The following is a 65,023-nucleotide window of genomic DNA, read 5'->3' on the forward strand; positions in this document are numbered from 1 at the left end:
AAAAGTATTTAGTCAGCCACCAATTGTGCAAGTTCTCCCACTTAAAAAGATGAGAGGCCTGTAATTTACATCATAGGTACACGTCAACTATGACAGACAAATGAGAAAAAAAATCCAGAAAATCACATTGTAGGATTTTAATGAATTTATTTGCAAATTATGGTGGAAAATAAGTATTTTGTCAATAACAAAAGTTTCTCAATACTTTGTTATATACCCTTTGTTGGCAATGACACAGGTCAAACGTTTTATGTTAGTCTTCACAAGGTTTTCACACACTGTTGCTGGTATTTTGGCCCATTCCTCCATGCAGATCTCCTCTAGAGCAGTGATGTTCTGGGGCTGTCGCTGGGCAACACGGACTTTCAACTCCCTCCAAAGATTTTCTATGGTGTTGAGATCTGGAGACTGGCTAGGCCACTCCAGGACCTTGAAATGCTTCTTACGAAGCCACTCCTTCATTGCCCGGGCGGTGTGTTTGGGATCATTGACATGCTGAAAGACCCAACCACGTTTCATCTTCAATGCCCTTGCTGATGGAAGGAGGTTTTCACTCAAAATCTCACGATACATGGCCCCATTCATTCTTTCCTTTACACGGATCAGTCGTCCTGGTCCCTTTGCAGAAAAACAGCCCCAAAGCATGATGTTTCCACCCCCATGCTTCACAGTTGGTATGGTGTTCTTTGGATGCAACTCAGCATTCTTTGTCCTCCAAACACGACGAGTTGAGTTTTTACCAAAAAGTTCTATTTTGGTTTCATCTGACCATATGACATTCTCCCAATCCTCTTCTGGATCATCCAAATGCACTCTAGCAAACTTCAGACGGGCCTGGACATGTACTGGCTTAAGCAGGGGGACACGTCTGGCACTGCAGGATTTGAGTCCCTGGCGGCGTAGTGTGTTACTGATGGTAGGCTTTGTTACTTTGGTCCCAGCTCTCTGCAGGTCATTCACTAGGTCCCCCCGTGGTTCTGGGATTTTTGCTCACCGTTCTTGTGATCATTTTGACCCCCACGGGGTGAGACCTTGCGTGGAGCCCCAGATCGAGGGAGATTATCAGTGGTCTTGTATGTCTTCCATTTCCTAATAATTGCTCCCACAGTTGATTTCTTCAAACCAAGCTGCTTACCTATTGCAGATTCAGTCTTCCCAGCCTTGTGCAGGTCTACAATTTTGTTTCTGGTGTCCTTTGACAGGTCTTTGGTCTTGGCCATAGTGGAGTTTGGAGTGTGACTGTTTGAGGTTGTGGACAGGTGTCTTTTATACTGATAACAAGTTCAAACAGGTGCCATTAATACAGGTAACGAGTGGAGGACAGAGGAGCCTCTTAAAGAAGAAGTTACAGGTCTGTGAGAGCCAGAAATCTTGCTTGTTTGTAGGTGACCAAATACTTATTTTCCACCATAATTTGCAAATAAATTCATTACAAATCCTACAATGTGATTTTCTGGATTTTTTTTCTCAATTTGTCTGTCATAGTTGACGTGTACCTATGATGAAAATTACAGGCCTCTCTCATCTTTTTAAGTGGGAGAACTTGCACAATTGGTGGCTGACTAAATACTTTTTTTCCCCACTGTATTTTATATTTGGTTTTAGTCATTTAAATATACACAAAGCATTTTTCTATCCCAAACAAATAACAAATAAATGCAATGGATAAAACATGTAATCCCACGACCCACCTGGACCCCTGCCGCAACCCACAAGTGGGTCCCGACCCAGTTTGGGAACTACTGCGCTAGAGGATCATTGACACGAACTTGCTTGAGTTTGATGTCACTTTGAACAATAGCGAAATCTTACCCTAAGTCCTGTTTTTAACATAATATGGGTAAAGATGCTCAACTTAATTAGTGTATTTAACAAGAGAGGAGAAAACAATCAAATCAACACACTCTAAGGGAAGTTATTTGTTCCAAACGCTAAAACAAGCTCTAACACAATGCACTACCACAGATCTCTCACAGTCTGACTGATGAGCATCAATGACTAAATACCATTCTATTTACAAATAACCCCAGAGTCCTTCCAAAGGACGAACATTTAAAGTTAGTACATTTGAAACCGTCTGGTCTCAAATGATGAATGTAACATGTCAAGGGCATAGAAAACCACATACCTTCCATGGTGGCCAATTCCTTCTCTCCTGTCATCTGTTGGCTGGCATGTTCACACCTCTGAATGATTTATTCTGGAAAGGAAAAAAGTGCAATATTTTAGAAACTGCGATAATAGCCTAGATCTCAGATCAAAAGTAATGATCTTTAGGCAACACTTTATTTTAAGGATCCATAATAAACCATTTATAAGGCATTTACAAACCGTTTGCTCACCATTTATTAATCATTACTGTCATGTGCCTTTTACTGAGGAGTTAATAAGATAGCTATTCACAAATGTATTTATATTTCCTTAAACATCTTGTGTTGTGCACTTATTCTTTTACCAGGTACTGCTGGAAGGACAATTGTTACAGCTACCTTGTGCTTTGGACATCTCATGGAGAAGTTTTCTTCGTTAAGCACACAGCCTGCAAAGATAGATTGAAAATAAAGCACTTAGTCAACACAATGATTCTTCATTGACAGAATTGTACATAGGCAGAGCAGGACATCTTCCGACCTGACTGAGCTGCACAGCTGTAGTGGTACTTATTGGGGCACCCTTTCTGGAAGCAGCCCATGGTTGCACCTGCTGCGTGGCATGTGGAACACACCTGGAGAAGAAACAAACTGTAAAAAAGCACGGTCTGTATTTGAGAGGCCAAGGACACAGTGAAGGAGTAAGGCATTGTGTGTTACCTATTCACAAGCATAATGGTCCTCTGTCTATCTGAGCTACTTCAGTTTGACCTTGTTTATATATTTTGATAAAGTGAGGCAGACAAGCTACATATGCATTTCAGGAATGTCAGAAGACACCAATGCATTTTGATTTAGTAGACACAGTAACATGATCATATTTTCTGTTATGTTCTTCTCTATGTTGCACTCGAAATACGCAAGCACAAATGCACATTATCTCGAACAAAGACATAGCATTGAATTTGACTCACTGTTTCTTGGGCGAACCTAACAGCCTCCTCCAAGCCGTAGAGCTTTCCTTTAACTAAGAAAACACCTGTGGACCATATGCCACAGTCCTCGTGGATCCAGCATTCATTGGTGTTGTGGGGCACCACTGGCGGACTGTGGCCGTTCACCACGCAGCCGTTTGTTCTGAGCTTTTTGGCTGAAGGCAATGTGGAGCTTTCACAATCACTGACAATGATGCAGCAGTCGTCATCTACAGCTTCTATACTAGGCACATTGCTCAGTTCATGTAATCCATTCTTCTCTACCTGACCCCATAGGCCTATCTTACAATCTACAGACAGTTCACTGTCCTTGTGTTCTTCCTTCTGGGCCTGCTGTTTGCCTTGTTCCTCCAAAGCAGGTCCAGTTGGATAGTAAGGCCCGTGAAGGTCCCCTAGGCCCACAGCATTAGCTGACCCACCACACAGGCAGCACACCATTAGGGGCTGACACTTACTCTTTGAGCTGAGGCGACCCAGACGATAACAAGACGTCTTAGGAACAACACCAGACAAAGACCCAGACCCAGTTGGTTGTTGTTGCTGTCCTTTGTTCTGCCTCACATCCTTCTCCTCCTGCTGATCGTTGATCACTGTACAAGCAGAGTACTCTCTCTGCTCCATGTGGACAAAAGGGCAAAAGTTCTCTGATTTACTGGCCCTTTTGTCCTGCTTGTAGTTTGCATATTTCAGCTTGATTTCTGCCTCTTCATGGGAGAACATGGAGGATGAGCCAGCTTGTTTGTGTTTCTCCCTCCTTCGTTTTGTTTTACTTGCTGCTGCTTTTCTACTACTTGAGGCCTGCTTTGCTGGGCTTCTCTGGTGGGTTTTCTGCTTGGTTCCTGACCTTTTGCTCCTGGGTGAAGAGGGCTTTGTCCACTCCTGTTGGATGTCTTCCACATGTGTGGCCTTGGGCCTTGACTCTGTAGCAGGTGATGATCCTCTCTGTGGCCTTCTAGAGGAACGTAGGCTCTCAGAGGGGTCCTGTCGAACTGTCCGACGGTCCACATCAGAGTCATCAGAATCTACTACACACCTGTACAGGTAGACAGTTGGCTGTAACCAAGACTCATCCTCTGAACTAGATGACTTCTCCTTTGAGTCCATTGTGTCGACAGAATGTTCTTTGGGTAATATTCTACTCAAGTTTTTGGTATGGATTTTTGAATGATGGCGAGTGACATTGTTGGTGGGCTTCTGAGCGCTGACCTCAGGCTGTATTGTTCTAGGATGTGGAGAAAGGCTTTTCTTTACAACATTACTAGCTTCACCTGTCAGCCTTTTCTCATTCTGAACATCAACAGGTAAACTGGGAATCTTTTTCTTTTCATTGGTGATGGGAACTTCAATGACATCACTATCATCACTTGAGATATCCACAGGAGAACTGACAGATTTCCCATACAAAGCAGCTAATTCCGACAGGTTAAGAACAGGTTTTGCGTTCACCGACATCCCCTCTGTGCTTTCAGATGAATCCTCTGAGTATGTATTGTCAGGACTGGGGGAACTCAGTGTCTGGGGCAGTAGAAAACAACCTTTAGCTTCACCCAAAGAGACAGCGCCAGGGGACGGAGAATCCACTAAGGGACTAACAGATCCCCTGTCTAAATAGTCCTGAGGTGAGGGTGCTTCCTTAGAACTGGAAACAAGCAAAATGACATCAGAGTCACTCTGACTCTCTTCTCCCTCAATACTTTCAGAAATGGGGCTCTCTGCATTTAAGCGCTCTGTAGGGTGTGGCTCGTACAACCCTGAGTCCCGTAAGCTTCTGTCCATACCATTATGTAAAAGGGGGGAGCGAACACAAGTCCTAGTCCCGTAGGAGAGTCTGACACCTGTGTCTGTTAGTGTTTTCTCAGAGAGGAGCTGCATGCAGGGCATGGACACATGGTCGTCAGTGATGCTGTGCCAGCTGGGCTTCTTCATCAGGTCCAGAACCTCTGTGGTCCTGGGATTCAGATGACTCTTCCCACATCTCTTTGAGAGATCCAAAGCCATAGGAAGAGGGTCTTGAGATGACAGCTCCATAACTGTAAGACAAATACAGTCACAAAGATGGGTTAGCCCATACTCTGAGGTTATTCAGCAGGCAAACTTCAGGCCTAGCCTACAGTGCCTTGCAAAAGTATTCATCCCCCTTGGCGTTTTTCCTATTTTGTTGCATTACAACCTGTAATTTAAATGGATTTTTATTTGGATTTCATGTAATGGACATACACAAAATAGTCCAAATTGGTGAAGTGAAATGAAAAAAATAACTTGTTTCAAAAAATGCTATAAAATAAATAACGGAAAAGTGGTGCGTGCATATATATTAACCCCCTTTGCTATGAAGCCCCTAAATAAGATCTGGTGCAACCAATTACCTTCAGAAGTCACATAATTAGTTAAATAAGTGTCACATGATCTGTCACATGATCTCAGTATATATACACCTGTTCTGAAAGGCCCCAGAGTCTGCAACACCACTAAGCAAGGGGCACCACCAAGCAAGCGGCACCATGAAGACCAAGGAGCTCTCCAAACAGGTCAGGGACAAAGTTGTGGAGAAGTACAGATCAGGGTTGGGTTATAAAAAAATATCAGAAACTTTGAACATCCCACAGAGCACTATTAAATCCATTATTAAAAAATGGAAAGAATATGGCACCACAACAAACCCGCCAAGAGAGGGCCGCCCACCAAAACTCACGGACCAGGCAAGGAGGGCATTAATCAGAGAGGCAACAAAGAGACCAAAGATAACCCTGAAGGATCTGCAAAGCTCCACAACGGAGATTGGAGTATCTGTCCATAGGACCACTTTAAGCCGTACACTCCACAGAGCTGGGCTTTACGGATGAGAAAAAAGCCATTGCTTAAAGACAAAAATAAGCAAACACGTTTGGCATGTGGGAGACTCCCCAAACATATGGAAGAAGGTACTCTGGTCAGATGAGACTAAAATTGAGCTTTTTGGCCATCAAGGAAAACGCTATGTCTGGGCGGCAGGTAGCTTAGTGGGTAAGAGCGTTGTGCCAGTAACCGAAAGGTCGCTGGTTCTAATCCCCGAGCCGACTAGGTGAAAAATCTGTCGATGTGCCCTTAAGCAAGGTACTTAACCCTAATTGCTCATGTAAGTCGCTCTGGATAAGAGCGTCTGCTAAATGACTAAAATGTCAATGTAAAATGTCTGGCGCAAACCCAACACCTCTCATCACCCCGAGAACACCATGTTTTTCATCAGCAGGGACTGGGAAACTGGTCAGAATTGAAGGAATGATGGATGGCGCTAAATACAGGGAAATTCTTGAGGGAAACCTGTTTCAGTCTTCCAGAGATTTGAGACTGGGACGGAGGTTCACCTTCCAGCAGGACAATGACCCTAAGCATACTGCTAAAGCAACACTCGAGTGGTTTAAGGGGAAACATTTAAATGTCTTGGAATGGCCTAGTCAAAGCCCAGACCTCAATCCAATTGAGAATCTGTGGTATGATTAAAGATTGCTGTATACCAGCGGAACCCATCCAACTTGAAGGAGCTGGAGCAGTTTTGCCTTGAAGAATGGGCAAAAATGCCAGTGGCTAGATGTGCCAAGCTTATAGAGACATACCCCAAGAGACTTGCAGCTGTAATTGCTGCAAAAGGTGGCTCTACAAAGTATTGACTTTGGGGGGGGTGAATAGTTATGCACGCTCAAGTTTTTATTTTATTTTTTGTCTTATTTCTTGTTTGTTTTTTTCATCTTCAAAGTGGTAGGCATGTAGTGTAAATCAAATGATACAACCCCCCCCAAAATCCATTTTTATTCCAGGTTGTAAGGCAACAAAATAGGAAAAATACTAAGGGGGGTGAATACTTTCACAAGCCATATAGGGCAGAATTTCAAAAGCAGCTTTTCTACATAATAGCAACAGATGTAGGATTTTAATTTGAGGCAGTTTGCTACAGCAGGAACATAATCCCGAAGCAACAGGAAATGTGAATTATTTAGCTATGTGGATTATAATTAATGGACATGTTTTGTAGGGAGTGATACATTTTTCGTTTGGGCAAATCATGTCTGACATTTTAAAGCTAAATTACAAACTTTAGAAGCCTATTTAAACCTCGAATACACTATTAGGTTTGTATTTCCTGCTGTGCAGCAAAATTCTCAGCAACAAAAGGGTTATCAAATTAAGATCTTACATCTGTAGTATTACTGCATCACTATAACAACAATGTATCGTTAAACCAAGCATTCATATTATTATTGATGATTCTTAATTTGCAACTCGTGACAGCAAATTCAGTCTACAAAATTTAAGGTTGCATTGCGTGATAACATTTGGAGATAATAATTCAGAAATTGATTCTATCTCTGTCTAACGTCGTTACTAGAAGAAAAAAATGGGAGCTGCCCGTTCAACATAGTACCCGGTACCTACCCTTCGTCGTTCCTTGCTGCAGGTGAGTGCACTGATGATGGTAGCACTAGCTGGCTAGTGGCTAGCTAGCTACTTGCATCCAGGCCTTTGTAAACAGTGTGTAAACAAAGCCGCAATATAACCACAGCTAACGTTAGCCAGCGACTGTGTTGACAACCCGACTTTATCTAGCTAACTAGCTAGCTGGAGTTAGCTCGCTATTCATCCATAATAACATGTGTTATAACAAACATGTTGCCAAGGACCCCTTATATTGGGAAATAGTTGTAAATCAACTAACTATTTTACCTACCTTATTGAAATTAATAAAGTAAGCTGATAGGGTGCTCCCTTTCCAAAAAGGGCATCTCGTAGTTTACTTGCATTGGTGAAGAACTCAGCTGGCAGCTGGTGGTAAACGAGCAATGCATTATGGGAGATGAGAGTTGTGTCAGTTTCATTTGATGTGGAATTTAACAATATTTGATCAATATTGATAAATGTATCAATTTTCATTCATGATAACGATGTTTTTTTAAATTTATTTTTTATAAAATATAATACATTCATATAATATTTTGTATATTTCCCTGTCCTCTGATGATTTGATTATGTGATGATTATTCATTAACAGACTGATAAAAGGTCACACATTTATTAAAAATAAATACATTTAATTTATAATTAGATTACTTGACATGTAATAAAGAACAGCAAAATGTGTACTAGCAGGACCAAGATAAACGCCTCCAAAGAAAACCACCCATACACAAACAAATACAGTGAGGGAAAAAAGTATTTGATCCCCTGCTGATTATGTACGTTTGCCCACTGACAAAGACATGATCAGTCTATAATTTTAATGGTAGATTTATTTGAACAGTGAGAGACAGAATAACAACAAAAAAATCCAGAAAAACGCATGTCAAAAAATGTTATAAATTGATTTGCATTTTAATGAGGGAAATAAGTATTTGACCCCTCTGCAAAACATTACTTAGTACTTGGTGGCAAAACCCTTGTTGGCAATCACAGAGGTCAGACGTTTCTTGTAGTTGGCCACCAGGGTTGCACACATGTCAGGAGGTATTTTGTTCCACTCCTCTTTGCAGATCTTTTCCAAGTCATTAAGGTTTCGAGGCTGACGTTTGGCAACTCAAACCTTCAGCTCCCTCCACACATTTTCTATGGGATTAAGGTCTGGAGACTGGCTAGGCCACTCCAGGACCTTAATGTGCCTCTTCTTGAGCCACTCCTTTGTTGCCTTGGCCGTGTGTTTTGGGTCATTGTCATGCTGGAATACCCATCCACGACCCATTTTCAATGCCCTGGCTGAGGGAAGGAGGTTCTCACCCAAGATTTGACGGTACATGGCCCCGTCCATCGTCCCTTTGATGCGGTGAAGTTGTCCTGTCCCCTTAGCAGAAAAAACACCCCCAAGCATAATGTTTCCACCTCCATGTTTGACGGTGGGGATGGTGTTCTTGGGGTCATAGGCAGCATTCCTCCTCCTCCAAACACGGCGATTTGAGTTGATGCCAAAGAGCTCGATTTTGGTCTCATCTGACCACAACACTTTCACCCAGTTCTCCTCTGAATCATTCAGATGTTCATTGGCAAACTTCAGACGGCCCTGTATATGTGTTTTCTTGAGCAGGGGGACCTTGCGGGCGCTGCAGGATTTCAGTCCTTCACGGTGTAGTGTGTTACCAATTGTTTTCTTGGTGACTATGGTCCCAGCTGCCTTGAGATCATTGACAAGATCCTCCCGTGTAGTTCTGGGCTGATTCCTCACCATTCTCATGATCATTGCAACTCCACGAGGTGAGATCTTGCATGGAGCCCCAGGCAGAGGGAGGTTGACAGTTCTTTTGTGTTTCTTCCATTTGCGAATAATCGCACCAACTGTTGTCACCTTCTCACCAAGCTGCTTGGCGATGGTCTTGTAGCCCATTCCAGCCCTGTGTAGGTCTACAATCTTGTCCCTGACATCCTTGGAGAGCTCTTTGGTCTTGGCCATGGTGGAGAGTTTGGAATCTGATTGATTGATTGCTTCTGTGGACAGGTGTCTTTTATACAGGTAACAAACTGAGATTAGGAGCGCTCCCTTTAAGAGTGTGCTCCTAATCTCAGCTCGTTACCTGTATAAAAGACACCTGGGAGCCAGAAATCTTTCTGATTGAGAGGGGGTCAAATACTTATTTCCCTCATTAAAATACAAAAAAACATTTTTGACATGCGTTTTTCTGGATTTTTTTGTTGTTATTCTGTCTCTCACTGTTCAAATAAACCTACCATTAAAAATGTAGACTGATCATTTCTTTGTCAGTGGGCAAACGTACAAAATCAGCAGAGGGATCAAATACTTTTTTCAGTCACTGTAATACTTTTACATTATAGACTCAGATGGTACATAAATCATTGTTCTTGTATTTCACAGGGAAGAAAAGCAAACTTAATCTGAGTTGTCTGTAGAAATATCCTCGTTCAATAACTGGATTGGACATAGCAGTGTAATAATTCTATACATTTTACAAACGTCATGAGATAAATGTTAATCGGCATTACAAACGTAGACAGGCTAAATAGTAGAGTGCGTTTAGATACACTGATGTAAAAATACAGAATCCTCAAATAATGCGCTTCTAAAATTCAAACATCAAATGTTTAACAATATAACTTTGGATCTCTAAGTGCTAAATGGTGTAAACATGGATAGACTGATGAACAATCCATGTTGTGCATTGTGTCTCTTCTTTGTTCAGCACCAGTTACCTTCCTTGATACTCTACAGAGAAAGAAACAGATATCAGAAATCATTACTATTAAGTCATAATGGTAAAGCTTTGTGTTTCAAAAGTGATTACTGTCAGGCCACATAAAGAATCACCAAACAGCTTTTCTAACATACTGGCATGGCATAGTATTTTGTTCGCTGACATTCCTACATTTAGCAAACATGCAGAAAATATAAGAAAATTACACCATTCACTAAACTTGCATAATTCTATCATTCATAAATACAGAAGATTATTCACAAGGTGCAGCCATGCCTATAATGTTGGCTACATTACCAGGACAGTCCATTCTATTTTTCAGTCTAACAGAACTAGGGAGTATATGATGGATGAAAGAAGGACGAAAACCATTAGTTGCCTCCAGTATAAGGATTAAAACCAACTAGTTAGTATTGAGAGGTCAAACTGCATGTATGAGGAAGAATAACTGACAACAACACCACTAAGAGACACTGTAAAGGCCCATGAAAGGGCAAAACAGATGTTTCAGATATTTCTTATACATTTTTACCCAAAGGAGATCTCTATAGGGTTATGCTGCACCACTGTACAAGATGACTTATAATAAGAGCCTCTTTCTTTAACTTATGTAAGAAATCGACAGAACGTCAAGGGTTATTAAAAATCGAAAGGACTAACTGACATGCTACAGCAAACCGCACAGATGACAGTCAGAGGATTCAGATACATCCAATATTATTAAGATACATAACTGAATGAGGTTCATCACAAATTGTCAGTATTACGCAATTAATAACATCTATACAATACAGACTAGTGATGCTGCCAAAACCAGAGGTGGGTGGGGAAACTTCCAGCAAGACTTGACTGTCATGCAGGTATTGGCCTCAGAGTGGCAGCACTCAACACCTTGTCATTTTCACATCAGAGGTTCATCTCTGAATCCCTGAAGGCAGGGCCACCAGTATAATGTCATGTATACCATTATTATCTGTGTCCACTGCAGGTGAGAGCTCTCCCAGTGCTTTGTGGGCCAGCCTCAGGTTCTCCCTGAGCTGTCCCAGGTCTCTCTCTGCCTTGGCCCTCATGATGCTCAGCTCTGTGTAGATGTCCTTGTACGTCTCTGTCGCATACCTCTTATCCTGCGGGGAACAGGGATTAGGTTATAACCAGGCACTATTACCAGGATAAATAGAGTATGACCCATGCTAATAAATGTACAGTAATACATGGTAATAGCATGACAATAGTATGTTGTCCATCTTATGTCTACTCTTCATACATTTATACAGACAGAGGCTATTGTTATTCTGCCAGTGTGTATTGTGTTGTGCTCTCACCCTGTGGGCTGTCTGGAGTTCGTCCTTGAGCGAGGTGATCTTCTGCTTGAGGCACTGCACCTCTGACTCCTTCACACGCAGGGTGATCTAACAGTCACAGAATCACAGTTGATGCCCCAGACACAGATACAATACCAGAAGACCAAGGTGCCATAGATCAGCACAGAATGTACAGCACATGAGTATGTCATATGTTTTAGAGGTTGTAAGTTGGTCATGTTGTTAAGGGTGACATCTAGTGGCGTTACCAGTCAACGGCACATACAATTTACATCAAACTTTACTTGACTGGACTAGATAAAGATTATATCCAACATTTTTAAAAATACTTAAGCAACATCAGAAATAGGTATTGTACAGTGAAGTACTATTGAAGACTTACCTCCAGCTCATACACATCTCTCTCCTGACTAAGAGGGAAGGCGTCCTGCTTAGCCAGAGAGCACAGTCTGGTGATCTCTGCAGCTAGATGGCCACTCAACTCCTGGAAAGACAACCACAGTCATCATGACTAACACTGCTACTTTGTATTTGATGACAAAGACAAAATTGGGAAATAATAAGGGAAATGTAAGGGACCCTCAAGGTTTTGTTGCAGAGTGTTGTAACAGTCTGATATAAAGTTTATAACAGTATGCGTTATGCATTCCAGTATGTGTGTTAAGACAGAGGACCCGGCAGCCGATTTAGTTGGCTTGGAGCAGAAACATTTGTGATGGGTACATGGTCACAATGTGACTGACCTGGTTGCGAGTCCTGAGGTCCTGGTTCTCCTGCTGACACTGACACAGAGCCTGTCTCTCTGCCTCCAGGGCCTGGCCTAAATGGGAGCTCTCCAGACACTTTAGAGAGTACTGCTGGGACAACACATCCAGCTCCCTGTGACAGGAGGCCAGCTCCTCACTACACACACACGGGTGCACACACAAAAAAACACGATCCTGTGAGCTGAAAATCACGGCCAAGACTAGACACAAGGTGCACTGTGTGTTCAGATACAGACAGACAGATATAGAGCCAAGGACAGGGAGTATGCATGTGCCACACTGCCCAGCAGCCATAAGATTATCAGTCCAAAACTCAGTGTTTGTCAGCCAATCCAGTGTACTATCTGGCCATGTGCTTTCCTTGATGATTTGCAACCACATAGATCAACAGGTAGTACATTTACCTGTGTTGCCTGCATATTTCTCCAAGATTCACGTCTCCTGCATTGTTGTTTTCATGGCATGCCCTCTGTAACTCTCTCTTGAGTTCGGCACGGTGAGTGTTCTTCATTGCTTCAATTACTAATGCCACAATAAAAGGGGATATGTTCACTCCATTAGAGTGGCATGGGAATGTGAGCTTATCAATATTCTGAGAAACTCTGCCTTAACACATACTGTAAATAACCTAAAAATGTTTAACCTTTAAAGACACAACACACACACACACTGCCCCCCTCACCTGTGATAGTGGCAGCCGTCTCCTCCTCCAGCAGTCTGTCTGTGTCTATCTGCAGGCGCTGCAGGTCCTGCTGGTGTCTGTGCTGCAGCTCTCCCAGGATCCTCTGCTGGGACTCCTCCATGGTGACAAAGCCATGCTCATATGTGGCCTGGACAGACGCAGTGGACTGTTAGGTGATTCATCCACAGATCCATTGTCATAATGGTCACTCTACTCCCTGGGGTTGGTTCATTACATCTTAATTCTTGTGAATTCAGGAACTACCAAAAATCCCATTGATGATTATTGACAATTGTTGTTATGGGCGTTGTCCTACCTTTAGCTTTTCTATGTCCTCCTTATGTTTCAGCTGGAGAGACGCCATTCTCCCATCATGCTCTGCTTTAATGTCGGCCATGACAGACAGCTGCTCCTCCAGATCCTTCACACGACGTCTCAGTGATGATAACACAACCTCCAGCTCCTCTTCCCCCAGAGTGTTTGCTTCTTCATGGGGTTCAGCAGTACTCCTCTCCTCTACATCCTTATCAGTATCAACTTCCTGGATTCCTTTCTCTACCTCATCTAGCTTACTCTCCACCTTTATCATTGGACTCTCCATGCTATTGGTCAGGTAGTCACCCTCCACCACTTCCGCACACCTTCTAACCCTGCACACTTCCTCTACTGCAGTCACTCCCTGGTTTGGGCTTTCCACCTCCATTTTACCTGCAGCATTTATTGCAGGCGTCTCTGTCTTCTGCTCACTTGCAGTGTCTAGTAGCTTTGTGTCTGTTTGCTGTGAGTCTATGTGTTCTCCCTGCCTCAGGGTGGTCATCCCTAATCCCACTGAGGAACTCCACTGTCTCTCCAGGTCTGACAGTCTGGCCCCAAGCTGCTGGTTTTCACTCAGCAGCCCAGCACATCTGCTGCACATCAAAGGAGAAGCAATGAGCAGTCCCTGTTGAGTCTCTTGAAGTTGGCTTTTGTGTAGAGTGTTAAGCCTACTGAGACGATAGGATGAGAAGGCTTCCATGGCGGTGCAGTGTATGGAAGCTAACCGGGGCTCATTTACATTGTGGAAATGACAAAGTCTTTGTGCCAGGGACTGGAGCTCGTCATTGGCCGAGGCTCCGACTGAGGAGGCGATTTGGTTGAGCAGGAAAATTCTCTCCTGTGTGATCTCTGTGAAATGTCGGCTTATGAAGTCATCAGTGTCATTATGCTGGTTGTACACATTCGATATCCTCTCATCATCCTCTTCCTCTTTCATTTCTGAACCTTTTTCACCTGCTATGTTTCCAATTATGTCCAGGTCTCTCAAAGACCTGCATCCATTCATCCTGTCCAGGCCTCCAGTGTCTGTGTTTAAATCTTTCTTATTATGAGAGAAAAGACTATGAGCTAGGAGGAGCATTTGCTTTTCCACTACCATCTGTTCTAAAATCTGACTTAGAATCATATCTGTGAGTTTATCCTCATTGGACTGAGATGGGTTGACCTTCAAACCGTTCAACAGCCTTCCCCAAAACTCCTCCTCTAAGTGAAACTGCCTGACTACTGTCTGGTTCACCTCCAAACACTTTCTATCTAATGGCACCTTTACCACATTCATATCTGACCTGTCAATCACCTGCGCTACTCTCCCTAAGGTTCTGGACATCAACATAATCCCTTCCACCACTTGCTGAACCCTTTCTTCACCTGAAACCAATATTACCTCCTCCTGCCATTTGCCTTCACTGCTACACCTCAATCCACTTTCTTTCTCCACCGTCCTTTCCTTCTCTACTTCCTCATTAAACCTTACGATGTCAGCCTCTGCCTCCATGGCTCTCTGGGTGTACAACCTCTCAGCCTCTCTGAGTTCTGTGTTGTGGGCCTGCAGCTCCCTGCAGGTCTGTTCTGTGTGCTGGAGCTGTCTCTCTAGCTCTAATTGCTTGGCCTCCATGGCCTGCAGACACTGTTGAAGGTGTTCCCGCTCCTTCTCTCCAAGGTGGTGTGTGTTGATATTCTCCTCCCCAGCTTCCTCCTCTTCATCCTCATCTTCCTCCTCCTCTTCTGCTGGGAAGCCCAGGCCTTTGAAAGTGACCTTCCTGAGCTGCAGCTGTACCTCTGTCTCCTTCAGACGCTGGTCCATTGAGGCTAGTAGGGACTGGGCCTCCTGGAGCTGCTGATCTCTCCTGCGCAGCTCCTTCTCCAGGCCCTCCACTTTGGCCTGGCTGTGCTGCTCCACCTCAGGGAGGAACTGGGGCCCACTGTACTGAGTGATAAGCTCTGCTTTCAGTCTCTCTATCTCTCTGTCTGCCTCTGTCAGCTGGTTGAGCATCTCCTGGTTGCGCTGGTTGAGGGCCTCGTTCTGGCTGCTGAGCAGCTCTACCTCCTGGGATAGTCTCCTCATCACGATGGCCTGGTCTGGGTCTACGTACTCCTCCGTGGGCCTGGGTGTCTCAGAGCATAGCAGGTTGTCTATTGTCATGCTGTTTGCTCTTTCCTGAGTTTCCTCCATGCTCAGTGAATCTGGGCTCCATGCACAACTCTTTGTGTGCGATTCTGGAATCGATGTCTGTTGATGTCTTCCGTTTTCAAACTGTCTCTGAGAGCTGGTTTCACTGCCCAAGTTAGGCCCTCTGTTCTCACTTCCATTCTGAGGCACAGAGTCAGATGAGAGTTCTGTGTCTGAGGTTGGTGACATGACAGGTGTGTTTACTGATATAGAGCAGTCAGGGAACAGATTCTCCAGCTCCTGGAGGTATCCCTCGGTACCATGCAGCCAGATGCTGGGTGGTGGTGATGGGTGAGTTCCAGGGGAGCTGTGTTTCTCCAGAGGGCCTGATGACAGGGACAGGCCAAGCTGCTCCTGTATGTTCTGTCTCTTCAGCTCCTGTTGCTGGAGGAGCTCTCTGGTCTCCCTGTACATGTCAGTCAGGCTTTTCAAAGAGGGAAGATCAGCTTCTGGGCACAACGGGGCCTCAAGCTTACAGGAAGAGACAAGACAATCATTTATAATTAGGTAGTTATCATTGTTGAAAAGTGGAAGAATTGTAGATGGAAATATAGAGCATATCTATACTATGTATAGGCTAATATATATTTTGCCTTACCGGCAGGGAGGCATGATGCTGGCGTCCTAATGCAGTGCTCAAGTGAGCCTCCAGCTCAAGCCTGCGATGGTCCGACTCTGCCAACTGGCCCTTCAACTCCTCAACCTTTAATCACAAGACACAGAGATACAGTACGTCCACCGTTAAGCCAACCAGCAGCAGAGAAAGCATCTCATAACTTTAACATTGTTCCTGTTAGGAATAATGTTGAGATACACAGACTCACCCTCCTGTTGTAGGTCTCCAGTAGTATCCCCATATCCTCTTTATCCTTGCCCTTGGACTCAGTGTACAATGGAACAGTCTTCTCCTGTCTATAGGCAGTCCTCTCCACCTGCTGCCAGCATTGTTCAATCTCCCTCTGCACTCTCTGGTGAGTCTTGGGTGACCTGGGACTGATGTCTCTCATAGGGAAGCCTAGCATGCTGTCATACCTCCTCCTCCTCTCCTCTCGCCTCCTCTTCCTCTCCAGGTCCCCTACCTCCATCTGAAGAGGCTCCTTTGTCTCCTCCTGCTGCACCTCCTGCTCAGAGGCTAGCAGGACCATAGGCCTGAACTCAGCCCAGTCAAAGGTCTTGGAGCGCCCTTCGCGTCTCCTCTCACGGATGCGGATCTGTTTGGGGCCCTGGACTCTCTCTGTAGGGACCTCAGAGGAGGGGGAGGAGTCCTGGGTCACGTCTGGCTTAGGGTGGGCCAGGGACTCTGATGGGCTGCAGGGGATACGATGGACTGGCAAGCTGCTTTACAATCACAACAGAATAATACAAATACTTACTGACCGAGGAAACGAGGTATTCTGCCTAAACAAAGGTACAGACCTTCCCATCACTACTATAGAATGGTGGTAGGCTACTAATGTATTACTATGTAGTAGTGCGGGTGGTATGACAGATGGCATTTACCTGGCTACATCAGGAGCTTTAGATGGATGGACATTCTTCATGAGGGCCTGGATCCAGTTTCTCCGTATCCCTGCAGTCATGGCTGACAGAGTAAAGACACACTTCTGGGTCTGAGGGAAGATATTAGGAATATTACTTTGATTGAGTATAGGAGACTTATGTATAGAATGGATCAACATTCATCTGTTGATTTAGATTTTTGTAGATATAGATTTAGTCTTACATGGATCTGAAAGCCGTAGTTCCTCTGGACCTGGTACTCTGAGACATTATGACACTTGGTCAAGTCAATCTCCCCGTCCAGATCTGAGTTCTAACAAGAGAAGATGACAAACATCAATTCAAGACTTGGGATGAGAAAATACCAACAACATGTTTCTCTGTCATCACAAAATCACATCTCTGTGTGCACTGCATTGAATAAAAATGAAAATGAACATGAACTTGCCTCCTCTGCAAGGGAATCCTTGTAGTACCTCAGACTGTCAGCTGACAGCACAAACCAGTATTTCCTCCACTAGAGGGGAGCAGAAATACATTATAAGGGATAGTAGATACAGAAACCTACATAATACATTTGAACAGTCAGGCTTCACCTTCATAGTAAGGACCCACAGCACCTTCAAAATCACTAAATGTACATGTACACATTCAGCATCCATGTGCCTTTGGGGTAGAAATGTGGGAATGTGTTAAGTGAAGTAAAACACATTCTTGATCTGTCCATTCCTATACCTGATCCCCTTTATCCAGTTTCATCATCCACCCTTTCTTGAAGTTCAGCAAATCAGGCTGCAAGGAAGATAAGATAGTAAGTTAGTCAGGAGGCCAATGAGGCACGGTCATACAGTTGTTTTCAGACACTTCAACATAAAAGTAAACTGCTGTCAATCCACTTGGGGCTTTCATTTATACTTGTTTGAATTATGAGAGCATCCTTGTTTGAACTGTGACAGTTTTCTGACATGTTTTACAACTTGACCCCATGCCTTCAGTGCACAGGAATTCCAAAAGTAACAACCACTCACAGTCATGACAGACTCTGAGGTCCTGCGGTCCAGTGACTTAGCTCTTCTCTGAGGAGGAGGGACGGTGAGTTGACCTGGGCTTAGATCTCCACACGACTGCAGTTTCTGGGTGTAACAACAGGACACTATCAATTACTGAAGTAACAATGTAGAAGGTGTAAAATGGGTTAGCAAATGTGATCATATCCTGTATTACTGTAAGCTTGTTGCAAATAAAAAACGAGATTAGTTTTTTTCCCTTTACTCTATCATGACTGAGACAGCTTGGACGTGTGCATTGTATCAAGCAGAGAACCTACGAGTCATGGCAGGTCTCTGGCAGGCAGTGTTGTGAGATGTAAGGCTTATTGTGGGACACAGCAGGAGAGAGGAACTACTCTTTATACAGGGGCTATTAAACCTTACTCACATTAAGAATGAGTTCCACTCTGGTGACTGGGCTTGGCTGGGGAGTGTATGAAAAGACTTTGGAGGCTGTATTATCCCTGATGGCCCCTGGCATCCAGTCTCACAAGCCCAGGGATGTTAAAAGTCCCAAATCTGTCTTGACAAGATTCTCAAATCCCTGTCTGTTACCTACCAAAGCTACCTCATATTGGGTTTCATCCTGGCTAACTAAATAGCTCTAACAACACATCAGAGAGTCCCTTTTAAGTCTAGATTAGCCACCGCTAAATGAAACTAGAGTCAGCGGCACCATATGAAACAAGATTATTTTCTCATTTACTTGAGCCTTCAAAAGCCTCATTCTTTTCACTCTTACGTAATAAAAAAAAAGACTTCAGTAAATACAGAACATTCTTTGTCTGTGCCCAGCTATTTTCATAGAAAACTATCCAAGTACACATAACAGTAACATCAGGGAGAGAACACTGCTCCCTGCAGCAGTGTGAACTAGCCTCCTGGCGACAAACACTGACCATTCTGGACTGTTGCTGTCTTCCGATGAAGTCCCTTTTCCCTAGGATAGGATGGGAAAAGGGAAGTGGGACTATCTGGGGAATCTGAGCCTGGGGGACAGAGTGAACTCTGAACAGGCATTTGACCTCTAACTCCAATACCCCCCAAAAAAACACTGGAACTGGAGGAACATCAATTATCACATGGGATAAGATGTTCAGCCGGGCAGGAACTTAAGAGGAAAATCCTACAGAGGGAGACTGTATATTTAATCAGAGATTAACGTTCAACCTTTGACCCTATGGGATGGCCATACTGTGTATGGTGTGTCTAACTAAATCATATTACTGGGTTCAACAGTTCATACAGTATCTCATAATATAAACAGAAAGATATACAGTACACCAGCTATAGTCTGTGAAACATCAACTACAAGCGGCCGGTTGCACCTTAATTGGAGAGGACAGGCTCATAGTAATGGCTGGAACGGAATTAATGGAATGGTATCAAACACATCAAACAAAATGGTTTCCATGTGTTCGATACCATTCCATTTACTCCATTCCAGACATTATTATGAGCTGTCCACCCCTCAGCAGCATCCTGTGACATCAACAGTATGTTTTCTACATCTAGTACAACGTGCATAGTGTGTACCAGTATGGACTGTACATGTGTTCTATACTGTACTGCTAATCCTAAATACTGGTCATGTATTTGTTGTTGTCAGGAGTAGACAGACTGGTACTTATGCTTTGGTCACCACCTTAATCACCAGGAGCCAGTCTGAGAACATGGTGACTGTCATTTCACAAACAGATGTGCACTTGGCTCAGGAGATACTGTACAGTGGTAGCGCCCAGCTTCAAACACATGACCAACAGCATCTCCCTATACAGTGAGGGAAAAAAGTATTTGATCCCCTGCTGATTTTGTACGTTTGCCCACTGACAAAGACATGATCAGTCTATAATTTTAATGGTAGGTTTATTTGAACAGTGAGAGACAGAATAACAACAACAAAATCCAGAAAGACGCATGTCAAAAATGTTATAAATTGATTTGCATTTTAATGAGGGAAATAAGTATTTGACCCCCCTGCAAAACATGACTTAGTACTTGGTGGCAAAACCCTTGTTGGCAATCACAGAGGTCAGACATTTCTTGTAGTTGGCCACCAGGTTTGCACACATCTCAGGAGGGATTTTGTTCCACTCCTCTTTGTAGATCTTCTCCAAGTCATTAAGGTTTCGAGGCTGATGTTTGGCAACTCGAACCTTCAGCTCCCTCCACAGATTTTCTATGGGATTATGGTCTGGAGACTGGCTAGGCCACTCCAGGACTTTAATGTGCTTCTTCTTGAGCCACTCCTTTGTTGCCTTGGCCGTGTGTTTTGGGTCATTGTCATGCTGGAATACCCATCCACGACCCATTTTCAATGCCCTGGCTGAGGGAAGAAGATTCTCACCCAAGATTTGACGGTACATGGCCCCGTCCATCGTCCCTTTGATGCGGTGAAGTTGTCCTGTCCCCTTAGTAGAAAAACACCCCCAAAGCATAATGTTTCCACCTCCATGTTTGATAGTGGGGATGGTGTTCTTGGGGTCATAGGCAGCATTCCTCCTCCTCCGAACACGGCGAGTTCAGTTGATGCAAGAAAGCTCGATTTTGGTCTCATCTGACCACAACACTTTCACCCAGTTCTCCTCTGAATCATTCAGATGTTCATTGGAAAACTTCAGACGGCCCTGTATATGTGCTTTCTTGAGCAGGGGGACCTTGCAGGCGCTGCAGGACTTCAGTCCTTCACGGCGTAGTGTGTTACCAATTGTTTTCTTGGTGACTATGGTCCCAGCTGCCTTGAGATCATTGATAAGATCCTCCCGTGTAGTTCTGGGCTGATTCCTCACCGTTCTCATGATCATTGCAACTCCACAAGGTGAGATCTTGCATGGAGCCCCAGGCAGAGGGAGATTGACAGGGAGATTGACAGTTCTTTTGTGTTTCTTCCATTTGCGAATAATCGCACCAACTGTTGTCACCTTCTCACCAAGCTGCTTGGCGATGGTCTTGTAGCCCATTCCAGCCTTGTGTAGGTCTACAATCTTGTCCCTGACATCCTTGGAGAGCTTTTTGGTCTTGGCCATGGTGGAGAGTTTGTAATCTTTTATACAGGTAACAAACTGAGATTAGGAGCGCTCCCTTTAAGAGTGTGCTCCTAATCTCAGCTCGTTACCTGTATAAAAGACACCTGGGAGCCAGAAATCTTTCTGATTGAGAGGGGGTCAAATACTTATTTCCCTCATTAAAATGCAAATCAATTTATAACATTTTTTACATGCGTTTTTCTGGATTTTGTTGTTATTCTGTCTCTCACTGTTCAAATAAACCTACCATTAAAATTATAGACTGATCATTTCTTTGTCAGTGGGCAAACGTACAAAATCAGCAGGGGATCAAATCCTTTTTTCCCTCACTGTAGATACAACAGCTCCCTACAGATACAACAGCTCCCTACAGATACAACAGCTCCCTACAGATACAACAGCTCCCTACAGATACAACAGCTCCCACAGATACAACAGGTCCCTACAGATACAACAGGTACCTACAGATACAACAGGTCCCTACAGATACAACAGGTCCCTACAGATACAACAGCTCCCTACAGATACAACAGGTCCCTACAGATACAACAGGTCCCTACAGATACAACAACTCACAGTTAAAATATCTGTCCTTTGCCTTCCTTTGATTCTGATGTCAATTAAAGCAGCAGTATATCCAGATAGGATATGAAAGCCTTGGGTGGCATTGTACTGTAAGATACCATCACTGTTATGAGTTAGCAGAGGTTTGTCTGGGACATTGTACTGTAAGCTACCATCACTGTTATGAGTTAGCAGAGGTTTGTCTGGGTCTCACAGGCAGATCCCTAATTACATAGTATCCATGTTTAGGGTACATGGAAAATGTGTCTAAGAGGAATGCCATTCTGAGATTACAACACACAACATGAAGTGCAGATGGAGCCCCGTCAGAACATTAAAACCAGTTTAGTTAGAGAACAAAACACAGTAGTGAATTATTCACCTTCTTCTCTCTGTCTTACTCACACTAACACATGCCTCAACACGGCTGATGGGAGGACTGACTTAGCCATGCCAAACTCTCATCACCTGCATTTCGGTACGGAACTAAACACACATACATTGACACACGTGGCACACACACACACCTGACAGTGTTGACACACACACATACATTGACACATGTGGCACACACACACACCTGACAGTGTGGAATGTAAGAGTACCGCTTCATCCCTGTCCATGAGCCTTACACACTATGCAATCAGGACAGGGCCGAAACGTGTGAGGTGACGTCTTTGCCTCTCCAACACCTGGTCTTATGAGTCATGTCCAAACAAGTCCAATGGAGAACTAGCGGGACCAGATGTGCGGTGTGCATGTGTACATTACCTTAACAATGATGGACTCCATCAATGATGTGTAAAATACCAATCTATATGTGTATTCATTGGACACTGTCCTAAAGGGGTCTGCCAAAAGGGCAATGCTTGCCTTGGGCCCTCCTGGTGGGTAACAGGTGTTGTTATTCTTAAATGCTATGGTTACTCTTTGGATTATGAGGTGTGGTTCGAGTGATGGTGTTAAAGTGGAGGAATGTGACAAGCCTTACAGGGAGTGACTGGGAGGACTGATTGCAGTGTAAAAAGACTGGGATGGTGTGACTAATACCTCTCTCTGGTTGCTGCGAGCTTCACTCCTGCCCTTCCTGGATCCAGCCTGACCCAGGTCCTCTCCCAAAGCACACCTCCCAGCCTTCCCTGGCTCATTGTAGCAGCTGAAAAGCAGGAAAATCAGGTCTGTCATTCAACAAACAGCCATGGCGTCCTCCATGGCCCATCACAGGTGGGCTGTGACATCACTTCCAGCAGGAACAACGTCAGGATGACAGATGAATTATGTCACCACCGCTTGCTCTGTACTCCCAAGCTGGGCCTAGCCTGATGACATCCATGTCACCTACATCCATCTAGTGCTATTGTTGAGTTGGAAGTTCAAGTGACATCCTCACCTCCAGTGTCATGTTTTGATTAGAAAGAGAGCAGATATTACATAGATGGAATTCCCTAGAAGGAATCTGATATTGAAAGTTTGTATATATAACCACAAAAGCGAATACTATCTTTAATAAACTGAGGGTGTAGCATCTCTCCTGTTATAACAGGGATGGTAAATTCCTGTTGAGGCATGTGTGTATCTGTATGAGTTGGCACAAACATAATACTGTGCCCTCAGTCAGTATAATGTCTTGCCTTGACATTTCTCCTACTTTCTGTTGACTGGCAGTTTGTGAGGAACTCAGAAATAGAATTCCTGAAAAATATCTAATTACACAATCCTTTAGGAATTTCAAGGCCTTATTCGGGGCAAGGATTCTGTCTGTCCCTAGAAGGCAATGAATGAAACACACAGACCAAGGAGGTATTCCCGTCACATAGCCCAAATACTATATATTTTGTTAGTCAGGGCACAAACTGGGAGTGCTTCTATAAGCTAAATTTAAAAAGCGTTTCCTCCCTAATGGAAGGATATGGGTCTTTGATGTGCTGTTGGGCTGTGTGTAATGTGTGTACCATTTTATACAGAGAGAAACAGGGAGGCATCTGCTGTCCTTTAGTGCTAATTGCTAGCACATTTGGTCCTAGCCCCTGCCAAACCAGTTTTATGCCTGTTAGCATTTGCATGACGACACACAACAAATACAAAACAAAATAAATAACATTTTAACTAATGTCCAAGAACGTTGCGTTCATTATAGATCTCCCAATATCAGACACAACTGATTACATTTCTGCTCCATGATTCTCACCTTCTCTCTGCCCTGTTGTTCTTGTTGGCAGGTGGGAGGCCTCTGTATGGCGTAGGCTCTGTGGGCTGGCTGTCGCTGCTGGTGTCAGTCCCCTCGCTAGCCACAGAGTCCAGGGAACTCACAGAGCTACTGATGCAGGAGCCGTTGGAGAGTCGCAGACTACTGTCAAAGGTCAGGGAGTCACTGGAGGCTGAAGGGAGGTAGTGGGGATCATGACCTGAGGAGATTTATTAAATAAAGAGGGTTGTTTTCAGACACTTTTCTCAGTGACTGCACAGGTTAGGTCTATGTTTTGCGTGATACTGCAGGTCATTGCTTGTGGACCGAAACACAAATAGCAGGACAGTGGCAAGATTTTTATGAGAATCCTGTTCTGAAAAATCTAACTTTTAAGACTTGTTATATGAGGAATATGGTCAGATAGTCACTATAATGTCTCCCATCTAAGGAAGTGTCACCTTTGACCATAGTAGACATTTGAGGGACACCACTACATAGTGTCACTCCAAAGTTGCACCTAGCGGACCACAACTCATTAAAGAGATGCATATAGTTTGTTTTCCGTTTCATCTGCTCCCAAGCCATGGAAAAGCAGCTCTAATATCTGTAACCTATATCAGCCTAACGAAGTCCCCTACAGGCAGTCTGCACTACAGGAGTTGGTCCTGCTCTCTGTTATAACCTAGGTCCAGACACACCAATAAGTCTGCCTCCACATAGTTAGTGTGCACTTACCGTTCATCACATGACCGCTATTAAGAGAAATGTCTGCTCTGCTCGCATAATTCATATTAGTTTTGTCTGTGAAATATATTAGAGATTGTTTACCATGAGCCTTGCATCCTTTTCTACAGTCTTTCAATAACACTACTACACTGGTAATGAATCTGTCCACTAATAAAGGCCAACTTTCTCATCCTGTATGCATGACCACCTGCAGGAAGTTAAGACAGTGTTAGAGGGCAGGAAATGGCTGTGAATGTCTGACAGACATGAAAGCCTGTCTGAGTGTGTGTGTGTATGTGTGTTGGCTGGTGTCTTTCCTCCACACCTGCAGGGGTCTCGTCCTGGCCCGGGGGATCAGTATCTGTCACAGTCCAGACAGGGGCCGCATCCGGACCCTCACCAGGCCGCTTTCCCTGCCACAGGCTGGAGCGAGGGTCACCACTTTCCATGACTGAGAAACTGGGCTCAGTGGCAGCCATCTTTGCTGGGCTGGGCTCCTGATGGAACACAATCTTCATTATCATAATGTGTAAAGGCATAACACATCGTTGACATATAGTTGACATATTTTTCTGCAGTATTTTCAAACATGTATTTAGGCCACCGGTGACCAGGTATCTTGGTCACAATGTTATGAAAAGAAGAAGTTGTCACCTGGGAAGTAGTGGGTTCTACTTTACGTTTCTTCTTCTGATTCTGCTTATAAGTCCGTGGGTAAACAACTAGTTGTTCACTCCAGCTGGTAAAAGCAAAACAACACGGACAGGACAGGGATTCAAAGTATTGTCCATCAAATACTAGAATTTACAGAGAAGTTAAGTAAGGAGTGATACCGTATCATACTGTAATATCAGAGAAGTTAAGTCAGGAGTGATACCGTATCATACTGTAATATCAGAGAAGTTAAGTCAGGAGTGATACCGTATTATACTGTAATATCAGAGAAGTTAAGTCAGGAGTGATACCGTATCATACTGTAATATCAGAGAAGTTAAGTCAGGAGTGATACCGTATCATACTGTAATATCAGAGAAGTTAAGTCAGGAGTGATATCATATCACACTGTAATATCAAATAAGTATTACTGACCCATTGATGATCTCCTTGTTCTCCCCCCGGATAAACAACTCCTGTTCAGGTGTGATGACGCACAAAGCATTCTTCTGGCCTGTCTTAGGCTCTGCGTCAATCACCTCTGTACACAGATTCATGTTCACTGTGCCTTGTGGCAGAGTGCTTGTCTAAAGGAAAGATACACAATGTCAATCATTTTGTCTGACTGGAAATTCTGGCACAGATTATGATGCTATTCATGGTATCTTTGGTACACCATCTTTAAATATAACAAAAAATATATAATTATATTTTGGAGGGTTAAAGGTCATCATGAACAAGACGTTACCCGTTGCAACTGAGTTTTAATATAGGCTATATAGAGTGACATGAAAGAGAGCAGAGGAGGAGGTTTCAGAAGATCAGTGGGAGAGGGGGATGTGGCATTAGAGGAGAGATTAAGCCCAAGTCATCTGCTATGGTGCTACACACAACATCTGGCCAAAAGATGCAGTGAATCCACTCATAACACATTAAAACATACATCAGAACAATTTACTGTAGTTCACCTCTATTTATGTTGGCTGGCCTAGTTTGCTTAGCTTTTTGGTGTGTGTTCAAATACAGAATCTCTTACCAACTTGTCCAGTGCAAAGCTCAAGCTGCCATGTTCATACAGGATGAAGAATCGACGCTGCCATTTCTGCCATTTAGAGATAGAGTTGTTATGGATAATGTTACAATAATGCCTGAAAATATTGAATAACTTGTAGGTTTATCAGAATATAGTCTAGTACGATTGATATATTTGTGTACAACATAGTCCAAGAATAGATAGTTATTTTCATTCTCTTACCCTTGACCTCTGAATTGGATTGTCAAAGTCTGTCCCCTCAGGAGCCAAGCAGAGCCAGCCTCCATAGATGGGTTTGGCCTGTCAAGAATGGGAACACAAGGAGAAATGAGTTGGGTCCTCTGAAATGCAAAATGCTCAGGATCTGATCTCAAATAAGCCTACTTGATCTTGACCTGTGAAGGTTCTATCCCATGAAATAGTTTTTCTATGCCATCCTATGGGGCTTGGCTTTTTCTGGCAGGGAGCGTCAATACTCTTTGATTCACGTTTTGAATGACAAAGGAATAACAATCCTATCTTTTTAGGGAATGTCCTTTGTAGGTTTAGCCAGTGCCAGTTCGTGCTTCAGTGTTCTTATAGTGCTATGCTGCATTTACAAAATGTGTCAACAGATTAAGTATGTCCATGCAATAGGTCATAAATAAGAGGCAGGGGTAATCTTGTTGACATGGAAAAGAGAAGATAAACTGCTCTTTGTGCTCTATTTGAGATGTCCCCAAAGACTGGAATGTTCTGACTCTCTGCCAGTTACTCAACTCTTAGTCAGAGTGTTGTTCCTTGTGTTATGAGTGCTTCTCAACATGAGATAGCTTCTCAACATGAGATAATTATTTCCTCAAAAATTCCAACAGACTTGAATACTTTATACTTAACCTTCACACCTGAATCAGATGCTTTAAAACAGGAGCTTACTTAGCTGAGGCCCATTGAGCAATGGCTCTAAATTTACAAGGCACACAGAGATGAGCACAAAAGGACCAGATAGCAATGGTGTATATGTTTTCTGAAAGAATAATAACCTGTTGTAACATATGGCATGCTGAGTGCTGACAGTTGAGGTCTCTTTACAACAGTGTGTGAGGCGTGTGGTTACAAATATTGGACTCATGCATTGGGGCCATTCAGTCAAATTGGTTCATTTTCTACAACATGTAAGATATTGCGTCTGTTCATTCAATTTCACTAATGAACGTGATACCTGACACAATATGAAGGAATGTCTCTGTCTGATATAACATTGAGTGCATGCCTATCTGTTATCCCTGTCATCAACATTCAGAAGACTAATAGCCAAAGTATTAAAACTATAAAAACATAAAATGTGTTTGTTCACTTACCTGGTCCTTACAATGATCAGTCGGAAGATGCAGCTCCTGAGACTTGAAGCAGTTCTGACATTTACTTTTATAAAAAATGTTGGCTTGGAATTTATTACACGGATTCGCACTCTTTTGTCCAGACATTTTGTCGTATATAGGCTACTACTATGTGAATCCGAAATGCTCGCCAATTCTCTCTTCTTTGCAGGGCAGTTTATCCGGTTCGAAAATCTGTCAAATCCTGTGCGCTTTGAGCTCTTCCCGACCGGTCGAAATCTGGGACGTCCTAGGCAGCTGAGGAGTTGGCTATATAAATCCAACCTGGACTCAGGGGTAGACGTAATATAGCAAACGAAAATATGTGATATGCTTATTAGTATAATATGTAACATTTGGTATTGTAAGTTTTCATTTGTGGATGTCCATCATCCATTTAGCATGATATGTTATGAATTACAATTTGTATGATCTGTTACAATTGGTATGATATCTTATGATTTGCAATTCGTACAATATGTTACGAATTCCAATTTGTTGTGGCTAATGTTAGCTAGGTGGCTAACGCTAACGTTAGCTAGGTGGCTAATGTTAGCTAGGCTAGGGGTTAGTGTTAGAGGTTATGGTTAAGGTTAGGGTTAAGGTCAGAGATGGGCATTAGCTCTGTTACATGTATTTGAAATATGTACACTACCGTTCAAAAGTTTGGGGTCACTTAGAAATGTCCTTGTTTTCGAAAGAAAAACTATTTTTTTTGTCCATTAAAATAACATCAAATTGATCAGAAATACAGTGTAGACATTGTTAATGTTGTAAATGGCTATTGTAGCTGGAAACGGCTGATATTTAATGGAATATCTACATAGGCGTACAGAGGCCAATTATCAGCAACCATCAGTCCTGTGTTCCAATGGCACGTTGTGTTTGCTAATCCAAGTTGATCATTTTAAAAGGCTAATTGATCATTAGAAAACCCTTTTGCAATTATGTTAGCACAGCTGAAAACTGTTGTGCTGATTAATGAAGCAATAAAACTGGCCTTCTTGAGACTAGTTGAGTATCTGGAGCATCAGCAATTGTGGGTTTGATTACAGGCTCAAAATGGCCAGAAACAAATAACTTTCTTCTGAAACTCGTCAGTCTATTCTTGTTCTGAGAAATGAAGGCTATTCCATGCGAGAAATTGCCAAGAAACTGAAGATCTCGTACAACGCTGTGTACTACTCCCTTCACAGAACTGCGCAAACTGGCTCTAACCAGAATAGAAAGAGGAGTGGGAGGCCCCGGTGCACAACTGAGCAAGAGGACAAATACATTAGAGTGTCTAGTTTGAGAAACAGGCGCTTCACAGGTCCTCAACTGGCAGCTTCATTAAATAGTACCCGCAAAACACCAGTCTCAACGTCAACAGTGAAGAGGCGACTCCGGGATGCTGACCTTCTAGGCAGAGTTGCAAAGAAAAAGCCATATCTCAGACTGCCCATCTTAATCTTTTATTTTTATTGGCCAGTCTGAGATATGGCTTTTTCTTATTAATGTAGATATTTCATTAATAATTGGCCGTTTCCAGCTACAATAGCCATTTACAACATTAACAATGTCTACACTGATCAATTTGATGTTATTTTAAATGGACAAAAAATTGCTTTTCTTTCGAAAACAAGGACATTTCTAAGTGACCCCAAACTTTTGAACGGCAGTCTATTTGAAATACTTCTGAGTATTTTGTATAACACTGGGCTGAACTACACTCCAATGTATTTTGTAACAAGATACTTTCGAGAGCTGTAATTTGTATTTTCAAAATACAAAATACGTTTCTATAGCATTTTTTATAGTGGTTCACAATTTTCTGGCCCCCTTTAACTCTGCATTAGTATCAGAAGTCTGATGGCACTATGGTGTGATAAGAGCGTCTGCTAAATGAACTAAATATAAATGTATATGAAAAAATGGACAATTGTAAAGCATGCTAATAAGTATTATTGAAATGAGCTCCACCCCGAAACAAGGTACAAGGTACCTTATTATTACAAGGTAATAATACCCAGTGTGCTTTGCAGTTCATTTTGGTATGTTCATTTTCACATATACATTTTGGTCATTTAGCACACACTCTTATCCAGAGTGACTTACAGTCATTGCATTCAACTAAGGTAGATAAACAACAACATATCGCAGCACGTAAGACGTTTCTTTAACCATTACTGAGAGTGTTGTTGCTGTTCGGTGCCGGCTACTTGCAAATATATTTCTGTATTTTGTATTTTAAAATACATAAATATATTTCAATTAAATACATTTCAAAATACAAGTATTGTGTAGTTTAATATGATACATTGATCTTTATGGTATTTTGTGTAATTATATTTTGTAATTGTATTTTGTACATTTTGCCCATCTCTGGTTAAGATTAGGGTTAAGAGTTAGGTTAAAGGGTTAAGGTCAGGGTTAGGGAACGGGTTAGCTAACATGCTAAGAAGTTGCAAAGTAGCTAAAAAGTAGTAAGTGGTTGCAAAGTTGCGAATTAGCTAAAATGCTTGTCCGTGATGAGATTCAAACACGCAACCGTTGAGGTTGCTACACGTTTGTGTTATATATACCGTCCTTTCCTTTCTGCCTTAAGTAACCTTTAGTATTATGTAACCATACCAAACTTAACATATTATACTAATTTGAGTGTCCCGGATTTTCGTTTACTATGTTATGTCTAGTCTATGAGAACAGTCTGACAAAGCTCAACATTGCTGCCTTCTACTGACTAAAAGCTGAACTGATAATCAGTCTGGTGTATGTTTACAGTATATTCACATTTCCTCACCTGATCTGATCTCACAAGATGCCCCTGTCCAGAAATGGACATCAGCCCTACATCACAGCGACAATAATGACATTATAGACTGACAGAGGATGCAGGCATTTATTCAAGGTAGGTTATGTTGTACATAAAAATGCTTTCAGTTTTAGCACATTCAAAACTACATTTACAAAAACAGTATTTATAATTCATTTTAATCAATGCACTGCATGTATTTAGTTGAAAGCTGATTTCTAATTTACCCATAATTAAGTATAGTGTTTTTGTTGTAATCGTATGAGATATACAGTACATTGTAAAAAAATTCAAAGGTACTCTCACTGTAATGATGAATGATATGAATTAATGTACTGTCATACAACGACAATGTTGGATCAACTGACATCTGCAATTTTCATGAAGCTTAAAAACCCTTTGGGTAATAATAAATTAACCAATTTTCTTCCATACAAATGCAAAAGCATCAGATAACAAAAACACAGAATATACAGTAGCTACATACATTATTTACATAAATTAAAAGCACATTTTCTAAAATCTCCTCATCCTTTCCTGTAGGACCAAATATTTCTTATTCCAAAAACTATGCATAATGTCAATTTCTATTGCCGGTATGGTATTTTTGTGACCTTGTAATTTTTTGCTGCAATCTAACACAAATTCTTAATCCAGAGCACCAACACAAAACAATCTGCACATTTCAAGGTTATGGGTTTAAACCGCTGTGAAAATGCCCAAATCATTACTTTGTAGAATTAATTGTTTTGTTCACTGTTTGTAATTATTAGTGTTGAGAGTGTTTTTCTAACACAAGTTTTAGGTGTTTGAGTTTTAAAGGGCTACTTCTGGATTTTGGCAATGAAGCCCTTTATCTACTTCTTCAGAGTCAGATGGATACAGTTTTTATGTATCTACGTGAAGGAAGTTGCTAACTAGCATTAGCGCAATTGCTAACTACCTCTTAATTCCTTCATAATGGATGCAGAGACATAAAAATGGTATCTGTGAGTTAATCTGAACCTGGCGAAGTATGTAAAGGGTTTCATTGCCAAAATCCAGAAGTATGCCTTTAAGGGAGGGGGGGGGGAGATACAATAACACCTCACTGTTAGTTACTTCTCAGAATCACACAGTGAAAGTATGATAGCTATCAAATATAGCTACATCTCGAGTTAACAATTCTTGAAGTTAAGAGACAAAATAAGAAAACAGCTTGTGCTCAGAATAGAATTTCACTTTTGTATCATCTCATTGACTCTAGAGTTTCAAGAAAGACAGCAACACTGGCTATGTTATATTAGTTTGGTTTTAGATCTAAGTACACATGACATTCATACTACTTCTGCAAAGGGAATCCTACACAAACAGCATGAGTGTAGATTCATTCACTGCACACAGATACTCTAACTGATATATTACACCAACAAAAAGTATCTAAAAGACATGTAAAAATCTATTATTCCCCCCCCCCCAAAATCTGTACTACTGTAGTAAATGAGGATAGGGTTACAACGTACTAGCTGTGAATACTGGAGAGAACACACGATACTTGCCATCACTGAAGAGCTGAAACCAAGTTTGAGGAAGCAGGAAAGGGGAGGTCCCAGCTAATTCCAGGTATTACCTCCTGTTTCCCCTCTACCCTAAGAACTCCTGTCTGTGATACATGTCTGGATCATAGTATTTGGTGACCACCACTCTGTTGGCAAACTTGCGGCCAGTGAGGGCCTGCATGGCTTTCTGACAGTCTGCAGCAGAAACATACTCCACAAAGATCTGAAACAAAAATAACCATCAACCTCATCAGGATCCAAATAGCAAATGTATATACAGTGCATTCGGAAAGTATTCAGACCCCTTCCCTTTTCCACATTTTGTTACATTACAGCCTTATTCTAAAATTGATAAAATAAAATACTCATCAATCTACACACAATACCCCATAATGACAAAGCAAAGACAGGTTTTAGAAATATGTGAATTTACAGAAAACAGAAATGCCTTATTTACATAAGTATTCAGACCCTTTGCTATGAGACTCGAAATTGAGCTCAGGTGCATCCTGTTTCCATTGATCATTCTTGAGATGTTTCTACAACTTGATTGGAGTCCACCTGTCGTAAATTAAATTGATTGGACATGATTTGGAAAGGCACACACCTGTCTATATAAGGTCCCACAGTTGACAGTGCATGTCAGAGCAAAAACCAAGCCATGAGGTCGAAGGAATTGTCCGTAGAGCTCCGAGACAGAATTGTGTTGAGGCACAGTTCTGGGGAAAGGTTCCAAATCATTTCTGCAGCATTGAAGGTCCCCAAGAACACAGTGGCCTCCATCATTCTTAAATGGAAGAAGTTTGGAACCACCAAGACTCTTCCTAGAGCTGGCTGCCCGGCCAAACTGAGCAATCGGGGGAGAAGGGCCTTGGTCAGGGATGTGACCAAGAACTCGATGGTCACTCTGACAGAGCTCCAGAGTTCCTCTGTGGAGATGGGAGAACCTTCCAGAAGGACAACCATCTCAGCAGCACTCCACCAATCAGGCCTTTATGGTAGAGTGGCCAGACGGAAGCCACTCCTCAGTAAAAGGCACATGACAGCCCGCTTGGAGTTTGCCAAAAGGCACCTAAAGGACTCAAGAAACAAGATTCTCTGGTCTGATGAAACCAAGATTGAACTCTTTGGCCTGAATTCCAAGCGTCACATCTGGAGGAAACCTGGCACCATCCCTACGGTGAAGCATGGTGGTGGCAGCATCATGCTGTGGGGATATTTTTCAGCAGCAGGGACTGGGATACTAGTCAGGATCGAGGGAAAGATGAATGGAGCAAATTACAGAGAGAGCCTTGTTGAAAACCTGCTCCAGAGTGCTCAGGACCTCAAACTGGGGCGAAGGTTCACCTTCCAACAGGACAACGACCCTAAGCACACAGCCAAGACAACACAGGAGTGGCTTCGGGACAAGTCTCTGAATGTCCTTGAGTGGCCCAGCCAGAGCCCGGACTTGAACCCGATCAAACATCTCTGGAGAGACCTGAAAATAGCAGTGCAGCGGCGCTCCCCATCCAACCTGACAGAGCTTGAGAGGATCTGCAGAGAAGAATGGGAGAAACTCCCCAAATACAGGTGTGCCAAGCTTGTAGCGTCATACCCAAGAAGACTCAAGGCTGTAATCCCTACCAAAGGTACTTAAATAAAGTACTGAGTAAACGGTCTGAATACTTACGTAAATGGAATAGTTTTTTTTATTTTGAATACATTTGCAAATATTTATAAAAACCTGTTTTTGCTTTGTCATTATGGGGTGTTGTGTGTAGATTGATGAGGGGGAAAAAAAACAATTTAATCAATTTTAGAATAAGGCTGTAACGTAAAATTTTTGGAAAAAGTCAAGGGGTCTGAATACTTTCCGAATGCACTGTATGTTACTTCAACAACAATTCATACTTCATGTGGTGTATTACAGTTTTTTATTTAGTTCAGACCAATGACTTATGTTTAACAATATTGAAGAGCAGAGTCTCATGCTGTATTGAATAACCTCAGGTCAGACTCTTACCTTGCCACAGCCAGGGACCTCCACTCCGTCGACGGGCCGGGGGATCTTGATGGAGCGCACGCTGCCGTACTTGCAGCACTCCTCTCTGATGTCCTCCAGGATCTCCTCATAGTCCTCGTCGTCCACCAGCTCCTCAGGCATCACCATGTTGAGCAGGCACAGCACCTCTGTGGGCAGCCCAGACTTCTGAAGTCTCTGCAGCCCAGGCACCTGCAGCGTCACCGGGGTCTCGATGATGGCAGTCTAGGGGGGAGGAAGAAAAACAGGCCAGACAGACGGCATATTTAGACTGCTGATACTCAGATTTGTTTCTTGCAATTCAAAATGCACAAGGGAACTGCACTCACCGGATTGGCGTTTTTGGCCCCCACACTTGCTCTCTGAACGATTAGCTTTTTGTCACCTAGTTGCATGCCGTTGAGCCCAGCCACTGCCTGACAAACATACACAGAAACGTTTAAACCTTTAAAAACAAGATTGATTTGACACCAAAACAAGATAACGATAACCATGAGAAAGCATTTGCTCATCTGTACCTGATCAGTCGCACTGACGTCTACATATTCACAAAAGGCATAACCTTTGGACAGTGACGTGGCAATATCCTTCACAAGGTTGAAAGCTTTGAGTGGTCCGAATGATGTCAAGAGCTCCTTCACCTGCACAAGAGATGAAGACAAGCAGAGGCATAAGCAGGGTAATATGAATCCACCACATATTCTACTGAATGAATTCTAAGCCTCCATTTAATAGTCATGAGGAGAGAAATCATACCAAGGTGAATGGCCTGGAGAAGTGCAATAAATGACATGGTCAAAGAAAACAAAATATGTGTTTCTTATATCTGTATTTAAAAATAAAAAAATGTGTAGAATGTGTATCAGTTTCAGTGTGATGAGATTAAGATTGCTTAATTGCGAAGCAAATCAATTGTTTGTTAATAATTTGTTAATAATTTGTATATGCATACAATGGCTGATGTTTTATAGAGTAACTATTTAATTATGACAAATACTAAATCCACAATAATCCAGGGAAACTATATATAAGGTTTTTGAAAGAGCCCTGAATGACTGATTTGCTGCATGGCAAAAACATTAACAGGCACAGACAGACAGTACTGGATTAACAAACTTTGTGTAATGTATTTATTTCAGTGCATTTTATTCATATTTTACCAGAACATTCAGTTTACTTAACAATAATATAAAGTTACTAAACAGTAATAACACGGGTTGTGCTGAAAATTGTGCACAGGCTATAAAATCGAATACTTATATTTGCTTACTACTTCAACTGATCCATCAAAATGATGAACCCATCATCAAAGTAAACTGATTGGATATCACTTCATCTAACTCACTAAGGCACAAAATGCACCTGTTTAATACAGTCTTAACTTAATTTTTAAGGCTGAGAACCACCCCAAAACCTAACATATCGGGTATCTGATTATTTTATCCCAACCCTAACTAATTTGGTCCTTAACGCGTTCCAAAAGAGTGATGGGAGAGAGAGAAAGAGTAGCCAGGAAGGGAACCTGCTGGCTAGGAGTGTATCCGTAGGAGGAACGGAATGTCTTACTTGCCTTGTGTTACATGTTGGCATGGCAGCAGTAGATCAGTACTACTGAACAAATTATGAGCGCAGACTTAACGATCTTACAGGCCCCTAGCTGGGGACAAAGTGGGGGAACAAAAATGAAAGAGCTGTGAGTATCAAAGCAGTAGCAGTGACTGCAAGAGTAAAAAAGAATAAGAAAATAAACACCAGGGTACAATCAGGGTACTGTTTAGAAAGAAATCATGAGGAATGGAAAGTTAGAATCCAATTCATTTAGTGCACAACAACATTGCAGACCTCTGCCATTTCCCAATCTCTCTGGAACTTGGAGTGAAGATGTAGCACAGTCAGGGCTTAATATATGTTTGGTGTGAGGAATCATGGAATACGGTTGTTGGCAACCATTAGACTTAACCAAGAATTTTACTCAGGCCTGCATATTGTGTGTAAACCTAAATCTAGGATATGTTATCTCGCTGAATCTTATGAACTGGACTTTGCTTACCTTTGTCAAATAAGCATCCTTACAATGAGAAATTAGCATACAGATGATCAGTTACACTTTTATAAAGAAGATTTATCACTCACTGGAGTACTGATAATCAAGCCTATTCATGCACCTATTCATATAATTATAGCCCCTGCAAGCAGGTGGTCAAGCATTTATCCCATTCAAAAGTATGTTTTCATGGGACCATTAGTGACTATAAACTACTTAACTGATAGAGACACTATTGTTATTTCTGAAATCAAGTGAATGAGATTGAAACTGGGTTGATGATTATGCATAAATAATATGTGTAAATATACATTCACAATTTAGTTCAGTCATGAAATCCCTAGCTGAGTTTTTATTCAAACACATTACAGCGATTCATGGAGTGAAAAATAATGTGTTCACATTAACTAATGCTAATGAATAATGCTAATGAAATGTAATCTCATGATTGCTAACAGAAGTGTAACAGCAAACTGCATAAAATGAGGAGTTACTCGCATCTTCTCAAATATCAGACATAAATACTACATTCATATTTTGATTTCGATACAACACTGGCCAAATTGTAGACACAATGAAAACAGAACCTGCAAGAATATGTAATTCAATTGAAGGTAAATTATTCAATGTTTTTCAAACAGCAACTTCTCCTTTGGGTAGGGAATACATTGTGCTGTGCACAAAAGCACTCACACACCTGCAGGGTGTGACTGAAGCAAATGCTGTCAGTGCTGAATGTGTTAGTTCTTATAAGCATCTCTACACTACTAAAGCCTGCCATGGCCTGAGGGCCAGGGAAAGAGTGTCAGCTACAGTTAAGTTCATACTGTCTACTTTAGGCCAAACGTTATTCCCATTGTTACTCCCTAGTATTTTTTTATTCACTTGTGCCTATAAGCTTTATTTAGCTGACTGTATCTAAACCAGTGGAGGACGGCTCATAATAATGTCTGGAACGGCGCAAATGGAATGGCATCAACCACCTGGAAACCATGTGTTTGATGTATTTGATACCATTCCACTGATTCCGCTCCAGTCATTACCACAAGCCCGTTCTCCCCAATTAAGGTGCCACCAACCTCCTGTGATCTCAACATGGTTGTAAGTGTGAAGGACAAAGGTCACTTCTCCCCCACCCAACCAAAACAGAATACTGTAAGTCTGTCAATTCAGTGACCAGTTCAAGAAAGTAATACAAATGAGAAGGGTAAGGTATGCTTGTGTTGTCAATGTGAAATTACTGTTTGAGTAAAGTACCTGATCATCATTGAGATAGTTGGGTAGGCCTCCAATAAACAGTTTATGTGGGGAGTCTGGTACCACTGTGGACACGACACCTACAGAGACAAAAACGACAATAAACACGTTAAACTGCAATATACTTGTACTGTAGCTGATATCTACTGGTGCCATGAATGTGAACTACATAACTAAGAAAGCATGTTGCTACTGTACAAACCTGGGACATGAAAAGCAGGTTGTTCTGAAATGCCAGGTAGAGGCCGGTAGTCATGTGGTCGTCTTATCTTCAACGATTGACCTTGGAAAATGATTCCATCAAAAGCCATGGCCTGTGTGGTCTCATCAACAGACCGGAACTGGAGAGGAAGATGCCAAACAGGGAGTTAAACTTTCTAAGTAAGTTATGCAAGGCAACTAATGTTACACACCAACATATACAGAAGAGAGAGGACATAAGGCAACCTACCTCTAGGAATGCAAAGTTCTTATCCTGATTTATCTGCACAGCAAGCACAGGGATGCTAACGGCTTGCGATAGGCCTGCAAGCCTCATTTGGGCATTGAAGAACTCTGCCATAGACTCCTAAAAACAGAAATAAATAAAGGAAAAAATAACAGCTGAAACCCATACAGTAACTACATAAATACCTTGAAATACGATGTTGTCACTTCAATGAGCAAGACAATGTAAGTCCTCTCGGAAGTTTACCTCGGTCACACCAAAGGGAATATTGCCAACATAGAGACGTCGAGCCTGCCTAGTCATCTGACTGCCAACTATGGGCACTTGGGTGGGTGTTACTGCCAACCCAGTCGTGGCAGCTGATGCCAGCAGGGCTATTGTGGGTATCTGCCCAGCCGCTGAAGGGAAAAGTAGAGAGTAAGAGAAACTTCACACAACCTTAGTAACTGGCACTGTTCTTGACAATTAAAATCTAAACTAATCTTATTTGTCACATGTGCCGAATACAACAGGTGTAGACCTTACCGTGAAATGCTTACTTACAAGCCCTTAACCAACAATGCAGTTTTAAGAACTTGTATGAACTTGACAGGAATTAAATGAAACCGGGGAACATCACAGGGGGACATTAACTGGCAAAGAGAAGCTGACAGATACCTTGCATAGCTTTGTACTGCAATGGTGTGATGTGTTCAAAGCCAGGGGGAGGCACATCCCAGTATCTGCAGGTCCTTTTCTTCCTTGTTCTTCGTGGAGAATAGCTGAGTAAACAGAATACATGTTGACTCATTGTTGGCAAAGGTGACACTGAAAAGGCAATACCTGAGTATACCTGACATGCTGCTTTCTGTCAGTGAGTGGCTCCAGGTACCAAGGGCTGAAGACTCACCTGTGCTTCTTGTGATCCCGTGAGGTGCTCCTCCGCTCCCGGCTCTTCCTGTCTCGACTGCGGCTTTGCTTCTCTCGGCTCCGGTTGCCCCGGTCTTTGCTCCAGCTGCGATGTTTCTCACTGCGGCTCTGAGACCTACTGCCGCTCCTCTTCTTGCGTCTCTCCTTCTCTCTCTCTATGTAACGTTAGGTGGGAAGAGAAAGGATGGAACATAAGCCCAGCTTTTGGTAGCTATATACAATCATATTTCAGCATCATTAAGCCCAACGGATCATACACCTGACATACCTAACATGCAGAGAGGGGTTGTAATAAACTTGTATGATCTCTTGAACATAATTGCATAAACTTCATTTGATCGGGGTAAAATACACAGAAGCTTCTTCCGGCGATGTGAATAGATTTGACCAAAACTGAGTTCATAACATTCTGGTGGGATGCTTATTATGGACCAAGATATAGCTACCGGCAAGCTGACTAGGCAAACGAAATTGATCAGTCAGTCTGGGATTGCTAGCTTGATTATCTTGGTAACAACTAGCTAGCTCTAGCTGGCTAGTGCAATAGGTCAATGAGTGCGTCTAGATATCTGGTGCAGCTCTAGTTAACTAGCTAACTAACTATCAATTTATCTAGGTAGCTAGTTAATTCACTCGAACTATAGCCATGCCATGTTTGCTAATCAATAAATTAAGTGGCTAATGGTTAAGTTAGCTAGCTAGTCAAATAGGCTACATCTGCATACAGCAGGACTAGCTCTGCTAGCAAAGCTAGCTAGCTAACTTGACAACTGGCCACATAACCACAGCAATGCATGCTAGTTAGCTAACTGAGCTAGCTAATGTTAGTTAGCGACCTAAAAGCTTATAGTTAGCTAGAATAATTGCAACTCATCCAACATTGAAGGCTGAAATAAAATGGGAACTCACCCTGTCGGTTTTCACTCAGCTGTTTTTCGAATTCCTCAAAATCAGCCATGATTAATGCAATATTTTAAACTGATTATATTCTGTATCTGCCTGACTGCCTTGACGCCAGAGTCCAGCTAGCTATAATTGTAGTAGACCGCTTCATGGATTTTTCCAGTCGTCCAGGCAAACTGCTCACGCTATCCATTCCACAGAGTGATAGAACATAGCTACACAGTAGCAACCCAGATGAGAGAGTAGCCGAACATTCCAAGAGTGTGCAGATCAGGGAATTTCATAGAAACGATGAACATGGGGAGCGTTCATGAGCAATCACATTGTGGGGAGTTGTAGAGTTTTAGTCAATACTGTAATCAGTTTGAGAAACTGAATGCCAGGTGTGGATTAATTAGTAAAAAGCTGAGAGGATAACCACATGTTTTCTCTACAATGTTTATAATTAAATGTATTTGATACAGGTTGGAGATGGAGACTTTGGGTCAACATTTGGCATGGAATAAAACAGGTCAAAGAACCTGGGAAGCTGACAAAACAGTGCATGCTGAGCTGTGTGTGTATGTGTGTGTGTGTGCAGGGCTGGACTGCACATCTGGGGCCCGATGTGCCATGAGACTTAGAGAAAATCTTGCCATGGCTTATGACATGTTCATATGCTATCTGGGGGGCCCTCAACCAACATGTTCATAATAAGTTATCTGGGTGGGCCGCGACCTCCAGGCGGCTCTCAACTGCCCAAAATAAAATAATAATATTAACTTTTCTTTTGGGGGAGCCTGGAGGTCGGGGCTCCAGGGCACGTGCCCGTTCGGTAAGCCGGCCCTGTGTGTGTGTGTGTGTGTGTGTGTGTCTTTCTGTCAGTGTGTGTAGGCTATGCATGTTACTGGTACGTCTGTGTGAGTGTGTGTGATTCAGTTCTGTTTCTATGCCGTATCCTTGCTTTGTGGTGCACTAAATGAAAACAGAGCTAAATAGAGCAGGGTCTTAGCAATGGGACACCATCTCCCCCACCTCCTCTGCCTCCAGGAGGCGTGAGCTGCCTTGCCATGCTAAACATAACATGTATACAACATGCATGGAAAATGACTGACTCAGCTGTGCTCTATTAAAAGAGCTCAAATCCCAAAGTATTGCTAGGGGGGACTGCTGGTCAGAGCTACACTCTGAATGGGCTGGGGCTGGGAACATTGCCCCACATGAGAAGACCTAACCAGGAATACTAGCAGACATTTTTCCACCAGAGATCTAGCCAACACAAACCGTAAGTGGAGGTTGTGAATGATATCAAAGCATACTGTAGGTGTGAAATGGAGACAGTCAGCCAAAGGCACCCGGCCAGGACAGTATTTGCACGTTTTGTGTTGAGACACAGTGAAACTTGTTACTTTAACTGTATGGTTCCATGTTCTGATTTGATTGTAGTTGTGTAGGAATGGCAGGATAACATCTATGATTACGGTCTTTAGTTGTTTTCACATTGTGTCCTTGTTGCATTTGTTACATTCATGTTATTCTTGGATCTATTAAGTTTATCTTGGAGTTGTGCTGATGTTACTGTACAGCTTTTGAAGATAATGTTGCTATAGTATTTTTAGGTCAGGGTATATTTAGAGCCTCCCTTAGGACAGACACACACTGTACATGGTAAACTGTGGCTTAAGTGCTATTACAACACCCAGTAGAACAAAAACTGTGGACCAATCCCACTTAAACTGTAGTGGGACAAACTGGGATTGTCAAATGTGGTGATTGCAAGGAGATAGTAATCTGAGGAGAGAAAGTTACTGTATCTTATACTATATGAATGAACTATGAAATGTTGAGTCACCTTGACTGTCTGACAGACAGCATATTCGGTATGCCTCACATTGACGCTGTCTTAACTGAAGATGAGGTTCACTTTGCCCTTTGTAATAATTTGAGGTCATGTATCAAGGAGTATGTTTAGCTCCTTCTGATGAAACAACCAGTCAGCATTTACTAGAGTGATCATAAGTTATATCTTCTAACTTGCTCTGTCACTACAGTACATGGTCAATATATGTTTCTTCTGTTTCCATTTCAGAGTTATAAGAGTAGTTAACTTAAAGGCCCAGTGCATTCAAAAACGTGATTTTCTTGTGTTTTATTTATATTTCCACACTATGAGGTTTGAATAATACTGTGAAATTGTGAACATGATGATAATGCCTTTTAAGTGTAAGAGCTGTTTGAAAGGACCACCTGAAATATCAGCCTGTTTTGGTGGGATGGAGTTGTGGCCTGCCTGGTGACATCACCAGTTGGTAAATTAGTTAATAGGCTAATAAGAAAGACAGCTCCAACCCTCTCAGCCAATAACAGCTAGTTTTTAGTTTTCCCCTCCCACTCTGACCACTCCCAGACAGTCCTAGCTATATTCATACTTGAGACATTGCTATTTTCTAAAAAGCTATTTTGGTTTCTTTTTGACCATTTTAATTGAAAACAATCACAGTAAGGTACTTAATTGTTGCCCAGAAATGATTTGAAATTGAGATCAAAACGTCTGCATTGGACCTCTAACGGTTGTCTTTAACAGGGTATTTTGGATACCAAAATCATGGACCTGGAATATCTGTTGGTATGAAATACATTTTTGAGAACGTTCAATATTCTCACTTTGATTATACACTGCTCAAAAAAATAAAGGGAACACTTAAACAACACAATGTAACTCCAAGTCAATCACACTTCTGTGAAATCAAACTTTCCACTTAGGAAGCAACACTGATTGACAATAAATGTCACATGCTGTTGTGCAAATGGAATAGACAACAGGTGGAAATTATAGGCAATTAGCAAGACACCCCCAATAAAGAAGTGGTTCTGCAGGTGGTGACCACAGACCACTTCTCAGTTCCTATGCTTCCTGGCTGATGTTTTGGTCACTTTTGAATGCTGGCGGTGCTTTCACTCTAGTGGTAGCATGAGACGGAGTCTACAACCCACACAAGTGGCTCAGGTAGTGCAGCTCATCCAGGATGGCACATCAATGCGAGCTGTGGCAAGAAGGTTTGCTGTGTCTGTCAGCATAATGTCCAGAGCATGGAGGCGCTACCAGGAGACAGGCCAGTACATCAGGAGACGTGGAGGAGGCCGTAGGAGGGCAACAACCCAGCAGCAGGATCGCTACCTCCGCCTTTGTGCAAGGAGGAGCAGGAGGAGCACTGCCAGAGCCCTGCAAAATGACCTCCAGCAGGCCACAAATGTGCATGTGTCTGCTCAAACGGTCAGAAACAGACTCCATGAGGGTGGTATGAGGGCCCGACGTCCACAGGTGGGGGTTGTGCTTACAGCCCAACACCGTGCAGGACATTTGGCATTTGCCAGAGAACACCAAGATTGGCAAATTCGCCACTGGCGCCCTGTGCTCTTCACAGATGAAAGCAGGTTCACACTGAGCACGTGACAGACGTGACAGAGTCTGGAGACGCCGTGGAGAACGTTCTGCTGCCTGCAACATCCTCCAGCATGACCGGTTTGGCGGTGGGTCAGTCATGGTGTGGGGTGGCATTTCTTTGGGGGGCCGCACAGCCCTCCATGTGCTCGCCAGAGGTAGCCTGACTGCCATTAGGTACCGAGATGAGATCCTCAGACCCCTTGTGAGACCATATGCTGGTGCGGTTGGCCCTGGGTTCCTCCTAATGCAAGACAATGCTAGACCTCATGTGGCTGGAGTGTGTCAGCAGTTCCTGCAAGAGGAAGGCATTGATGCTATGGACTGGCCCGCCCGTTCCCCAGACCTGAATCCAATTGAGCACATCTGGGACATCATGTCTCGCTCCATCCACCAACGCCACGTTGCACCACAGACTGTCCAGGAGTTGGCGGATGCTTTAGTCCAGGTCTGGGAGGAGATCCCTCAGGAGACCATCCGCCACCTCATCAGGAGCATGCCCAGGCGTTGTAGGGAGGTCTTACAGGCACGTGGAGGCCACACACACTACTGAGCCTCATTTTGACTTGTTTTAAGGACATTACATCAAAGTTGGATCAGCCTGTAGTGTGGTTTTCCACTTTAATTTTGAGGGTGACTCCAAATCCAGACCTCCATGGGTTGATACATTTGATTTCCATTGATAATGTTGGTGTGATTTTGTTGACAGCACATTCAACTATGTAAAGAAAAAAGTATTTAACAAGATTATTTCATTCATTCAGATCTAGGATGTGTTGTTTAAGTGTTCCCTTTATTTTTTTGAGCAGTGTATAATCACTCATAGAATTGGAATTTAATTCTTATTCTATGTAATCACTCCTCGCTCATCCATTAGTCAATCCATTGATTATTGATTCATCTTGAACATGCTTTCATCATATCATATAATGGACTTTAGACCAACGTGTATTTCTATAAGAATTCACTGCATACTTCTGAAGAATACATTTACTGCCTGTATTTTCAATTCAATACTTTCAAGTTTTCTCACTAAACACTAAAACATGGCACTATATGCTACTGAAAATGACATTCCCATTGGTATTTTCCAGAGTATGGACACAGCTGCCATTCTGCTGGTGCCTGTTGTGGTGGTGGTAACAGCAGTGGTTATTTTCCTGCACAGTCTGGTGCTCAAGTTCTTGTCCACAGGAACGGTACGCAACAAGGTGGTCGTGGTAACAGATGCCTGAACAGGACTGGGAAATGGTAAATCCCTTGTTTTGATTTTGAAAAACAAAGCTCAGATATGAAATGCAAGTAGAAATCTGTTATTACATTGTTACTAAAACAGTATTCTGTCTGTACATTTATTAATTCAAACCTTCTTTGCAGAATGTGCTAAGTTGTTTCACGAGGGAGGAGCTAGAGTCATCCTTTGTGGAAAAACTTGGGAAAAACTTGAAGGTTTTGCTGATAACCTGACTAGCGCTGCAGACCCTAAAATCGTAAGTATGTCATAGCTCTTAAACCCCACAGAGCAATGATATGGTCTTTATAGGCCTGATAAAAAGTTTAGTTATATTGGCATCTATATGAATATGTATAAATTGCAAAGTGACCATGAATATCCTAAAGATTAATAACAATATATTACGATAATTTGGTCCTGCATCATTGTGAAATCCTCTTTCCCTTTCCTAGACCTTCCCTCCTAAACTTGTTCTAGTGGATTTCGGTGACATGAACAGCATGCCAGATGTGATCGCAGAGACGCTGGAGTGTTATGGCTGTGTGGATGTGCTCATTCTCAACAGCAGCCTGAAAGTCAAGGCCCCAGTACAGAGCACTTCACTGGAGATGGACAAGCTAGTCATGGACAATAACTACTTTGGACCTATCACAGTGGCTAAGGGTACTATATCACAACAGAGCATAATTGAACTCAGTTAAAATGAATTTGAGTTTGAGAGTTGTGTTATATTGGTCCCTTCCGCAGGTTTGCTGCCATCCATGATGTCGAGGAGGACTGGCCATGTGGTTCTGGTCAACAGCATCCAGGGCAAGCTGGCTATGCCTTTCCGTGCCACTTGTGAGTTCAGTCATTTTCATACCGACAGTAGGCCTACTTCTGAATGTAGTTTGATGAAGTTTGAATTAACAGGTATTCAGATGTTCAGTATGAATTCCCTCAATAATGAAACACAATTGTACGAGCAGGAGATCAGGGTCTGAATTTGTCTTCTGCTGGGTTTCAGATGCTGCCTCTAAGCATGCGGTCCAAGCCTTCTTTGACTGTCTGAGGGCTGAGGTCCAGGAGTATGGCATCTCTATCAGCACTGTCAACCACACCTTCATCAGCTCCCCTCCACCTGCCGAAAAGACGAACAAGTCCATCTGGTCAAGTAAGCTGCTGTCTCAGTTGATGCTCTTAAAGTTCCTAACTGTGTATTGTGCTGGTCTGACCACTCTAACCAACTTTATCCCCCCCTCCCAGTCTTCTCCAAACAGAAGGTTATGGGCATCACACCAGCAGAGGCTGCCAATGAGATCCTGAAGATTCTGAACAGCAAGAAGAGAGAGGTGGTCATGGCTCACTCCCTCCCCAAGATGGCCATCTACGCCAGATCCCTTTTCCCAAATGTATTTTTCGCTGTGATGGCTGCAGGAGTGAATAATGCTGCAGCTTTAGAAGACTCAGAAGCGCTGTAGTCAACATAGCATTGGACTGACTCTGGATTCTGGATACACACCACATAGAACTGGGGATAAGATGATGTGTTGGACCAGCACTTATTACTGTCAAATATGGAGGAGCAGCTGAGACCGGAATGAAAAGAGAAGAAGACAAAAATATTATTGAAATGACAGAATGTTTTCAATGCTGAATGGACGCAGGTGTCGGAAAAACATGTCGGAAAACAATTTACTTGGAAACTAAAATGACTTGGGTATCTCATAAGGGACAATACTTGCTTCAGTAGAACTGTCATATAGCAGAAATTAGGGAAACTGTTGTTTATTAATTGGAACCATATATCAGGCCTACTGAGCCTAGAAATAAACCTTGTTTGGCCCTCTGTCTTCTTGTCTTTACTTTTCATAATATATATAACATTGGTAAAGAGACCACTTTGTAGCCTACAGATGGAATTGGAGACTCATAATTGTATTTTGTGACAGAGGTGGTCGGTAATTGAATTACAATCTCAACTCACATAGTCATGAAGTAACCATTTTACGCCAGCTAGTGGGCATCAATGGAATTGCATTGGAAAAGACGGCGCATGGCCACGAGCGACAACTGACTCTTGAACAAGAATATCGATATGGTTTTACGAAAACTGATTTTTCGCGTCTGTGCATTGAACAGAACACCTCATTCTGTAAAGGTTTTGAATACTCATATGTCTGCCTTCAGTGTATTGAGTCCTAACACCGACTTCAGAGTAAAACATGACCGACACAACGTCTGCTTTTCCATCAACCTGGACGGCGAGGGTGAGCGTGAAACAGAGCAGGGATTGCCATTTACAACCAGGTTACAATAACTCGAGGCCGGTGTTCATGCATGACCTACTTGGGAACGTTCCTAGTTAGGAACGCATGACTGTGGGGAATATAATATGTTACACGTATAAATAAGATTTTACTCTCTTGGCACAGGGCATCAGCATAGCGCGGTGCTGCGCTACAAATTCACGAGCAAGAAGGAGGTAGTTCTATATCGTGGAGCTCCGCCCCATAGGGGAGCTCTGCTCCTATTGGTTTACCCACTGCCCTAAGGCAGCATCAGCCTGAGACAAAATTATGCACACACCTGCAGCCAATGGGAGTACAGGTGTCCCTATAAGAGGGGATGCCTCCCCTCAATCAGCCTCCCTTTATCTTCAGCGACTGGACTATACTGAAGAAGCCATGAAGAGAAGACTCAGGACGAAGAAAACGCCGTCGATTTTCCAGATCATCGACGTTGTCCTTACAATGAGCACACCTGGAGATTTTCCACGATACGGGCTCTGAGAGGTCAGAAGACTTGTCTTTCGCTGCAGCCTCTCTGAGGTCGGATTTTCCCGGACTCATTGAGAGGGCTGCCAGACGTTTGGAAATACCGCTGCATCCTATTCCCTCCGCACCGGAGGTGGATTTAATGGAGGGCGGCCCCTATTCCCGGCCAAGGAGAGCGGCAGAGACACTGGCTCCAGCAATGCCCTCATTGGCTAAATACGTCGAGGGCTCATGGGAGGGACCTCTGGCGGCGCGTTCGCCGGCTAGATCGTACCTCCCATTCACCAGAGTGGAGGGAAGATACCAGGGCCTTACAAAGGGAATCCCCAGGTTAGAGAGCGCCATGGCTGCGTACCTCGTACCGGGTTCGAGTCCCTGGCCCTCTTCCAAGAAGGCCACCTTGCCGACACAGAAGGACCGTCTCACAGCGCAGCTGTTAGAGAAGTCCTTTACGTTGGGAGCCCAAGCTGTAGCAGCAGCTAATAACATTGCCCTCCTAGCGGCCGCTCTGTCCCGTTTAACCATGGGTAAGACCGAGCTGGACACAGAGGAGGTGGAGGAGGCGTCCAGAATTTCTGGCGCCATTCTCCACCCTTACACAAGCTTCGGCTGTCTGCGCGGGGAGGTCCATGGCCACTTCGGTGGTCGCGGAACGACACCTCTGGTTGTCGTTGACGACCATGAAGGAAGCAGACAGGACGTCGCTTTTGAACGCCCCCCTCGCTGACGACGGACTCTTCGGAGTCGCCGTCAAAGAGGCGACAGAGAGGTTTTCAAAACTCGACGAGGAGAAGAAGCAGCTGGCCAGACACCTGCCATTGGCAGGGAGGTTAGGCCCTGCGCCCCAGAGACCGTCCACCTCCACCGCCCAGAGTAGGCCAGGGTCTACTGTGAGGCGGCGTATCCAGCGCCAGACAGCGGCTACAGGCGGCAGGAGAGCGGGCCCCGCAGGCCATAGCCTCGGTCAGTGCAGTTCAGACTTGCGCTGCGTTCACAAGGGGCCGGAATACTACGGTTACGGGTTTAACCAACGTATCGGCGCCCCCGTTTCTCTCAGAACGCGTTAATGTTTCCTCTCCCTTTCATGGGAGGCCCGCCTTGGGCTGTTCCATCACCTCAGTGCTGGGGAACAGCGGCGGCAAGGGCCATCGAGGAATACAGGTCCTTCCTACTGAATGTACCACAGCTTCGCGCTCGCCCGCTTTCTCTGCATTGCTAGCAGTGGCGGCGAAGCTGTACCCTCTCACGCTGGCTAGACCAGACGTTGCAGAAGGGTTATGCCATCCAATTCCATCGGACCCCACCCCCATTCAGGGGAGTGGTGGAGACGGTGATGAAAACGCCCGAAAAAGTGGGCGCTCTGGTTTCAGAGATTACGGAACTTTTGGCGAAGGAGGCGGTCACCGTAGTTCCCCAGGAGCAAAGGAACAGAGGGCTATATTCGCCCTACTTCCTGGTGCCCAAAAAGACGGGGGGATGAGGCCGATATTGGATTTACGCATTCTCAACTAGAGCGTAACCAAACGGCCCTTCTGAATGCTCACGACAAAACGTCTACTGGAATGTATCCAGAAAGGAGACTTTTGTACAAGCATAGACCTAAAGGACGCGTACTTTCATGTGCCGGTGTAGCCGCGTCACAGAAAGTTTCTGCGATTCGCCTTTCAAGGGGTGGCGTACGAATACACGAGGATGCCATTCGGGTACGCCCTGGCACCTCGCACGTTTTCCAAGTGTGTGGAGGCGGCATTGGAACCGTTGCATCATCAGGGAATAAGGATACTAGCCTACTTAGACGACCTACTGGTTCTCGCCCCGTCAGCAGAGCTGGCGTTCACTCACACGACACAGACAGTGATTCATCTCACACGTCTGGGGTTCGCTGTGAATTGGAAAAAGAGCGCCCCCTGGCCCAGTCATCAGATTGTCTACCTGGGGTTACAGCTAGACACTGTAATGATGAGGGCTCGAATTTCGGACCCTCGAAGGGTAGCCTTGTTGCTAGCCCTGAGAAAGTGTCGTCCGAATCACACGGTAACGGCGCTGTCGGTCATGTCACTCTTGGGTCTCATGTCGTCAGCCCTTTCCGTGGTTCCGCTGGGACTCCTGCTCATGCGCTGGATGCAGTGATGGTTCGCCCAACTAAGACTAGCCCCAGTGCGTCAACGTCATCGGTTGGTGGTGGTTCCCCTCTCGCTCAGTGCAGATCTGAACTATTGGAGAGACCCTGCGCGTTCTCACGCACGGAGTCCCGATAGGCAAAGTGTCCTCCTACATTCCAGTGTATACAGATGCCTCTCTGACTGGATGGGGAGGGACATGTCAGACCCAAGCGATAGGAGGTGTGTGGCCTCTTTCGAGTTGCCACATCAACCTCTTGGAGTTGGAAACGGTTCGACTGGTTCTGACCCACTTCGCGTCTACCCTTCGGGGTCGCGATGTGTTGGTCTGGTCAGACAACCGGACCACAGTAGCTCACATAAATCGCCAGGGAGGAGTCAGGTCTCCTGCTCTCCACCGGGCGGCAGAGGAATTGTGGATGTGGGCTCACGAGCACCTTCGCTCATTGAGAGCAGCACACATTCCGGGCTACTTGAACGTAGGAACAGACCTCATGTCGCGAGGGGGTCCTCGAGACTACGAGTGGCGTCTGCATCCGGACATTGTTCTCCAAATTTGGGAACAGTTCGGGAGAGCCGAGGTGGATCTATTCGCGTCACGCGTGAACGCGCAATGTTCCCTATGGTTCTCTCTGAGGGAACAGGACGAACCGCCACTGGGAAGAGGCGCATTTGCGCACCACCCGTGGCCGAGAGTTCTTCTGTATGCATTCCCTCCGCTGTCCTGCATTCTCCCACTGTTAGCCAGGGTGAGATCAGGAGATCGCCAGGGGCTCCATGGTTTGCGGAGATGAGTCAGATGTTGATTGCGCCACCTTGGCCAATTCCACATCGACGGGACGCATTGTCTCAGGCGGGGGGCTCGATAGGGCAAGTGCCCATAATCGGCCAACCACTGAAGGCTTGGCTCCTGAGAGGGACAGGCTAGAGCGCCGTGGGTTATCTGATTCAGTAATCAGGAACATACAGAGTTCACGTGCCAGTTCCACTTCCAGGGTGTATGCCAGTAAATGGAAAGTTTTTTCACAGTGTTGTGTCACACAGAATGTAGACCCCATGAGCTGTCAGGTTGAGAGTGTTCTCTCTTTCCTGCAGTATATGTTTGATAAGCAGCGATCGCCCGCCACCATTAAGGTGTTTGCAGCTGCGATTTCAGCTTCTCATGAGGGGTTTGGCAGAGACAATGTCTTCAGCCACCCTCTAGTGAAACGTTTCTTATTGGGAATGCGGCGGCTTAGGCCAATGCCTAAAGCCACGCTTCCTCAGTGGGATTTGGCTTTGGTACTCGAAGCGCTATGTAAGTAATGGCCTTGCCATTAATGGCGATCTGAGCAGAGCGGTGTTACGTCTGTAGTATCTGAACAGTTTATAATTTTGGCTGAAGTTTGCAAATGGTGTGTTAGAGGAATTTTACTCTGCTTTGCTGAAACATCTGGAAAGCATTACTATAGTGGCCCCCTGAAACAGAGGAGACTTGGATATGTGGAAGTCAGGGATTGGTCTATCAAAATCCACCCATATTATGTTACATAGGCTAAATACCATGGTTGGAACAAAGGACGGGGAGAATAATAATTTTTAGATTGGGTTAGTTGTTCTCCGAATTTCTGCAGAAATCTGTAAATTGACGCTGGAACCTTTGATATAATAAACCTTTATAATCAGGTACAGTGTCGGCGGATTTCTTGTCTACACAGCATATCAGCATCGTTGTCTCGACACCACACGTCCTAACCCGGCATTTGTGCCGAAGGTTATTAAGAGCTCATATAGATCACAGACCGTGGAGCTGTGGGCTTTTTCTCCCCCTCCTCATGGGGAGAGGAGTGAGGAAAGGCTCCATCGCCTGTGCCCAGTGCGCGCTTTGGCGTGTTACGTTGAGCTCACAGCAGCGATTAGGTCATCGCCTCAGCTGTTTGTATGTCACGGTGCGGCTGGACTAGGTAGACCACTTTCAAAACAGCGCTTGTCTCATTGGCTTTGCGAAGGCATTGAGACAGCTTATGAGGCAGCGGGGCGACAATTGCCTCAGGGTATAAGAGCTCACTCCACTCGTGGAGTAGCGGCTTCTACTGCCCTTTTCAGAGGAACAGGGGTGGAGGATATATGTGCAGCGGCGTCATGGTCGTCACCGTCTCCATTTATCAGTTTCTATCTCTTGGATATGTCTTCTAACTCTTTGGCTCAGTCTGTACTCAGCGTGGCTGAGGGGAGGACTTGAGCTAGGAGAGAGGAATGCAGGACTGAGGAGACAGGTCTCTTTCAGGTCCGCTTCTGATGGAAGGACATATTTTGGCATGACTCCTGACTGACATGATCAGTACAGTAGAGGGCATGTATTGATCTGCCCACCAGTGAATAACTGGGTTGAGGCGGAATGATGACGGATAATAGTAGTAACCTTGGTTACGGTACTATTAGACCGGTCATGACAATTTTGACGGAATGTGACGTCATCTATCTGCTTGTTCAGATTAGTATGAATCATGTTCTGGGATCTGCCCACTAATCTCTGGGCTTCCATTGATTGAGTGAGGCGGCCTACCGTGTACACAATGTAGAGTGACACTTTGTGTCATTCCATTAGTGGTCGGTATCATTGTGACAGGATATTGAGGTACCATCTATCTGCTAGTACAGATTAGTATGGCCCGTATTCTGGTGATCTGCCCACTAGTCACTGGTGTTGCCATTGGACTAGGTGCAAATTGCAAAAATATCTGAAGCTGGAGACACTTATCTCCCTCACTAACTTTAAGCATCAGTTGTCAGAGCACCTTACCGATCACTGCACCTGTACACAGCCCATCTGAAATTAGCCCGCCCAACTACCTCATCCCTATATTGTTATTTATTTTGCTCATTTGTACCCCAGTATCTCTATTTGCACATCATCTCTTGCACATCTATCATTCCAGTGTTAATACTAATTGTAATTATTTTGCACTATAGCCTATTTTATTGCCTTACCTCCATAACTTGCTAAATTTGCACACACTGCTTATATTATATGTATTTCTGTTGTATTTTGACTTTGTTTTGTTTTACCCCATATGTAACTCTGTGTTTGTTGTTTTTATACTGTTTCTGCTTTGCTTTATCTTGGCCAGGTCGCAGTTGTAAATGAGAACTTGTTCTCAACTGGTTTACCTGGTTAAATAAAGGTGAAATAAAAAAAATAAAAAAAAGGTGGGGCAGGTTTTTAACCGATGATGCAGTATATTGTGACACTTGTATTGTCATACAGTGGTTGCAGTACTGCGGGACTTGGTTGCAGCTATTGCTAGGCCTGACCTTTTCGTTTCGAGTGTTGGGCTCGGCAGGGAGTACATTTTGGAGCGCTACGCTCCGCCTTAAACCAATAGGAGCAGAGCTCCCCTATGGGGCGGAGCTCCACGATATAGAACGATAGTTACCGGAGTGTAACTCCAGTTCTATGAGTGGGCGGAGCCCCCATAGGACAAGGCCCTGTCGACTCTCTCTAGTCTCGCTGAAGATAAATATCTCGGGAGGCTGATGGAGGGGAGGCATCCCCTCTTATAGGGACACCTGTACTCCTATTGGCTGCAGGTGTGTGCATAATTTTGTCTCAGGCTGATGCTGCCTTAGGGCAGTGGGTAAACCAATAGGAGCAGAGCTCCCCTATGGGGCCCGCTCCACTCATAGAACTGGAGTTACACTCCGGTAACTATCGATCTACTGTCAACTAATGTACCGGAGTCATTCAGGGGCAAAGGTGTTGCAGCTCTTCTGTCAAAGGTAAACTGTAATGACTATGGAATCCCATTCCCGCCACCCCAAAAAATGTAAAGGCACAGTGTGTCACGGATTCAGTCGAGGCTGCTCCTCCTCCTTGCTCGGGCAGGCTTCGGCGTTCGTTGTCCCCGGAGTACTAGCTGCTGCCGATCGATGTTTCGGTGTTTGTCTTGTTTGGTCTTTATTGTTTACACCTGTTTCCCATTATGTTGGATTGTATTCCCTATATTAACCCCTGTCTCTCATTGGTACTTTGTGTGTTATTGTTTGTTGTCATTCCGGCAGCTCTTGTATGTACGGGTCTTTGTGCTTTCCTCCCGGTTTGAGGTTTGTTGTTTTGTACGTTGTTTTTACTGTTCTCAGTAAAAAACTTTGCCAGCTGCTCTGTGTCCTGCTTTTGACTTCGCTACCGCATACACGTCGCGTGACAGAATAACACACCACCATGGAGTCAGCAGGAGCGGCGGTGCCAGCTGGATCACTGGAGGAGCGTGTTATACAACAAGCGGCCATGATCCAGGATCTCGGCACCGCCATGGAAGGGGTGATGAACACCTTGAGGTGATGGGAAAGAGGAGATTTGCCCACACCTCCTCCAGCGATACCACCACCATCAGCTATACCCATCGCTTCACCTCCGGAGTCCAGTGGGATTCGGCTCTCGCTCCCGAGGGCTTATGTGTCAGGGTTTCCTGCTCCAAGTGGAACTCTACCTGGCAACCATCCACCCGGTGCCCTCGGGATACGAGAGCGTGTCCGCCCTCATCTCCTGTCTGTCCGGCAAGGCACTGGAGTGGGCCAACGCCGAGTGGGGGGGAATAGACGCTGCTACAGTCAACTATGCGGAGTTCACCCGCCGCTTCAGGGCGGTGTTCGATCATCCCCCAGAGGGGAAGGCGGCGGGTGAGCGTCTGTTCCACCTCAGACAGGGGAAGAGGAGCGCGCAGGAGTTCGCACTGGACTTCCGGACTCTGGCTGCCAACGTGGGATGGAATGAGCGGGCCCTCATCAACCACTACAGGTGCATTCTAAGGGAGGACGTTCATCGGGAGTTGGCCTGCAGGGACACCAACCTAAGCTTCGATCAGCTGGTGGACATGTCGATTCGCCTAGACACCCTGTTGGCTACCCGCAGACGTCCGGAGTTGGGGCCGTCCATTCCATCCCCCAGCACTTCCGAGCCGAGCCCTATGGAGCTCGGGGGTGCTGGTGCTAGGGAGACGAGGAGAGAGACCAGGAGAGAGGCCGTCCCCTGCACCAACTGTGGCCGCAGAGGACACACTGCGGTTCGGTGCTGGGGAGGGTCTCCTAGGAATCGAGGCAGTAGGCAACGCACTGATGAGTCATTCCAGGTGAGTAAGCACCCAACTCACCCAGAGCTCTCTGTTGTACATATCTGTATTAAAGTTGTGTTTCCCGAGGTTTCTTCTCACTCCCAGCATAAGGCGCTAGTAGATTCAGGCGCAGCTGGGAATTTTATCGATCGCCTGTTCACGTATAAGTTAGGGATTCCTATTGTACCAGTTGATGTGCCCTTCCCCATCCATGCCCTAGATAGCCGCCCTTTGGGGTCGGGATTGATTAGGGAGGTCACAGCGCCACTTAAGATGCAGGAGGGCCATGAGGAGATTATACAGTTGTATTTGATTGACTCTCCTGCGTTTCCCGTGGTGTTGGGGCTTCCCTGGTTAACATCTCATGACCCCAACATTTCATGTCAACAGAGGGCTCTCAAGGGATGGTCTGATCAGTATGTCGGGCGGTGTGTAGGTGTTTCCGTAGGGGCAACGACAGTGGAATCTCCGAACCAAATTCCTCCCATACACATTCCTCCTGAGTATGCCGATTTGGCACTCGCCTTCTGTAAAAAGAAGGCGACTCAATTACCACCTCATCGACAGGGGGATTGTGCGATAGACCTCCAGGTAGGTGCTGCGCTTCCTCGTAGTCATGTGTATCCTCTGTCTCAGGAGGAGACGGCAGCTATGGAGACATACGTCACCGAATCTCTGAGACAGGGATACATACGGCCGTCCACTTCCCCTGCGTCCTCAAGTTTCTTTTTTGTGAAGAAGAAGGATGGGGGTTTACGCCCCGTGTATTGATTACCGTGGTCTCAATCAGATTACAATCAAATACAGCTATCCTCTCCCTCTGATTGCTACTATGACGGAGTCATTACAGGCGCGATTCTTCACAAAATTGGATCTCAGGAGCGCGTACAACCTGGTGCGCATTAGGGAGGGAGATGAGTGGAAGACAGCATTCAGTACCACCTCGGGTCACTATGAGTACCTCGTCATGCCATACAGTTTAATGAATGCTCCTTCAGTCTTCCAATCATTTGTGGACGACATTTTCCGGGATTTGCATGGACAGGGTGTAGTGGTGTATATTGATGACATTCTAATATACTCCGCTACACGAGCCGAGCATGTGTCCCTGGTGTGTCGGGTGCTGGGTAGACTGTTGGAGCATGACCTGTATGTGAAGGCGGAGAAATGTCTGTTTTTCCAGGAGTCCATCTCCTTCCTGGGACATCGGTTGTCCGCGTCAGGAGTGGAGATGGAGATTGACCGCGTTTCAGCCGTGCGTAATTGGCAGACTCCCACCACGGTGAAGGAGGTGCAGCGGTTTTTGGGTTTTGCCAATTACTACCGGAGGTTTATCCGGGGCTTTGGACAGGTAGCAGCTCCCATCACCTCCCTGCTAAAGGGGGGCCCGGTGCGTTTGCAGTGGTCGGCTGAGGACAGGGCGTTTAGACATCTGAAGGACCTGTTCACCTTGGCTCCGGTGCTGGCACATCCGGATCCCTCTTTGGCGTTCCAAGTTGAGGTGGATGCTTCCGAGGCGGGGATCGGTGCTATACTGTCTCAGCGCTCGGGCACGCCTCCAAAACTCCGCCCCTGTGCTTTCTATTCCAAGAAGCTAGTGCCTACGCCTAGCGAACAGTTTTTTAAATTATATGAGAAAGAAATATTCAATTTTATTTGGAACGGCAAGCCAGACAAAATTAAAAGAGCATATTTATATAATGAATATGAATTCAGAGGACAGAAATTATTAAATATTAAAGCATTAGACCTATCACTAAAAGCTTCAGTCATACAAAAGTTATACTTAAATCCGAACTGGTTCTCAAGCAAATTAGTAAGATTGTCTCACCCAATGTTCAAGAAAGGCCTTTTTCCCTTTATTCAGATTACAACCTCTCACTTTCAGTTATTTGAAAAGGAAATAATCTCCCAAATGTCACTATTTCTAAAACAAGCCATAGAAAGTTGGTTGCAATTTCAATTTAATCCTCCAGAAACGACAGAACAAATAATGCAACAAATATTGTGGTTAAATTCAAATATACTAATTGACAAAAAACCTTTCTTTTTTGACAGAATGTTTAAAAAAGGTATAATCTTCGTAAATGATATCATCGGTAGGACTGGTGGAGTTATGTCGCACATGCAGCTGACAAAAACATATGGAAATGTCTGCTTAACCCAAAATTACAACCAAATAATTGCAGCCTTACCGCAAAAGTGGAAGAGGAAAGTGGAAGGGGGAGAAAGTAAGGAACTTGTCTGTCGGCCTTGCATTAAAGAACACAATTGGTTAAGGAAAACTGTGATAAATAAAAAAGTATATCAGTTTCACTTAAGGACCAAAGGATTGACAGCCATCCCATATAGATTGCAAAATAGTTGGGAAGAGATCTTTGACGTACGATCCCATGGCATAGTGTTTATGAACTGACACGCAAAACGACACCGGATTCAAAAATTAGAATCTTTCAATTTAAATTATTATATAAAATTCTTGCTACCAATACAATGTTATTTATATGGGGGATACAATCTTCCCAGCTCTGCAGATTTTGCTGTGAAGAGACAGAATCATTAGATCATTTGTTTTGGTTCTGTCCATTTGTAGCTTGTTTTTGGACACAGGTCCAGGAATGGCTAAAGGATTGCAATATTTACCTGGAACTAACCTTGCAGATAGCATTACTGGGTGATCTGAAAAGTCATAGTCAATCAATCAATAATATAATAATACTTTTAGCAAAAATGTTGATTTTTAATTCACAATCTGTAGAAGCAATGAGAATAGAAAGGTTCAGAACTTTTGTAAAACATCACAGTACGGTTGAAATATATATGGCAAATAGAAATCCTATATGGATGGTGTTAAGAGATAGATGGGAGGTATTGAATAGAGTTGAAGGATGGGACTAATAACAATAACAACAAATAATAACAAAGATAGCTAATAATGTAAGCATACTGTGTCCATAATAAGTATATAGGTTGTATGTTGGGAGCTTTTGGGAAAGAGCACAGTTAGAAAGATATGGCATATAGAAGCAAACCGGATGGACATCATGAAAATGATCGGAGAGGTTGAGAGTAGAAGAAGTTCAGGAGCAATAAAAAAAAAAAATATATATATATTTATAATAGAATTATTGTCAAATTAACTCTGTCCATAAGGTGTAGATAGTAAGTATAGACCGGAAGTAGAGGCCTGGGCATTGTTGTTCACTAATTTACTCCAAGTAGGGAAAGGATTGTGGGGTTGAAAAGTAATAAAGGGGAGTATATATATAAAAATAAAAAAAATAAAAAATAAACATGGGGGATTGGAAGTGATGCAGACAATTACATTGATAGAAGATACAATCTATCTGCAATATTAAGCTGATCCATTCCCCCAAAAAAAAAGAAGAAAAAAAAAAGAAGCTCAGTCCGGCGGAAGCAATTAGTGACGTGGGGACAGGGAGCTGCTAGCGGTGGTCCAAGCCCTGAAGGTGTGGAGGCATTGGCTTGAGGGGGCTAAACACCCTTTTCTCATTCTGACTGACCATCGTAACCTGGAGTACATCCGGGCAGCGAGGAGACTGAACCCTCTTCAGGCTAGGTGGGCCATGTTTCTTACCCGGTTTGTATTTAAGCTCACTTATATACCAGGGTCACAGAACGCTAAGGCAGACGCCCTGTCCCGACGATATGACACAGAGGAGAGTTCCATTGAGCCCACTCCCGGCCGACGCCCTGTTTACTCACGTCTTCCGGCACTACGGGGTGCCTGAGGATATAGTGTCTGATCGGGGTCCCCAGTTCACCTCTAGAGTCTGGAGGGCGTTTATGGAACGTTTGGGGGTCTCGATTAGCCTTACCACTGGTTTTCACCCTGAGAGTAATGGGCAGGTGGAGAGAGTAAACCAGGATGTGGGTAGGTTTCTGAGGTCCTATTGCCAGGACCGGCAGGAGGAGTGGTCGGGGTATATCCCCTGGGCACCCTGGCATCAGAGCCAGATCGAAGCCCCTGCGGTGGATGAGTGGTTTCGGCGCTCGGAGGAAACATGGAACGCTGTCCATCTGCAGCGGGCTATCAGACGGCAAAAGGCGAGCGCCGATCGCCACCGCAGTGAGGGTCCGGTTTATGCACCGGGAGATCGGGTCTGGCTCTCGACCCGAAACCTGCCCCTTCGCCTGCCCTGCCGGAAGCTGGGTCGGCGGTTTGTGGGGCCATTTAAAGTCCTGAGGAGATTGAACGAGGTATGTTATAGGTTACAACTGCCCATTAATTACCGCATTAACCCCTCGTTCCATGTGTCTCTCCTCAGGCAGGTGGTAGCTGGTCCACTCCAGGGAGAATGAGATACGAGAGGCTCCTCCGCCCCACTAGACATCGAGGGGGCTCCGGCGTACTCAGTCCGTTCCATCGTGGATTCGAGGCGTCGGATGGGTACGGTCCGGAGGAACGGTGCTGGGTCCCTAGGAGGGACATTGAGGGATTTCCACCGGAGTCATCCGACTCGCCCTGCTCCGCGTCCTCCTGGCCGTCCCCGAGGCCAGGGTCGGCGCACGGCTGGAGCCGCGCGTCAAGGGGGGGGTACTGTCACGGATTCAGCCGAGGCTGCTCCTCCTCCTTGCTCGGGCAGGCTTCGGCGTTCGTCGTCCCCGGAGTACTAGCTGCTGCCGATCAATGTTTCGGTGTTTGTCTTATTTGGTCTTTATTGTTTACACCTGTTTCCCATTATGTTGGATTGTATTCCCTATATTAACCCCTGTCTCTCATTGGTACTTTGTGTGTTATTGTTTGTTGTCATTCCGGCAGCTCTTGTATGTACGGGTCTTTGTGCTTTCCTCCCGGTTTGGAGGTTTGTTGTTTTGTACGTTGTTTTTACTGTGTTCAGTAAAAAACTTTGCCAGCCGCTCTGTGTCCTGCTTTTGACTTCGCTACCGCATACACGTCGCGTGACACAGTGCAGTCCAAAACTTATTTTTCCTGTGTTTTATATATATTTCCACACAGGTTGAAATAATACTGTGAAATTGTGAAAATTATGATAATACCCTTTTAGTGTAAGAACTACATTTCATTCTGTTTTGGTGGGATGGAGTTTTGGCCTGCCTGGTGACATCAACAGGTGGTAAATTAGTTAATAGACCAATAAGAAAGAGAGTTCCAAACCACTCTACCAATGACAGCTAGTTTTCAGTTTTCCCCTCCCCACTCAGACCACTCCTAACACAATTCTTGCTTGAGGAATTGCTCTTTGCTAAGAAGCTATTTTTGTTTCTTTTTGAACATTTTATTTGAAAACAATCACTATAAGGTACTTACCTGCTACCCAGAAATGATTTGATATTGAAAAAAAAAAAGTCTGCATTTGACCTTTAAAATTATTATACTATCTAAACATTTCTCCTGTGGGGATGGGGGCTATTTTTTTTAAATGTAGGGCAAAACACACATCACAACAAAAGAGACAACACTACATAAAGAGAGACCTAAGACAACAACTTAAAATGGCAGCAACATGGCAACACAACATGGTAGCAGCACAACATGACAACAACACAACATGGTAGCAACATGGCAGCAGCACAACATGGTAGCAGCACAAATATGGTACAAACATTGTTAGTCACAGACAACAGCACGAAGGGCAAAAAGGTAGAGACAACAATACATCACGTAAAGCGACAGTAAGTGTCCATGATTGAGTCTTTGAATGTAGAGATGGGGATAAAACTGTCCAGTTTGAGTGTTTTTTGCAGCTCGTTCCAGTCGCTAGTTGCAGCGAACTGAAAAGAGGAGTGACCCAGGGATGAGTGTGCTTTGGGTACATTTAACAGAATGTGACTGGCAGAACGGGTGCTGTATGTGGAGGATGATGGTTGTGTGGTATCTGAACAATTTATGACTTTGCTGACGGTTGCAAATGGTCTTAGAGGATGTTGACTCAGCTTAAGGGAGCATCTGGAGAGTAGTTCTATAGGGGCACCCTAAAACAGAGGAAGTCTGTTAGGTAGAGTCCTGGGATTGGTCTGTAGGGGAAAACACCCATATCAGGTTACATAGGATATATATACTATGGTTTGGGACAAAGGAGGGGAGAATAACCTTTTAGAGATTGGGTCCGGTTATTCTCCAGATATCTGCAGATGTCTGTAAATTGACGCTGAAATCCTTTGATATAATAAACCTTTATAATCAAAGTACAGTGTCAGCGGATTTCTTGTTCTCACAGCATCTCAGCATAGTTCTCGACACTACAGTTGCAGTAGGTATCTCAGATAGGGGGGAGTGAGGCCTAAAAGGTTTTATAAATAAGTGCCGGATATACAGAGATGGCCAGTTTACAAAGGAGTATAGCATGCAGTGATGTGTCCTATAAAATGTTGCGATATTAAGTCCTCGCCCTAGGGAGTAGGCCTTTGCATCTGTAATTAAAAAGTTACTCACACAGCATGCCATCACTATTGTGTTGATTGATTAATTCCAGTCAATAATTTTGGATTGAAAAGGTCTAGGTAGCTTAGCAACCGAAGTTAGAATATAAACAAAATTTGATCACATTCATATTTTCTCTTAACACAAATAAATGGGCCTATATTAGGCTGTAAATACACTGCAAAAAAAAATAAAGGGAAAAATTAAACAACACATCCTAGATCTGAATGAATGAAATAATCTTATTAAATACTTTTTTCTTTACATAGTTGAATGTGCTGACAACAAAATCACACAAAAATTATCAATGGAAATCAAATTTATCAACCCATGGAGGTCTGGATTTGGAGTCACCCTCAAAATTAAAGTGGAAAACCACACTACAGGCTGATCCAACTTTGATGTAATGTCCTTAAAACAAGTCAAAATGAGGCTCAGTAGTGTGTGTGGCCTCCACGTGCCTGTATGACCTCCCTACAACGCCTGGGCATGCTCATGATGAGGTGGCGGATGGTCTCCCTGAGGGATCTCCTCCCAGACCTGGACTAAAGCATCTGCCAACTCCTGGACAGTCTGTGGTGCAACGTGGCGTTGGTGGATGGAGCGAGACATGATGTCCCAGATGTGCTCAATTGGATTCAGGTCTGGGGAACAGGGCGGGCCAGTCCATAGCATCAATGCCTTCCTCTTGCAGGAACTGCTGACACACTCCAGCCACATGAGGTCTAGCATTGTCTTGCATTAGGAGGAACCTAGGGCCAACCGCACCAGCATATGGTCTCACAAGGGGTCTGAGGATCTCATCTCGGTACCTAATGGCAGTCAGGCTACCTCTGGCGAGCACATGGAGGGCTGTGCGGCCCCCCAAAGAAATGCCACCCCACACCATGACTGACCCACCGCCAAACCGGTCATGCTGGAGGATGTTGCAGGCAGCAGAACGTTCTCCACGGCGTCTCCAGACTGTCACGTCTGTCACATGTGCTCAGTGTGAACCTGCTTTCATCTGTGAAGAGCACAGGGCGCCAGTGGCGAATTTGCCAATCTTGGTGTTCTCTGGCAAATGCCAAACGTCCTGCACGGTGTTGGGCTGTAAGCACAACCCCCACCTGTGGGACGTCCGGGCCCCTCATACCACCCTCATGGAGTCTGTTTCTGACCGTTTGAGCAGACACATTCACATTTGCGGCCTGCTGGAGGTCATTTTGCAGGGCTCTGGCAGTGCTCCTCCTGCTCCTCCTTGCACAAAGGGGCGGAGGTAGCGGTCCTACTGCTGGATTGTTGCCCTCCTCACGGCCTCCTCCACGTCTCCTGATGTACTGGCCTGTCTCTGGTAGCGCCTCCATGCTCTGGACACTACGCTGACAGACACAGCAAACCTTCTTGCCACAGCTCGCATTGATGTGCCATCCTGGATGAGCTGCACTACCTGAGCCACTTGTGTGGGTTGTAGACTCCGTCTCATGCTACCACTAGAGTGAAAGCACCGCCAGCATTCAAAAGTGACCAAAACATCAGCCAGGAAGCATAGGAACTGAGAAGTGGTCTGTGGTCACCACCTGCAGAACCACTTCTTTATTGGGGGTGTCTTGCTAATTGCCTATAATTTCCACCTGTTGTCTATTCCATTTGCACAACAGCATGTGAAATGTATTGTCAATCAGTGTTGCTTCCTAAGTGGACAGTTTGATTTCACAGAAGTGTGATTGACTTGGAGTTACATTGTGTTGTTTAAGTGTTCCCTTTATTTTTTTGAGCAGTGTACATAGCTTAGGCTATAAATACATTACGTTTGTTTCCCTTGGCTAGAGGGAACCAGAGTGCATAGGCTTCTCTAGGCTACGTGCAGCTGTGGTTGTCATCAGTAGGCTACAGTTGATCAGTCTGAAACACATATGAATTGTGCTCGAGTTGACAAATCATGAGGCAAATCAGTCTAAAAAACAGTACTTTGTCCCTCTTTTCAACGCTTTTGTGTCAATATTTGTTCTTTAACCAAATCAAAAGTGCTGGGGCAAATGCCAGCTTGCCACACATTTGCTCTGCTGATCTCTGTACAGTGGGTAGATGGAAATCGCCACACAATGCTACAAATAAAGAAACATATACTATATGTATAATATACCATCTCAAAATTTTTAGATAGTATCTTGAAATTTTGACTTATGTATCTTACATTTTTAGATAGTATCTAAAAATGTTGACTTACTTATCTCGAAATGTTTAGATAGTATAGACTTTTTTTTAATGTGGTGGGAATGGGCTTCCATACATGACTCATGATGGCTGTGGTAAGAATAAAATAAATGCATGTTTGGTCATAATTTTTAATTGCAATATTATTATTATTTTTGAATACATTTTAACCATTCTCTCCTCTGTACAGGCTGCCATGGATTTTCTGGTGGAAGAAAACCTCAAGGCCCATATATCTTGTTGGTATGTTAAGAAACATATTGAGGAAAACCTTCTTGGTTATAAGGATCTTATTATATCCTGAATAAGCTGCATCCTTGATGAATAGTGGTTGGAAAGAATGGTAATTGCAAAAAGACTAAATACTATAAAATAATGTATTCAATAATGTATTCAGTATATTATATATATACATAATATTGTAATATATAATTATAATAATACGTATGGGTTATCAGCCTGCTTAGTCTACCTCTATTGCATTCTCTGACCATGCCTCTGAGAAATACTTATTTATTCAGATGTACGTTCAATAAGAGGCCATAATAAGTCACCTCAAATGTAGCCTACTATCTCCATCTGAAAGGAAAAAAACTTTGAATAATCCTTTATAAAGTTGTCTGTTGTATTACTTGCTTTGTATAATTATTTGTAAATAATCTCATATTTGTTTGTACATTTTACATTGATTTAACAATTGTCATTTCTATAATAGATTACATTTATATCCTTGTCATGTCTTCAGTACAGAGCTACCCAGTCTAGTCCGGGTCTTCATAATGTTTTGTTGTTCTCAAGAAATATAACACCTGCAGAATAGAGGAGAGACTTTCTTGATTGAATCGTTTGTACAGAATAAAACTAGGATGAAGAAACACGTTTTTTTTTGCAAATCAGATTACAGTTTTTAATCTAGTCATAGATAGGGATCCTGTATTAATCTCTGAATACTCAAGAAGTAAAGAATAATCTCCTTTAAAAGATTATTATGTGGAAGTGACAGTGGGTTTAAGGGCTTTAGTTCTAATCAAGAGGATATTGCCTTTCAGGACAGCAGTATAGTGCTCAGACCTTATAACTCTACAATTACTACTAGGGGGATTTGGAAAGTGAACCTTGTCCTTTTGACCGGTTTTGGAAAGACAAAATACGGTTATTGTAATGATACCGCACTGATGATACAAGGACAATGTTTGTTGAAAGAACTGCTATTACTACAGTACGTTATAGACACTTTTTGTTCCAATTAATGTAACATTTTGTATTAAATATTCATTGGACATGTTGAGGACAGTTATATTGTGTGATAATGAAGAAAGATTATTGTGGGCCAGTGGGGACTAATTCATTTTCTGGGGGTGTTTTAAGCTTACATGATTGGGTATTGACCAAAGATCCTTGAAGAGCAATACACCTTTTAAAAATAACGTGACATAACCATCTCTTAGTACTCAGCTCAGAGGTCAAGATTATTATCTGTGATTGCAGGATGGGGAGGCGTACAAGGTAAAAATGTCACATGTGGGCAACATTAGCATACCATTGTGAACATGTCTCTGCATAAGTTTAAGAAGATCTCTAGGTAATCTGTTGGATTCAGACAATTGGATTGAGATTCAGCCCGATGGAAGAGAAGAGGAGCAGGTTCTATAGAAACAGTTAACAATTACTATTATATTCATTTCTCATAGTATACCAATCTATTTAAGAACATGTTTTGGAAAGTTTACCTTTACAAAGCACTAGGAACTAAAACAGAACCACAAGCCATAAAATAAATATTGGGAAGAAGTATTACAGCGCAGTGTTGATTTAACCTCACAACAGACCAATTATGACTTGCCTAGGAGCAGCTGTGAGAAAGACTTAAGTCATTTCAGTTGCGTAAAAATCTATTCCTGGTAACTTCAGAGAAGCAGCTCTGCTTTGTTATTTTTTTATTTCACCTTTATTTAACCAGGTAAGCCAGTTGAGAACAAGTTGTCACGCCCTGGCTCTGGGAATCTGTTATGTTGAGCCAGGGTGTGTTGTTTCTATGTGTTTTGTGTGCTAGGGTTATTATCTAGTTCATTTGTTTCTATGTTGGCCGGTGTGGTTCTCAATCAGAGGCAACGTGTATCAGCTGTTGCTTGTTGTCTCTGATTGGGAACCATACTTAGGCAGCCTGTTTTCCACAGTGTGTTGTGGGATCTTGTTCCGTGTATGGTTAGTGTTTGTAACCAAGGACGTCACGTTATCGTTTGTTGTTTTGTTCTCTAATAATTAAAGTATGTTCACTC

At 43.8% G+C, this 65,023-nt stretch overlaps 3 protein-coding genes and 1 pseudogene across 4 annotated transcripts; 1 reads left to right on the forward strand and 3 right to left on the reverse strand.

The window, feature by feature from the left end:
• Positions 1 to 1,594: 1,594 nt before the first annotated feature.
• Positions 1,595 to 7,879, reverse strand: LOC121556820 (transcription factor 20-like). Of its 2 annotated transcripts, none has more exons than XM_041870725.2 (5): positions 7,788 to 7,879; positions 3,065 to 5,115; positions 2,632 to 2,725; positions 2,490 to 2,539; positions 1,595 to 2,200 (listed from the first exon to the last, which is right to left on the reverse strand). In XM_041870725.2, exons 2-5 carry the CDS (start codon positions 5,111 to 5,113, stop codon positions 2,159 to 2,161), a joined length of 2,235 nt encoding a protein of 744 aa, XP_041726659.2. In that variant the 5' UTR covers positions 5,114 to 5,115; positions 7,788 to 7,879; the 3' UTR covers positions 1,595 to 2,158. The 2 variants fall into 2 exon arrangements, with proteins under 2 accessions (XP_041726659.2, XP_041726660.2); XM_041870726.2 differs by having other exon boundaries at positions 7,496 to 7,879.
• A 1,926-nt stretch (positions 7,880 to 9,805) lies between these two features.
• LOC121556821 (myosin phosphatase Rho-interacting protein-like) lies at positions 9,806 to 27,794 on the reverse strand. The gene is made up of 23 exons (XM_041870728.2): positions 27,588 to 27,794; positions 26,470 to 26,547; positions 26,251 to 26,316; positions 25,650 to 25,801; positions 25,215 to 25,299; positions 24,886 to 25,057; positions 23,835 to 24,051; positions 22,697 to 22,802; positions 18,036 to 18,140; positions 17,743 to 17,799; positions 17,456 to 17,524; positions 17,231 to 17,320; positions 17,008 to 17,117; positions 16,332 to 16,845; positions 16,106 to 16,210; positions 13,339 to 15,978; positions 13,023 to 13,170; positions 12,745 to 12,862; positions 12,317 to 12,476; positions 11,956 to 12,057; positions 11,574 to 11,660; positions 11,216 to 11,375; positions 9,806 to 10,262 (listed from the first exon to the last, which is right to left on the reverse strand). The coding sequence occupies exons 1-23, from the start codon at positions 27,711 to 27,713 to the stop codon at positions 10,246 to 10,248; spliced, it is 5,484 nt and encodes a 1,827-aa protein (XP_041726662.2). The 5' UTR covers positions 27,714 to 27,794; the 3' UTR covers positions 9,806 to 10,245.
• Positions 27,795 to 30,472: 2,678 nt separating this feature from the next.
• LOC121556801 (splicing factor U2AF 65 kDa subunit) lies at positions 30,473 to 39,780 on the reverse strand. The gene is made up of 11 exons (XM_041870708.2): positions 39,528 to 39,780; positions 38,599 to 38,773; positions 38,367 to 38,470; positions 37,956 to 38,107; positions 37,713 to 37,829; positions 37,464 to 37,602; positions 37,262 to 37,341; positions 34,479 to 34,601; positions 34,290 to 34,376; positions 33,943 to 34,185; positions 30,473 to 32,160 (listed from the first exon to the last, which is right to left on the reverse strand). Exons 1-11 carry the CDS (start codon positions 39,574 to 39,576, stop codon positions 32,023 to 32,025), a joined length of 1,407 nt encoding a protein of 468 aa, XP_041726642.2. The 5' UTR covers positions 39,577 to 39,780; the 3' UTR covers positions 30,473 to 32,022.
• An 862-nt stretch (positions 39,781 to 40,642) lies between these two features.
• Positions 40,643 to 46,006, forward strand: LOC121556802 (annotated as a pseudogene).
• Positions 46,007 to 65,023: the final 19,017 nt, after the last annotated feature.

The sequence above is a fragment of the Coregonus clupeaformis genome, unplaced genomic scaffold, assembly GCF_020615455.1.
Source record: "Coregonus clupeaformis isolate EN_2021a unplaced genomic scaffold, ASM2061545v1 scaf2776, whole genome shotgun sequence".
NCBI lineage: Eukaryota > Metazoa > Chordata > Actinopteri > Salmoniformes > Salmonidae > Coregonus > Coregonus clupeaformis.

Excerpts from the sequence above, each read along its gene's own strand:
- LOC121556820 (XM_041870725.2), bottom strand. The coding sequence starts at position 5,113 with ATGGAGCTGTCATCTCAAGACCCTCTTCCTATGGCTTTGGATCTCTCA. Across the intron at positions 2,540-2,631 it reads CAGCTGTGCAGCTCAGTCAG|GCTGTGTGCTTAACGAAGAA; the intron begins GTCGGAAGATGT and ends CTATCTTTGCAG. Across the intron at positions 2,201-2,489 it reads TGAGATGTCCAAAGCACAAG|AATAAATCATTCAGAGGTGT; the intron begins GTAGCTGTAACA and ends TTTCCTTTCCAG.
- LOC121556821 (XM_041870728.2), bottom strand. The coding sequence starts at position 27,713 with ATGTCTGGACAAAAGAGTGCGAATCCGTGTAATAAATTCCAAGCCAAC. Across the intron at positions 18,141-22,696 it reads CTCGCAGCAACCAGAGAGAG|AAACTGCAGTCGTGTGGAGA; the intron begins GTATTAGTCACA and ends TGTTACACCCAG. Across the intron at positions 17,118-17,230 it reads ACTACGGCTTTCAGATCCAT|ACCCAGAAGTGTGTCTTTAC; the intron begins GTAAGACTAAAT and ends ATCTTCCCTCAG.
- LOC121556801 (XM_041870708.2), bottom strand. The coding sequence starts at position 39,576 with ATGGCTGATTTTGAGGAATTCGAAAAACAGCTGAGTGAAAACCGACAG. Across the intron at positions 38,471-38,598 it reads CGGGATCACAAGAAGCACAG|CTATTCTCCACGAAGAACAA; the intron begins GTGAGTCTTCAG and ends CTGTTTACTCAG. Across the intron at positions 37,342-37,463 it reads ACCTGCTTTTCATGTCCCAG|GTGTCGTGTCCACAGTGGTA; the intron begins GTTTGTACAGTA and ends TTGTCTCTGTAG.